Source organism: Bubalus bubalis, chromosome 11 (genome assembly GCF_019923935.1).
Source record: "Bubalus bubalis isolate 160015118507 breed Murrah chromosome 11, NDDB_SH_1, whole genome shotgun sequence".
NCBI lineage: Eukaryota > Metazoa > Chordata > Mammalia > Artiodactyla > Bovidae > Bubalus > Bubalus bubalis.
The window spans coordinates 57,647,275-57,706,697 of NC_059167.1; the positions used below are offsets into that span (position 1 = coordinate 57,647,275).

Below are 59,423 nucleotides of genomic sequence, written 5' to 3' on the forward strand. Positions count from 1 at the left end.
TTTAAGCCAACTTTTTCACTCTCCACTTTCACTTTCATCAAGAGGCTTTTGAGTTCCTCTTCACTTTCTGCCATAAGGGTGGTGTCATCTGCTTATCTGAGGTTATTGATATTTCTCCCGGCAATCTTGATTCCAGCTTGTGTTTCTTCCAGTCCAGCTTTTCACATGATGTACTCTGCATATAAGTTAAATAAGCAGGGTGACAATATACAGCCTTGATGTACTCCTTTTCCTATTTGGAACCAGTCTGTTGTTCCATGTCCAGTTCTAACTGTTGCTTCCTGACCTGCATACAAATTTCTCAAGAGGCAGATCAGGTGGTCTGGTATTCCCATCTCTTTCAGAATTTTCCACAGTTTATTGTGATCCACACAGTCAAAGGCTTTGGCATAGTCAATAAAGCAGAAACAGATGTTTTTCTGGAACTCTCTTGCTTTTTCCATAATCCAGCGGATGTTGGCAATTTGATCTCTGGTTCCTCTGCCTTTTCTAAATCCAGCTTGAACATCAGGAAGTTCACGGTTCACGTATTGCTGAAGCCTGGCTTGGAGAATTTTGAGCATTACTTTACTAGCGTGTGAGATGAGTGCAATTGTGCGGTAGTTTGAGCATTCTTTGGCATTGTCTTTCTTTGGGATTGGAATGAAAACTGACCTTTTCCAGTCCTGTGGCCACTGCTGAGTTTTCCAAATTTGCTGGTATATTGAGTGCAGCACTTCCACAGCATCATCTTTCAGGATTTGAAATAGCTCAACTGGAATTTCATCACCTCCACTAGCTTTGTTCGTAATGATGCTTCCTAAGGCCCACTTGACTTCACATTCCAGGATGTCTAGCTCTAGGTCAGTGATCACACCATCGTGATTATCTGGGTCGTGAAGATCTTTTTTTGTACAGTTCTTCTGTGTATTCTTGCCACCTCTTCTTAATATCTTCTGCTTCTGTTAGGTCCATACCATTTCTGTCCTTTATTGAGCCCATCTTTGCATGAAATGTTCCCTTGGTATCTCTAATTTTCTTGAAGAGATCTCTAGTCTTTCCCATTCTGTTGTTTTCCTCTATTTCTTTGCATTGATCGCTGAAGAAGGCTTTCTTACCTCTTCTTGGTATTCTTTGGAACTCTGCATTCAGATGTTTTATATCTTTCCTTTGCTCCTTTGCTTTTCGCTTCTCTTCTTTTCACAGCTATTTGTAAGGCCTCCCCAGATAGCCATTTTGCTTTTTTGCATTTCTTTTCCATGGGGATGGTCTTGATCCCTGTCTCCTGTACAATGTCATGAACCTCATTCCACAGTTCATCAGGCACTCTATCTATCAGCTCTAGGCCCTTAAATCTATTTCTCACTTCCACTGTATAATCATAAGGGATTTGATTTAGGTCATACCTGAATGGTCTAGTGGTTTTCTCTACTTTCTTCAATTTAAGTCTGAATTTGGCAATAAGGAGTTCATGGTCTGAGCCACAGTCAGCTCCTGGTCTTGTTTTTGCTGACTGTATAGAGCTTCTCCTTCTTTGGCTGCAAAGAATATAATCAATCTGATTTCGGTGTTGACCATTTGTCTTGGCTTTAATAGAAAAGACCTGGCTCAAAAAAGCAAATAGAGGTTTTAAAAGTAGCATGAATCAGATATTAGACGACGAAGGGTATTATAAAGCCTCTACTACCAGAGAAAACCCTTACAGCTTTCAAGTGCTCTTTTAAGTGTTTTCAATAAAACCAGAACAATATAAAAGCTGGCCTCTTAGGTTACGGGGTATTGTTTTATTGTTTCCTAAACTGTAGTTGTAGAGACATTTGTATCGTCTTAGAATTCCCAGTTCTCGAGCCTTACATCTGACAATTCGGAAGAACCATGCGCAGATTGAGGTCCGGTTCAAGTGCAAACACTAGGAAGCGGGAAGAAGTGGGAGGAGGCATAGGTGGGAGGGATCTGCGTTTGGGGCGGTGCTAAGGCGCGGGGCGGTGCAGGCTGGCGGAACCCGCGCGAGCGAGGTCGGTTTTGCTAGGGGCCTAGTCCGGTGTAGAACGCGGAGCTTTTGCATCCCAGCTGGTTCCGGCTCGGGAAAATGGCGGTGGCTGGGGCGGCGTCCCGCGAGCAGCTGGTGGGCTGGTGCACCGAGCAGTTGCGGAAAAGTTTCGGCCTGGATGTCAGTGAGGAGATCATACAGTAAGACCGGTTCGGGTCCGAGGCGGGAAGGAGCTCTGGGATGTGTACTGACTAAGCAAACGGGGAATCGGAAAAAGGACTAAAAAGTTGAGAATGAAGAAATTTAATAAAAGGGCTGCTGTCTATCTCCGAGCGCCGAAGTTTGACCTCCGGCTTTATAGTTTAGCTTCTGGAATAGGGTGTCATGCTCCACAATCGGCTGGTGGGGCCTTCTTTTCCCAGGAAAACGCCAAATCCCTAATAATTAGACCTATGAGTCTAATTATCCTTCCTTATACATTTTGGAGAGAAGGGGCAAGCCAAGTTGTCTTTTCAGAAATTCCTTGCTCTGAACATTTTATCAGTAGTTTACCCAGTCCTGCTTGTGTCAAATAGGGCCTGAAATTTAAATAAGGGTGGCGTGGTGCTGTGCAAAGATACCTCCTGACTTGGGAATCCCTGGTTCTATTTTCTGTGGTCATTCACCAGTTTTGGAACCTTAGGCAACTTAGCTTCCAATTTTGTACCTTAGTTTCCTCATCTGTAAAATGAATAATTAGCACTGATTATCTTTAACAATTTATGATTCTTGTGAAGTGGAAGTAGTGATTTGATTTAATATCTGCTTGCAATTGATTTCTTTTTTTTTCGTTACTGCATACCAAGTGCTGGGACAGCAAAGATGGTTGATGAGTTATGAGGTGAAGGAAGTGCAGGGTATTGGGGAGCATTGGAAAAAGGAGTCTGATTAAGGTTTGAGAAACTCGTAAGATTAATTGCAAGCGATGAATTGAGAACTAAAAGATAGGTAGGTGTCAGTGTAGAGTTCAAGAGTAGGGAAAAATTTCTACAAAAAGTGGACTTAAGAACCTAGAAGTGTTTCTTGATTTGGCTCCTTGCTCATTGATGCTGAAACTTAAATTGCAGCTGTAGGCCTGTTGTAGAAAGTTAGGTGAATTTCTGAGTTTGGGAGAAAATAGGCTTGTTGGCAATGAGCGAGTTAAGAGAGCCTATTTTAAAGGATAATTTTAAACATGGTAATAGATTATCAAAAAATCCCAGTTAAGTGAATATTGTATCTCTTATATGTGGAATTCTAAAAAGGAACATCAATGACTTTTATTTACAAAACAGAAACAGACTCCCAGACATAGAAGACTAAACTTATGGTTACCAGAGGGAAAGGGGGAGGGGATAAATTAGGAGTGTGGAATTAACAAATACATATCACTATATATGAAATAGTTGAACAACAATTTACTACATAGCACAGAGAACTACATTAAATATCTTGTAATAACTTAGAAAAGAATCTGAAAAAAATGTACATATCTAAATCACTTTGCTGTACATCTGAAACTAATACAAAATTGTAAATCAACTATATGTCAGTTTTTTAAAATTTTAAATATTTAAAGATATTTTTTAAGATTAAAAAAAAGAAAACCAATCCAGCCAAATTGTATGGCTTGGCTTTACCCTTCTTTGAAGGCAAGATCAAGCTAAGTCATTTTCAGACATTTTTTCAAGCAGTAGAATGCTGTCAAATGAAATAATGGAGCTTTGTAATATATCAAACAGAAAAAAGTATCAGTTAAAAGAAAAAAAGATTGAGGCTATTTTTGATGAATCAACAATGGAGTTAGGATAGTTGTAGGCTTCTCAGTCTCAGAATCCAGTTGTATTGTGTTGCTTATACAGTATTAGGAAAATTCTAATTCTCATAGATTGTGGTTTAATAGCTCATTTTGCAGCCTTAGATTTTCCTCAGTTAAACTTATCCACACAGTTGAAAGAGGAGTAATCAGAAATTTCTGTTTTAAAGTTGCAGCACTAAGTATGGCTGTATACTTGCTTGTAGTTTAAAATATTTATAAATATAAGTTAGATAAGAATTGACCAAAACATAAAACAAGCACTAAAACTACCTGTAATTTAGCACTATTGGAACCACTTCTAGGTTTTCACTAGCTATAGCACAACAAGCTATGATGCCATGATGAAAGCATTTCCTGTATAGATGTGCGGTGCCTTGTCTTGCCTGATATTTAATTTAGAATTACCCAGATATACTATAATAGTGTGCTAACTTGAACAGTTTGACACAAGTGGCCTGAATTTTTTAAAAAGACAGCATAAAGCTGTTACCTTCCTAATCAGTGATTCATATATGGAACATTAAGGTCTATACACAGAATTAGCAAAATAAACCTTGTTCCACAGTCTGCTTTAGTTTTGGTTGGATCTGTTTTGTTAAGATTTGATGTTTAATACATTTGGATGTATGTTGGTCTTTATTATTCTTTGTTAAATATTTAAAATGACATTTATTCAATTGTTTCTAAAACTCTTTAAATAATTCCCTAATGCCTTGCATATTCCAGAGTTAAATGATACTTTGAGGTTCTTTGCAGCTATCTGAATTCTTGATACCAATTAATCTTTTAATGGGGCCTAGTAAGTTTGGGGATCAAGTTGATTAAACCTTAAAATTCATTAAAAACAGTTGTCTATTTTGTAAAAATTTGTATTTGATTAGAAGATGCTCTTAAGGATGCCCAAAGGCACAAGTTTGTTCTCTTATAGATTCTGACGCTGCAAATCAACCACCACATTAGGTAAATAACCTAGTACATTTATTACCAAGGATGGGACAATTACATGATTTTTATTTTAAATTCAAAGAATATAGCATTATTGTAATAATTTTCTTGTATCTCATACCAGTATGTCTATATTACAGTTTCTTCAGATCATGCAATGCTGTCATGGTTTGATACCTGAATTTTTTCACTTCTCTAATGATGTAATATAGTCACTGTAGAAAACTAAAAAAAAATCATCAAAGGGTAAAGGAGGTAACCAAGATTACCATAATACCATAACCCAGAGATAACTCTATTTCTCTCTTAGTGTTTTTTCCTATGCATATTGTAATACATTTCTAAAATATATTCATTGTAAAGGAATAAAGAAAATAAAAACAAACCCAACTGTTTTTAATCATCTCTCTTAGTGGTAATCATTTTAATGTGTAACCTTAGAAGGGTTTCTACAAAAAAGAAGCCTTTTTTCTGCACACAAGTGTATGGATATATACATTTCCTTTTATAGCAATTGAGATCATATACCATATGGGTTGTCCTACTATTTCACTTTATATGAGAGCATTTTTTTCCCTCAGGTAATAGTAATTATTCAGGGAATTCCCTGGGGATCCAGTAGTTTGGACTCCCAAGATTTCACTGCTGAGGGCACAGTTTAATCCCTGGTTAGGGAATTAAGATCCCCCAAGCCTGGTGGCATGGTAAAAAAAAAAAAAAGTAAACAAGTTAATAATTAAAAAAATAATAATTATTCAAACATTTCACTTTTAGTGACCGCATATTAGATTTTGTAAAGTCCAAAAACCTGAATTCATTTGCCCCTTCCATTAATGAAGGCTTAAATAGCCTCCAGTTTTTCGCTAACTCAAATAATGATATAGTTAACATTTTTGCATAAATTCCTCTTATTTCTTTTTTTTTTTTTCCTCATTTCTTAGAGAGTTCTGTAAATGGAATTACTGGATTGTTTTTAAGGCACTTTCAGTATATTGTCTGATTGGTTTATAGAAAAGTACTGGCTTGTACTCCTACCCCTTTTAGATTTCACTTTTAGAAACCCTTCATCCTATTTTCTTAAAGTAGATCTGCTCATTCTGATATGATGCTAATCTCTCGGGGGTTTTTTTTGCTAATCTTAATTTATAATTTTTAAGAATGTTAAATCAGTAACTGGTTAGCTTGTAGTATATATTCATATTTTTAGCAAAAAAAAGAGATTTTAGGTTTTACAGTATAAAAATTAAGTACTTTGTGTTGTTCCTAGGAAAATACAATGACTGCAGATGTGTAGTTATGGAAAGTATTCTTACGTTTTTTAAAAAATAGCAGTGGTTTTTAACAGTTTATTGAGATGTAATTTTTGTTTAATAGAGTCACTTGTTCAAATGTAAAATTTGATCAGTTTTACAAGTATATGTAGCTTTGTAACCATTCCTCAATCAAGATATAGGTAGTTCTTGCTTTGTGCGGTAGTATGGAACCATAAAAATGACCATGCAGGCTTAGACCCTGCAAAGTGATCTTAATAAAAATAAAAAAAAAAGGACAATATTTTTGTTATTCTATGACCTTCAAAAATGTTTGTCAAAATGTTAAAAATTCTGCTGCTATCAGAGTAGAGAAATTTAAAAAATAATAAATACTTATTTCATACACTTAATTTTATGTTGGAGTCTGGTTGATTAACAATGCTATGTTAGTTTCAGGTATATAGCAAAGTAATTTAGTTATATATATATATATGTGTGTGTGTGTGTGTGTGTGTATCCTTTTTCAAGTTATTTTCCCAGTTAAGTTAGAAAGTATTTCTGTGTTTAGGAAAGTCCCACAAGCCTAGCTTCAAAACACTGATTTGATTCTAGAAATAAAATTTGTTAGTTTCAGGTGTACAGCAAGTGATTCAGTTACACCTGTATATTCTTTTTCAAGTTATTTTCCCATTTAGATTAAAAAGTATTTCTATGTTAAGGACAGCCCCACAAGCCTATTTTCAAAATACTGATTTGATTCTAGAAATATAAGAAGATAACATGAAAGTTAGACTATGAACTAGTTGGCATCAGTCTTTGTCCTAATCAAATTTATATCCCTAGCATCTAACCTTGAACTTGGCTCAAAATAAACACTCTAATGGATTAATAAATGTTTTTTACTACCTTGATCTCTGTTATGATTATTGAAAAACATAGTATAAACTAACTTTGTTTTAACAACTTATTTCTTTGCTTTTTGAGGTATGTTTTGTCAATTGAGAGTGCTGAAGAGATACGAGAATATGTTACTGACCTCCTTCAGGGAAATGAGGGCAAAAAAGGTCAATTTATAGAAGAGCTTGTAACCAAATGGCAAAAGAATGATCAGGAGTTGACTTCTGATGCTCTGCAGCAGTCCTTCAAGAAAGATGGTAGGTTAAGTTGATGTGATTAACTTAAAGGTTGAAATATTGGTAAATTGGCTGGTTTATAGGACCGCATATGTTCTATCACCCCATATTCCCTCACAGCTAACTTAAGCAGAATCATGCTACATGTTTTTAGTTCAGTTCTCTTGTTGTATAGTTGCTAAGTCATGTCCAACTCTTTGGCAACCCCATGGACTATAGCCCTCCAGGCTTCTCTGTCCATGGAATTCTCCATGCAAGGATACTGGAATGGGTTGTCATTTTCTCTTCCAAGGGGTCTTTCTCACCCAGGGATCACACCGAGTCTCCTGCATTATTAGCAGGTTGATTCTTTACCACTGAGCCACCTGGGAAGCCCAAGTTCAGTTCTACTTGATCTGTAATGAATATTGTTTTAGTTCAGACTTTTTCAACTTAGAAAATATCACAAAAACACTTGTTTGTAGAAACAGTTGTAGCTTCAGAATAACTTGAAAAATTTAAAACATGGATTAAAGAAAACCTTAGTACAATAATGTAAGTAAATGTTGACCGGTTTCAGTATGAGTAGCATTTACAAGTAACTAATAAGTTAAACAGTACTAAAGATGAGCACCAAACTAAATAAGTCATTATTATTATACAGTCTAAAATGTCAGATTTTAATTTAACTTCTGTGTTTTTGGCTGTACTACATGACTTGCGGTGCCTTGGTCCCCCCACCAGGGCTTGAGCCCTGGCCCTTGGCAGTGAAAACTCGGGAGTCTAACCACTGGGAAACCAGGGAATTCTGTTTAATTTAACTTCTTTTTAAAAAAATTTTTATACTCTTTTTTTTTTAATTGGAAGATGATTGCTTTACAATGTTGTGTTGGTTTCTGCCATGCAATGTAAATCAGCCATAAGTATAATTTATCTTCTTAATGTTACCCAGTAGTCTTTATCATTGACTGTAATCTTGAAAAATGATAGTTTGAATTTAATTTAATTGTGATTTGAGAGGAAGAGATAATTTAAAAACCTGCCTGACTTCTTGACTCTAAATATTAAGCATTGCCTTCCCTTTATTAGCTGTTAACTTACCAATGAATCCTACTATTTCCAGTCTATCTATGTACATATATATACACATACACACATATATGTTTTTTTCTTCTTCTTTAAATAAATGTTAGATGGCCAGAGATCAGGAGACCAGCTGAAGAGGAGTAGGCGAAAAGGGAGAAACAAACAGGAAGCGCCTGCATTTACTGAACCTGATACAACCACAGAGGTCAAAACACCTTTTGATTTGGCCAAGGTGAGTGCTTGGAAAATGAGGCTTTTTCTGGCTCAATGGAAAAGATGAAACACCTGATACATTTCAGAGAGCAAGGGATATACGTTGGTCTAGAATGGCAACTTGCAACAAGTGCATGAATTTTAAAGAGTGATGATGATAGCATATTCCTTTCTATATGGTAGTTTGGTGTTTTTTTTTGCAGCTTGATTAAATTAGTATTATAAGGACATCTTTTAGAGAGTATAAATAGATAGCTTTGATAGAAAATATTTAAGGAAATGCACCAGGGCTTCAATTTCAACATTTTTTGTGGGTTTGTACTGAAAGGATTTGAACTCTGGCTGTTTTAAGATGTTCCTATTTTAGAACATTCAGTTCTACCACCACTGTCATTGTTATTTAGCATTTAGAGCTCTTTCATAGTCTCTCTTGGCTCCCAAAGTAGCCCCATGAGGTAAGCAGAAATACTTATATTCAGGGTAGTTAGTTATGCTAAGATGGAAGAGTGCAAGTGAAGTTGCTCAGTCGTGTCTGACTCTTTGCGACCCCATGGACTGTAGCCTACCATGCTCCTCCATCCATGGAATTTTCCAGGCAAGAGTACTGGAGTGGGGTGCCATTGCCTTCTCCAGAGGATCTTCCCAACCCAGGGATCTAACCTGCGTTTTCTGCATTGTAGTCAGACGCTTTACCATCTGAGCCACCAGGGAAGTAAAAGTAGTGATCAAAAAATTCATTTGTGGTGACTGTGCAACAACATGTGGAGACAGGTTTCCAAAATAATGTGAACTTAAAAAAAAAAATTGTCTTAAGCCTTTTGTTAATTGAAATAAAATGAGCAAAGACTGTCATAAGCAAAAGAAAAAATATAAATGACCAATAAACATTAAAAATGTTTATCCTTACCAGCAATTAAGTGACCAGTTTGTCCCCTTAGTGGCCTGGACTCTGCTGGTTTTAGCACTGAAAAGTCCTGTAGTCTGAGATTTCCCCTGAGTCCTGGGCCAACAAGGATGGTTGGTTATGCTACTCGTAATCAAATAAATACACGTTAAATCCCCTGAGATACTACCTATCAAATTGTCAAAGTTTTTGTTTTTGACCACACCACTCAGGTGTGAGATCTTAGCTCCCCAACCAGGAATTGAACCCATGCCCCCTGTGTGGGAGCTTGGAGTCTTCACTACTAGGCCGCCAGGGAAGTCCCTATAAGTTATTATTGAATAGAACTGAGGTTTTTCTCTCCTGACTGCTTTCATTGTCATTAATTATTTGATGTTATTTGTGATGTCTTTGTACCCTTAGGCACAAGACAACAGCAGCTCCTTGAAGAAGAAGACAAAGTTTGTCAGTTTATATACGAAAGAGGGACAGGACAAGCTTGCAGTCCTGATTCCAGGTCGCCACCCTTGTGATTGTCTGGGCCAGAAGCACAAACTGATCAACAACTGTCTGGTCTGTGGGCGGATTGTCTGTGAACAAGAGGGTTCTGGCCCCTGCTTATTTTGTGGTTCTCTGGTAAATTGTTTCTCTCCTGTTTTACTATGCTTTGGTTTTGGTTTTTTACTATGCTTTTGACTTTATTACACCCCTGGTAAGTTCTCTTTTTCTTAGTAAATTTCTTCCCTAAGGTGTCCAGTAAATTAAAAAAAATTTTTTTTTAATTGAAGTACAGTTAATTTACATTGCTGTGCTACCAGTAAATTCTTATAACACGAACTTTAGTCAAAACTCAAGGTGATACGCTAGAATAAGGCCTATTTGTGAGAAGGACTTTGATCGCATACATTGTGAGGAATCCAAGTCTTGTGTCAGATTAAATTCAATTCAAGAAAACTTTAGGGCCTGAAACATAAAAATTTTTGTCAGGTCTCAGATGTGGCTCATATTTCTAGAGATGCAGAGTCACTGTGACATAATCCTCAGGTCTTTATAGCTTGTTTTTCCAGAACACCTTCTTTTTATAATGCTTCATTATCTGAGTGAGTCATCTCAAAAGTGTAGCCGTAATTACAGACACCTGAGTGAGTTGTCTAGAAGGCTTGTTCTACCACTTGAGCTGACTGGCAGAAACAGTGGCATTGCTATTAGTGAAAGCATATTTTGTGTTGCTTTGTTTTCCCTTGTCTTGTGGGGCCTTTAACTTTTCAATATACTCAGATAATAAGTTGATTGACAGTGGATGACCTGAAAAATGTAGTATCTAATATCAAAAATGTTCAGAAAACAACAGCAAATATCCTCCCATGTGGGGCTTCTTTTTGCTAGAGAAATACCCGACAGCTGCTGGCCGGAACTCCATGTGCCACTCAGGCAACTGCTAGCAAGTACAGTGCTTTCTGTTAGGTCCCGTGGATCCTTCTGTTCAAGAAACAAAGTAACGTAAAGCAGATTGGCCTTGAAGTCTTGCAGTTTTATTAATTAAGCTTAGTATGAAATTGTTTTTAAGTAAACTCCTTTTTTGAAGTAAAATACTTTCTTGTAGTGATTTTATAATATAATTTTTTCTTTGCTTAATATGTTTATTACTTTACAAGTAGGTAATATTTGAAAGCAAAGAAACAAAATACATGCAAAAGCTAGACTAGTTTTCACTGTTGGCACTGTATTTTGCTGCTTCTTTTGACTCTCTTTTTAATAAGACGCTTGCGGGGCTTCCCTGGTGGTCCGGTGGTTAAGACTCTGTGCTTCCATTGCCACATGGTGCAACTAAAAATAAATAAATAAGAAACTTGCTTATAATTTCACTCGTAAGACTTGAATTTTATGATTAGAAATGGAAGACTTTTTAAAAAATGTATTTTTCTGTATTCTTGGTGGCAAATTTTTGTCTTTTGAAAGTAGGTTAGCCTTTTTTCTTTAAACTAGTCATTTAGGGACACTTGCAGTGAGATCAGTTTTTTGTATGGTTCATAAAAGAAGGAAGAAATGGAAAGAGACTAGGGTGAAACTCATTTGGATATATATTTTTTGGTATATTTGTCTTGATTAAAAAACACTGACAGTCTTATTTTATTGCTGTATCTAACGTGTAATTTGAGGTTACTTTTTAAGTATATCAAGCACACAGTATCTTTTAACTATTGGATCATGTGTTTTGTCTCTTTATCAGGTATGTACTCATGAAGAACGAGATATTTTACAGCGTGACTCAAACAAGAGCCAGAAACTACTGAAGAAGCTCATGTCAGGTAGGCAGTAATCTTTCAATTGGATCACTGTGGTGATGGACCTGCGATTATTTTATCTGTGATTATTTCTCTTACTTGTATCCTGGTATGTAAGATAGCAGTTTATTTACTCATTTATTCTCTAAGCATTTTTTAAAAAATATTCTTATTAAAACCACCTAACATTGAGCAGGAGAAGGCAATGGCACCCCACTCCAGTACTCTTGCTTGGAAAATCTCATGGACAGAGGAGCCTGGTGGGCTGCAGTCCATGGGGTCACACAGAGTCGGACACGACTGAGCGACTTCACTTGCCCTTTTCACTTTCATGCATTGGAGAAGGAAATGGCAACCCACTCCAGTGTTCTTGCCTGGAGAATCCCAGGGACAGGGGAGCCTGGTGGGCTGCCGTCTATGGGGTTGCACAGAGTTGGACATGACTGAAGCGACTTAGCAGCAACATTGAGCAAAAAATATATATATAATAGTAATAATAATACTATTGGCTTATAACCCAAAGAATATAATAAGAATTAACTGAATAAATTAATAAATGGGAGAGAAGGGACTGCTCTTACAGAATTCCAATTAATAAAATGAAGGAATTATGGGAACTGAAAATCGTCATTTCTACATCACAATAGTAATAATTGCTACAAGCAGGATCCACTAATGGATGCTGAAATTATTGGATGAAAGTTTAAGAATTGGAGATGTACATGATCGTGAAAGAAAAGGAAAGACTGAAAAACTGTCACAATTTGAAAAGAGACTAAGGAGAAAGGACAACTAATTGCAGTGTAGGATCTTGAATTGGATCCCTAAACAGAAAAATAATATCAGTGGAAAAGATACTAAAATCCAAGTAAAGTCTGTAATTCAGTTAATGATACTGTACCAAAGTTAATTTCTTACTTTTGATAATTGTACTATGATTATGTAAGATAAGGTACTAACATTAAAGGAAGTTGAGTTAAAGTTATATAGGAATTCTCCATTTTTTGCAACTCTTCACAGTTTTTTATAATTGAACAAAGCATAACAAAAATAGTTAAAGGGAAAACAATCTACTCAGCCCTTTCCATTTGCGCAGATATTTCGTTCCTGCTTTGTTTCATAGTTGTTTTTTAAATATAGGTAGATTGGTTGGTATTGCTGCTACTAAGTTGCTTCAGTCGTGTCCAACTCTGTGTGACCCATAGACGGCAGCCCATCAGGCTCCCCCGTCCCTTGGATTCTCCAGGCAAGAACACTGGAGTGGGTTGCCATTTTCTTTTCCAATGCGTGAAAGTGAAAAGTGAAAGTGAAGTCGCTCAGTCATGTCTGACTCTTAGCCACCCCATGGACGGCAGCCCACCAGGCTCCTCCATCCATGGGATTTTCCAGGCAAGAGTACTGGAGTGGGGTGCCATTGCCTTCTTCGTGGTTGGTATTATGGAGTAGTAATCATAGTGTATACAGAATTTTATGTTTTCCTTTTTTAACTAATATTTTGTAATTGTTTATGTTGCCATTCATACTTGTAATTTGTAGTGCCTAAAAATAGTCACTAAATGTATTTATTATAATTTGATTATTTATTTTTCCATTACTGGATACTCTTTCCAAATTATAAATGATAACACAAATGGTCCACTTTATTAATACTGTGTCTTTTGATTTATTTTCTTGGGATAAATTCCTAGGAATGGGATTACTGAGTCAAAGAATATGATCATTTTTGACACTTAAGACATATTTGCCATATTCTTTTATCAAAATACTGTGCTGCTGCTGCTAAGTCACCAGGCTCTGCCATCCCTGGGATTCTCCAGGCAAGAACACTGGAGTGGATTGCCATTTCCTTCTCCAATGCATGAAAGTGAAAAGTGAAAGTGAAGTCACTCAGTTGGGTCCGACTCTTCGAGACCCCATGGACGGCAGCCTACCAAGCTCCTCCGTCCATGGGATTTTCCAGGCAAGAGTACTGGAGTGGGGTGCCATTGCCTTTTCCAATACTGTGCTGCTGCTGCTTCTGCTAAGTCACTTCAGTCGTGTCCGACTCTGCGACCCCACAGACGGCAGCCCACCAGCCTCCCCCGTCCCTGGGATTCTCCAGGCAAAAACACTGGAGTGGGTTGCCATTTCCTTCTCCAGTGCATGAAAGTGAAAAGTGAAAGTGACGTTGCTCAGTTGGGTCCGACTCTTAGCGACCCCATGGACTGTAGCCCACCAGGCCCCTCTGTCCATGGGATTTGCCAGGCAAGAGTGCTAGTCTGCAACAATTAGTATTTTACCCCCAAACCTATCACTATTGGGTTTTGACATTTCATAATATTTTACTTTTATTGTCATCATTTTTAAAATTATTATTAATGAGGTTGAACATGTCTCCATACTTTTTTCATTAGCATTTCTCTAGGGTCATTATTGGAGAAGGCAATGGCACCCCACTCAAGTGTTCTTGCCTGGAGAATCCCAGGGACAGGGGAGCCTGGTGGGCTGCCATCTATGGGGTTGCACAGAGTCAGACACGACTGAAGCAACTTAGCAGCAGCAGCAGGGTCATTATTACGAAACAAGTGGTTCTCAGTGCCTTTTTTCTTTGGCTGCTTTGAGTCTTCATTGCAGCATGGGCTTTCTCTAGTTGTGGTGGGTGGGGGCTACTCTCTAGTTCTGGTGCTTGGGCTTCTAATTGTGGTGGCTTCTCTTGTTGCAGAGTGTGGGCTTCAATAGTTATGGCATGTGGGCTTAGTTGCCCCATGGCATGTAGGATCTTCCTGGACCAGGGATCAAACCCTTATCCCCTGTATTACGAGGTGGATTCCCAACCACTGGGCCATCAGGGAAGCCCCAGTTCTTTTCTGATATTCAGAACACAAGAATCAATCTCTCTCTTTTTTTTTTTTTTTTAATTTTAAAAGAAGATTTGACAGGACTTTAAATAGGCCTAGAGTTTTAGGTAAAGAGAAAGCCTTCATTATAGCCTAGTTGCTTTCCTAACACATTTTAGATCTTGATTCTATCATAATTTATGGCTATCCTTTCTGATATATAGATTTATGGTTTGTTGTCACCAGGGAGATAACACATGGACCAAGGAATGGATGGTGGGCTTTAGAGTTAGACCTAAGGTTAAATCTTGTTTCCACCTTTTAATTTCTAACTTAACCGAACTTGGTGAATTTATTAATGTTTCTGAACTTCAGTTTCTTTGTCCATAAAATAAAAATAATAAAAACTGTCTTACAAGGCTATTGTGAGAATTAAGTAATATAATATGTAATTTTATAGTCATCATCATTGCTTTAACATCTGATAAGTTCTCATTATTGATTGCTGTTCCTTTCCTGAAATTTCTTCTCTTTTTTCCCTTTGTTATTTAGTTTTTAACTTTGATATATAGAAGTAGTTTAAAGATGATATTCAGCCCTACTCAATGAAGTTTTTCATTAGTAAGGCATTTTTATGTTGTTTGATTAAACAGTCTGTTACCTTTAGTAATCCACATTCCCATAAGGAAAGGAAAGAAGTGGATCCTTAACATTGATTGAGAACTTACTGTGTTTCAAGTGCTGCTTGATGCCTGAGGAAGTAAAGCCTGGCCTGTGGTACCTGTTTGTTTTCCATTAAAATGAAGGCTATCATTAGAGACACAGCCATACCTTCTGATATTTTTTTCTTTGCTGCACATGATACAGCTAATTTGTATGATACGCTGACACCATTTGATTTCCTTATTGAACTTCAGGGACAGAGAATTCTGGGAAAGTGGACATCTCTACCAAGGACCTTCTTCCTCATCAAGAATTGCGATTTAAATCTGGTCTGGAGAAGGCTATCAAGCATAAAGACAAGCTGCTAGAGTTTGACAGAACTAGGTATGATGTGATTAGAATTAAAAAGGCTAAGAAATAAGAGTAGTCCATTATTTTGGCACTTTACCTACAGCAAAAGAAGAACAAACACTCTGTGTAGGAGGTCAAATGCTTGTTTTTGAATCATGTTTAACTAAGATAGGCTCACACCAAGAGGACGTAACCTGCAACATGTTTTGTTTCTTGTCAAATGCTAGTGTACCCCCTGGAAAGTTGATTTGGATGGAATTCCACACTTGTTTCACTTGAAGCCATTCATTAATTCAGTCAACATATGCTGGATACTCCATAAGAAGCTGTCTCTGGGAGAGTTAATACCATGTCATGGGGACACATGTCTTACTCTCCCTTTTTCCTTTGACACTAAATTTATTTTGTGGTTTAATAATGTCCCTAAATTGAGCTTTATACTCCTGTGCTTTTATCATTTAGCCCTCTCACCTTTCTTTAGGAGACAGGTTTATGGATTAGTTAGTTCTAATTTTTTTTCTTCTTTTGAGCAAAATATGTGTTGAAACCCAATTAATGGTAAAAAAAAAAAAAAAAATGTTTGAAGAGAACGTGAATGCTCAGTTCTCAAGTAGCCATGTGGGAATCCTTAGAAAGACCCTGAATCTCTTAATGTGGCAACTGAATATGTCTGTTCCTGGCATTATAATCCTTTGGTTATATGCACCTACTACTTTGAAATCATTCGCTAGGAATATATGAGACATACTTTGAAAGCTATTCCCTAAGTAAGCCCATCACAAGAGTTTTAAATATCACTTTTACCCTTACTCAGTGAAATTTATCATTAGAAATAGAGCACATTTTTGATAAACAGAAACTGGAAAAGAGTCTCTCCCTATTGATGCCAGTGTGTTTCCAAGGGCACCAATTTCATTATGTAAGTTTGTGTATAGGACCACTCTCAGTCTGTTTTAAAACTTTTATAATTCCAGCCAAGTCCTGGAAAATTGAAATCAGAATCTGATTTTCAGTATGTCCCTATGCCTGTGTATATCACTAATTAGTAATTATTCCTTTGAGACTGATTTTGTGATTTGGGAGTAGTCACTTCTTTGAGGCCCAGGTTTATTATCTATAGAAGGAGAGAGTTGGGTCACCAGGATTCCCTCTAGTTCTTAATTTCTTTGTTGGTATGATCTTAGAAATAAGCCTGATTGTCTTATCTTGGAACTTGGTCCTTGTATATTAAGTGAGGGACTGGGGATGAGGTTGTGGAGGAGGTGGTGGAAACTGATGTGTCGTAGTAATGCAGTCATAAGATATCCTAAGAATAAGCTCCAGGACTGAGAGTCCAGGATAGAAGTCCAGTTTCTAAGCGAAGTGGCAGCAACTGGGTCTAGCAGGAGTAGTCTAGGTCCAGATTGTAGAAAGACGAGGTTATTGAGTAAGCTGCCAAGACATGAACTCAGAGGCAGCAAAATGACCCATAGGCCCAGTTATAAGGTGAGGGCTGGACTAACAGGAAAATAGGAGGACAGTGGATATGGTGCTGTGTCTTTTTCTGCCCGAGGGTGAGATTCGTTCTAAGAGCTGAGCCTGCAGTAGGAATAAGGTATGTACAGAAGCTGGAAATCAGAGCTTGACCTGGTTTGGGAACATTCTGGAGCATCTACATTTGAAATAATAACCTTCAGGACAGCATTTCAGAGTGAGCTACTTGTAACAGCTTCCCAATAGTCAAATCCCTGTTTGTTAACAGGTGACCTAATTGCCATGTGTTCTTTTTCTTTCCTTAGCATTCGAAGGACCCAAGTCATTGATGATGAGTCAGATTACTTTGCTAGTGATTCTAACCAGTGGTTGTCCAAAATTGAGCGGGAGGCCATACAGAAGCGAGAGGAGGAGCTGAGAGAATTTCGACATGCCTCTCGGCTCTCTAAGAAGATCACCATTGATTTTGCAGGCAGGAAAATTGTGGAAGACGAAGATCCTCTAGCTGAATATCACAGCAAGTAAGTGGGCAAAACCAGAAAGGTCTGAGAGAATTGGGGGGTTTTAACTGTAAAGAATTTGCCCTCCCCCCAGCCCTGCCCTTTAACGGGTTTGTTATTTTTGTTAATTTTTAAAGTAATATATTCATTTGGAGTAGAAACATGGACGAGTAACTAAGAAAATTTTGAAAATGGGCAGTGAGGGTAACTTTTCCTATTAGATAACTACTGTGGTTTTATAAAAAGTTGTTTTTAAAGCAATGAGGTGCAGTTTGGGCACAGGAATAGATAAATGAGATGTAATAGAATCCAGAAAACACACTGTATGTCTGCATTGTGTGTGTATGGGTGTATGTTTATAGTTACATAAAACTTCTCTGAACAGTAAGAAAAGGATTAAATAAATGAAGGGCCACCAGCTTTGAAAAAAAATCTGCATTAGATCTCTTACCTCAAAAAAAAAGTCTCTACTTCAAAGTATGCTGTGATAATAAGTTTGACTAAAGAGTTAAATGCAAGAGAATTCCCTAGTGGTCTAGTGGTTAGGACTCTAAGCTTTTACTGCTGGGAATCCCAGTTTGACTCCTGGTCAGGGAACTAAGATCACATAAGCCCTATAGTGTCACCTCCCCCCACACCAAAAAAAAGTTGAATACAAAAGAAATAAAAAGGATCAGAAGGAAATAAAATAGTAGAAATTTATAATATAGTTAATGTCTTGGTATAATAAAGCTCTTTCTAAGCAAGATACAAAACCCAAAAGTCAAAAAGACTAAGATATTTTAAATAATGTAAATAAGTACAAGACTGAGAGAAAGCATTTTAAAGTTTTAACAGTTCAAAAAAGCAATACTCATACTATATAAAGACCTGCAAATTAAAAAGATACATCCGATGGAAAAATGGGCAAAGGCTAAGAACAGATAATTTACAGGTGAGGAAATGAAAATAACCAATAAACATTTGAAAAGATGCTCAGCTTCTTATTAGGGAAATGCAAGCTTTGAAACATAATGTATCATTAAGTTGCCTGAAATTTAAAATTTATCATATTGTATAATCTGTGACCAATAATATAAATATGTTCTCTTACTGTGGAGGGGAATAGTAAAATATTCAAGTCTCATCACCAAGCATGGACCCTAATAGAAACTCTAGGTTTTGGAGATAATGATGTATCAGTGTAGGTTGATCAGTTGTGACAAATGTATTACTCCAGTGAGGGATAGTTGCTAATGGGAGAGGCTGTGTGTGTGTGTGTGTGTGTGGAGGGGGGGGGGGGGCGGGCGGGTAGGGGGCGGTGGGGGATCAGAAGGTAAATGGGAAATCTCTGAATCTTCCGATCAGCTTTGCTTTCATCCTAAAGCTGCTGTAAAAAGTAAAGTTTATTAAATAAAACCTGCATCATGGTCAGTTTCAGGTTATCAATATGAAGGCACTGAATATAGAGTTGAGAAAAGATGAATGTTAACTCTAGCGTAGCACTGAAAAGAAAGTGTGGATATCTCATTCCACATGTTTTGGAAATGGCGTACATATCTCTGTCTCTCCTCTCTCTCTCTTACACACACGTGTGCACACACACAGAAAACTGGATACAGGCGAACACAGTAATGCTCTGCTTGACCCAGTCCTTGACCTTTCTCTTAGATTTGTGGCAGATCCATCACAGATTTTTCCTAAACAGAGGTTATTCTCTCCTTAAGGCAAATTCTACCACTAACTTCAGTAAATTTGTTTTCAACTATTGCATGTATGATACACAGATATAAGGAAAAAATTATTTCTGGGTGATGGGTATAGGAGTTTTTCATTTTATATTAATTTGTGTTTTCTTGTTTTCCATAATATGCATGGATTGTTTTTATAACAAAAATCATTTTTATGTTCAATAAAAAGTGATACAGCCTTTTAGAAGTAAAATTGGACACTATCTCAAAATTCAAATTGTGCATAGCTTTTGACTTTTTGACACTAGATACCAAGATGCTAGTTTCTTCGTCTGTTTATTAACAACAACAAAAAATAGTTGCCATTCTGATACATAAAAAATGGTAGTTCATCATAATTTTTATTCACTTTTCCCCCCGTTTGGTCGTATTGTAGTAAGTGTGAGCATTCTAAAATGTATTGAGTAGCAATTTGTATTTTTTCTTCAATAGATTCTGGAGTTCTAGATGTCCTTAACCAGTGTACTGTGTCTTAAATCTGTTTCCCTCCTTTAGATTTCACCATCCCTGTCCTATTTTAGACTCACTTCTTACCTCAAATTCTTGTACTTTTTGTTTTGTTTTATCTTAGCTTCATGTCTTTGTTTCTGCTCTTTCCTTGCTTTGGAAATCCTTCCTCCCAACTTTGCCTTTCAAGTATCTGCCTCCCCTTTGAACCTGCTTGGTACAACACATGGGATGATAAGTAGCAACTACCAGATGGATTGTATCTGTCTCATAGTAATAATTACATCCTCTCATGTTTAGTTTATCATTATTTTAGTTGTCTTAAACCTGCCACTTAGAGTCAAAGCTTCCTGAAGGCAGGAAAGCCCTGATCTCTTCCTCTTTTAAGGTGCCTTGTGTGTAAGAAGTTCCTAACAAATACCTCTTTAATTGTATTCAAGGTCAGGTTCAGCCTTCCCTGCTAGTAGAACCTTTTCATTATGTTGTCCTTTAGAATTACCATCATCCACAAAGGTTTGTCAAGCAGGGACATGGTAGTACAGCAGCAAGTAATGAGGAGCTGTAGAGCAGAGTAAGATACAGTTCCTGCAGGACCTGTGATCATTTACTAACCAGCAGGACTAGTTCCATAATCTTTAACTGAAATCATCACATTCTTTTATAGGTTGAGAGCCAAATATTCATAGAAAACACCATAGACAAAGGATAACATGGGGTATATTTGGTGACTATTTAAATAGTAAGTGCTGCAGGACTTCAGAGAAAGGAATAAGTACTTTTGTGCTGGGTGGGTGGAGGGACTGCTTAGAAATTCTGAGCCATGAAGCCATGAGGCAAGCATGGAGGAATGGGAAGGGACTGTTGAGCAGGCAGAAGAAAAATTGAAGGTGTTGAGAAATAGTCTTCCCTAGAATACTCTTCTGTGGGTCAGACTGTTTCCAGGCAAGTTTTCTAATCTTGGCGTTTTTAATAATGTTGTTAAAAAGATGAGTGATTATAATGTGTGCTACCTGTTTTCTTAGTGTTCTGAAACTTTTACTAATTCCTCTTCCTTAGGGTTCTTGGAGTGAAGAGAAAAGAAGGGGAAATTAGTAGGGGGATCAGGGAAGGTCATCCATGGATCCCTCTTTGAATTTCAAATTCTGTTACTAGTGAAGAGTCGTGTGTGTGCCAACTAAGCATATTCTGAGCATAGGACATTGCCAATTATTGCATCCTTTGGTTTGTTATCACAGACTAGATGAGGCAATACATGCCATTGCCAATGGAACCTTGAACCAACCACTGACCAAATTGGATAGATCTTCTGAAGAGCCTTTGGGACTTCTGGTGAATCCCAACCTGTACCAGCCCCCTCCCCAGGTTAGTGGACCTTTGCTCTAACTGATGGTGAGAAAAGTTTGGGCCAGATATTTCTTCTTTCAAGTGTGCCTGTTTCATAGGCTGTAGACACCAATCTGCTCTCTTAATACTCCTACACATCTTATTCTCTGACCCAGTTTGTCCAATTTTTTTTTTGCAGCACTTGTGACAAGTTACCATTTGAGTATTACCCAAGAGAAGGTTTTGTTAAGGGCTTGAAGTTTAAGGGCTTCTCAGGCGGCACTAGTGGTGAAGAGCCTGCCTATGGCCTCAGTGCAGAGACCATGCGAGACATGTGGGTTGGAAAGATTCCCTGGAAGAGGGCATGGCAATCCACTCCAGGATTCTTGCCTAGAAAATCCCATGAACAGAGAAGCCTGACAGGCTACAGACCGTGGGGTTGCAAAGAGTCGGACACGATTATAGCAACTTAGCACACACACACGCATAGAGATTTAAAGAATACTCCCATGGTCCTTTTGTTAATGCTCTTTGTTTGTCTTTTATAGAATGTGGGTAGTCCCCTAGTGTTGTATTGTAAATTAATACATTAATTCACTTACTCATTGTTGTCATACATTTTGACATTAAGTACATTGAGCATCTAAAGTGTATAATCCCAGAAGTACGTGATCAACCAGACAACTGCTTTTGTCCTCAAAGAACTCATGGGCTAGTAGTGGAAAAGATTACATAGGCAGTTTTAATATTGATAAAGATATAAATAAGTACAGTGGAAACCCAGAGGAGGGAAAGACAGTTGAGAGGAATAAAAGAGGCTTTTATGGGGAAGCTGGCATTCATTAAAAGTAAGTGTCCAAGTAAATGGTGCTTGGGGATGGTGGGGAAAAAACAGTCCAGTCAGAATTAACCATAGGAGCAAGGCATGGGAAACACACACACACACACACAGTTGAACAGTGTAGGGGAGGACTGGGAGTGGTGGCCCTCTGCACAGTCAAAAATGTGTGTTTAAGTTATAGTTGGTCCTCCATAAAGTAGTTCCACATCCACAGTAGGTTCCACATCTACAACCAACTACGGGTCATGTAGTTCTGTAGTATTTATTATTGGAAAAAAAACCCCACACATAAGTGGACCCACATAGTTCAAACCTGTATCATTCAAGTATCAACTATATAGGGAATAGTGAATTTAGACTACAAATGTAGTATTCATAAAAGGAATTTTCATAGAAATAGAGTGCGGTTAAGTAGAGTCAGATCACTAGAGAGTTAAATGTTCAGCCAGAAAGTTTTCACATTTTTATTTCATAAATGTGAATCATAGAATGTTCTTAAGCAGAGAGATGCAATCAGAGCAGTGCTTTAGACAGTTTGGCTGGAGATCCTCATGCAGCACTGTACTCACCCAGGTTCTTTGCTTAATGCCCACATGCGTGCTCAGTTGTGTCTGGCTTTTTGCAACCCCGTGGACTGTAACATGCCAGGCTCCTCTGTCCTTGGGATTTTCCAGGCAAAAAATACTGGAGCAGGTTGCCATTTCCTACTCCAGGGGATCTTCTCGACCTAGGGATCAAACCTGAGTCTCTTGCTACTGCTGCATTGCAGGTGGATTCTTTACCACTGTGCCACATGGGAAGCCCTTTTTGCTAAGTGCTGTGAAATTAAAAGGTAAAAACCCTTGAGGTTTTTAAGGACTTCAAGTTTAATGGGAAGACGTATTTGAATACAGAGAAGTTCAGTTCCTTAAGATAATTGCTATAATAGACACATGTCATTAGGAAAGAGATCATAAACTCACAGGAGTCACAAAAGAAATGGTTTTGAGAAGAGACTTAAGGGATGAATAAGCAGACAGATTTGGGGAGGGACTTCTAGGTAGATCGTATAACATGTACAAAGGCTCTCAGCAGCTTGAAAGCACTGTAGGTTGGGAGAACCACAAGTAATTAAGTATTCTTAGAGATTAAACTGTACTATTAAGTGTGTTAGTTTCCCAGGGCAGCTGTAACAAAAGACCACAACTGGTTGGCTTAAGACAACAGAACTTCATTCTCTCACAGTTCTCAACACTGAAATCAAAGTGTTGGCAGGGCCCCACTTCCTCCACATGTTCTGTGGGAGAATGTTTCGTTGCTTCTTTGAGGTTCTGGTGGCCTTAGGCATCCCTTAGTTTATAGCTGCATCATTCTACTCTCTGCCTCTGCCTTTATGTGGACTTCTTCCCTGTATGTCTTTGTCTCCAGGTATTCTATCCTTTTTTTCCTCTCTCCTTTTGTAAGAGTATCAGTCACTGGATTTGGGGTTCACCCTAATCCAGTATGACTCTATCTTATCTTGATTACATCTGTTTGCAAATAAGGTCAATTTCACAAGTTCTGGGAGGACATAAATTTGAGAGGGATGCTACTCATTCCAGTATAGTCAGTCAGTTCAGTCGCTCAGTCGTGTCCAACTCTTTGTGACCCCATGCATCACAGCACTGTAGGCCTCCCTGTCCATCACCAACTCCCGGAGTTCACTGAGACTCACGTCCATCGAGTCAGTGATGCCATCCAGCCATCTCATCCTCTGTCGTCCCCTTCTCCTCCTGCCCCCAATCCCTCCCAGCATCAGAGACTTTTCCAATGAGTCAACTCTTTGCATGAGGTGGCCAAAGTACTGGAGTTTCAGCTTTAGCATCATTCCTTCCAAAGAAATCCCAGGGCTGATCTCCTTCAGAATGGACTGGTTGGATCTCCTTGCAGTCCAAGGGACTCTCAAGAGTCTTCTCCAACACCACAGTTCAAAAGCATCAATTCTTCGGCACTCAGCTTTCTTCACAGTCCAACTCTCACATCCATATATGACCACTGGAAAAACCATAGTAGGTAACATCATATCATGAAAGCCCTTATGTCTCAAGAGTTTGGTTTTATTCTGAAGTAGACAGGGAAGACAGTGGGCTTCCCTGGTGGCTCAGATGATAAAGAATCCTCCTGCCATGTGGGAGACCTGGGTTCAATTGGGAAGCTCCCCTGAAGGGAGGGTAAGGCAACCCACTCCAGTATTCTTGCCTGGAGAATCCCCATGGACCAAGGAGCCTGGCCGGCTGCAATCAATGGGGTCGCAAAGAGTTGAACACGACTGAGTGACTAAGCACACACACACAGACAGGGAAGAGTCTTTGAAGAATTTTAGCAGAAGACTGGCATGATGTGCATGCCTGTGTAGAGAGTGGACTGGAGGGAAAAGTCAGACAGAAGCAGGGAAATTGCTAGGACAGTTATTGAGCTAGTATAGTGTGAAGACGATGAGGGCCCAGGTTAGTGTTACTCAGGCAGTAGAGAGTTATTTAGAAGTTAAAAATGGAGATGAGATGAGTTAGCAGACTCTAAAATAGTATTATTAAAAGACAAGAAAGATTAATTTAGAACAGTAGCTGTGGGGTAGAAAAACAGGTAATATGAATTAGAACTGTAATAGAGATAGAAGCAGAGAATTTGGGCCTCAGGATTGTTCAAATACCAACATTTGTATGAAATCACTTATTTCCCCTGTAATGGATCAGTTGTGCTTCTGTGTTCCCACTTACGGACTTAAATCCCTGTGTAGTCATTACTCATATCTGCCCTGTGTTTTGGACAGTTATTTAAGTGTCTGTCTTCTACTAGGATTTTAAGTTCCTTGAAAGCAAGAACCTTATCTTTTTTTGTATTTTATATGTCTTCCTACTTTATATGTTTTCACATATACTTCATTAAGTACTCAATAAATGTTTGTGGTTTTTTGTTTTTTTTTTAGTTATGACACAATTAATTACAGTCATTTTACTGCAGAAAGATTCTTAGAGATTCATTTAATCCAACTCCATCATTTACAGTTGAGAAAACTGAAATCTTAGGGGTTAAATGATTGCCTTGAGCCTCTACCCTCCTAACATTTTTGTGTTCCCTATAAATTATTAAATGAAAGATTAATAATACAACTAACTGAGAACCTCATCATCCCAACAGAGCCCCTTTTTTTGTAAATAAATTTCAGAGCACTCAGTCTTCTTGCTCAGGAAGAAGTGTTAACCTTTGTCATTCTCTGACTGAACTACTGCCAAGACTCTTTAGCCTCCTATAATTATCCGTACCCTGTAATTTGGTATTCTTTTTACATGATGGGAGCCTTGTTTCAGTGTGCTCCATCCTCTCTTTTAGGGGACAAGTTGTTCATTGCAGTATAAGAGTATTAATAACTTCATACATCCAACAGTCAGAACCTCTGCCTCCTGAAAGCATCTGTTTGGCTTTATCATGGTAACAGTATGTGACCCAGTTCCTTAAGCATGTGAAGAACATGTGAACCAAAATGTTGAACCTTCATTTGGCTGATAGAACTGTATTTGGTAATTGTCCAGAATCCAGTATGGATCATTAATAAGTTTAAAGTGTTAATAATTTCAAATCAGTTATTTGGTCTGATAGTTGTGCTCTTGCTGAAATTAGGAAGCTATATTTGGAGAATTCAGCATTATCTAACTATCCTTCAAGATGGGACCATGTTATCATACCTGGGACTTCTACTGAATTTATACCTTCTCCATTTTTTTTGACTTTGTTTCAGACAAAGGTGGGGGTACATTTTTCTAAGAGAATGTTCCCAGTATGATTCATTATTATTAGAATTCATCTCATTTTGTATGCCTATTCCAGATTTTTCCCTTGTCAGACAATATTATGTGTTTGATTTCTTTCTTGCATAGTGGATAGACCAGATGGGAGCAGCCTCACAGAAGAAGGCTTTCCATCCAGCAGGATCAGGACTAGAGTTCTGCTCATCTCGGCATCAGTTGCGAATCCAGGACCAAGAATTTCAGGAAGGCTTTGATGGCGGCTGGTGCCTCTCTATGCATCAGCCTTGGGCTTCTCTGCTTGTCCGAGGGATTAAAAGGTAAGGACAGAAGTGAATTTTGACAGTGAAAGATTTTATGTAAATTTGATTTAGCTTTATGGATTGGGATTCTTCTTCCCAGCCTAGCAATGATTTATAATACCCTTCAGCACATAGAACTTTAAGCAGTGTATTCATGCATGGTGTGGACTTTTTTTTTTAATTAAATAGCTTAAAAGAAACTGAGTTTAGAAAGACGACAGGTCCTAGTTATAACAAAGAATTGAATGTAAGTTTTTTCTTCTTTGGAATGAAGTTTATTGAAAACTTCTTGCCTTTGCCTTTGTAATATAGCACTCAGCAACCTTAATGGTTTGATCCTATTGGAAATTCAGAGTTCTTATGCCTATTTATTAATTCTTAAAAGTCACTAGCCTAATTATGACTTTGTTTTTCTATCTATACGTCTATCTTTTAATATGAATAACCATATTGAGAAGCTGTTTTACCACAAATTCCTTTTCTAGAAAAAGTGGGGAGGAGTAGTGAGGATAGTAGAGGTATTGTAAAGTCGTACATGTGAGTAATGGTGATAGCTTACTCTTCCATGGTTTCATATATTTCCTCTGAGTTCAACTGTTCCCTTTGCTTTTGTAAATGTAAACAGAAAATTGATAAATACAGAAAATGAGCTAGAAAAAGAAAGATCATCTACAATTCCACCGCCTAGAAACAGCTATTTTATAATTTTTGAGTGTTTGTTTATATTCTTTATTCTTCCCAAATTGTTACATAGTGAGGTCATAATATGTATATATATGTTTATGGTTTTCTTCATTCACTTACTATTATATGTTCATTCTCCCTTGTTTTCCCAGTTTTATTGAGATATAATGGACATAAAACATCATCAGGGTGTACAACATAATGATTACATATATATATATTTTGCAAAATGATTACCATGATATGTTTGTCTTAAATCCATCACCTTGCATAGTTACAAATTTTTTTGTTTCTTGTGATGAGAACTTTTAAGACCTACTCTCTTAGCAACTTTCAAATATGCAATATAATATTATTAACTATAGTCACTGTGCTGTAGATTACATCCCCAGGATTTATCTTATAATTAAAAGTTTGTACATTGTGACTGCCTTCACTCAGTCTATCACTGTATTTATGAGTTTGCTTTTTTCAGAATCTACATGTAAAGTAAGATCGTAAAATATTTATCTTTCTCTGCCTGACTTAGCATAATTCTTCAAGGTTGGTCCATATTGTGGCAAGTCCAAGACTTGGTTTTCTTTTATGGATGAATAATTTTCATCCATCCATTGATGGACATTTACATTGTCTGCACGTTTTGGCTGTTATAAATAATACTGCAGTGAGTGTGAGGATACAAATACCTATTTTTTCCTTCTTGTTTTATCTGTTAGAATTTTATATCCCTAGCAGTGTCCTAACTCATCACAATAATAATGCCTTGTATTTAAATACAATTTTATACTTTTCAAAACAGTAGCTGTATTGAAGTAGCTTAGTCCAGTATTATTACAGTCTTAAACACTTAAGCAGCCAAAGGTAAAGTATTGGATAGACAAAAAAAATGTGTTTGGATTTTTCATAACATGTTATGAAAAACCCGAATGAGGACTTCCCTGGTGGTCTAGTGGTTAAGAGTCTACCTTGCAATGCAAGGGACGGGGGTTCCATCGCTGGTTAGATCCCACATGCTGTGAGGCAGCTAAGCCTGTGCACTGCAACTGGAAGGCCCATGAGCCACGACTGAAGAAGCCTGGACACTCTAGAGCCTGTGCTGCAAAACAAGAGAAGTCCGCACACTGCAACTAGAGATAAGCCCACATGCTGCCATGTAGACCCTGTGCACTGCACCAGAGATCCAGTGCAGCCAAAAAAAAAAAAAAAAACCCAAACAAACATTTTGACCAACTCAATAGCTTGCTCTGAATTGCAAAGCCTAGTCAGTGGCAGATATGGATCTAGAGTTCTGGTTTTCAAAGTGCTCTTTCCACTCTTACTTTGTAAGCTTCTGTCATTTCTCTGCTTTCTTGAAAGAAAACTATTATCAGAATTTAGGAGCAATCATTTCAACTTTAGTATTTTTCATGGTTAGCTGTGATTTGCCTCCTTGTGAAGGTGCATTACCATTTTTCTCCCTTCTTGAAAGTCCAGCTTTCCTGCTTTGTTTCCTAAATGTTCCATAATCCATGTATGTAGTGGCATTACAAGTCCATGTGAATCTGCTTCTGCTTTAGGGCACCTGGGCCCTCAGATGTCTGTTCTTCTCATTCCGCTCTCTGCAGTTGAGGTATCTTCCTTTCCCAAAGTAGAATACGAAACAGCTTGCTTTTTGCTGAGGGAATCAGAATGTTTATATTGCTCTCATCCTATTTTGGATCTGTGTTATCCACATTTTCTCACTGAAAAGAACAGGATGAACAGCATCCAACCCACAGTCACTAATACCACAGAAACAAAGTGGGTGGTTCTGCCACATTTGTGAGACTATTTTCCCAGTATCCCTTGGGATCGTTTGGAGTAGAGGGAAGAAATATATTGATACATTCTCCACTTACTGGGTATCTACCACGTGCCTGGTACTCTTCCAGTTCATCTATGTTAGAAAACTAAGGATAAGAGAATTTCTCTGTTTTCCATTATAAGACAAATATAATAGGGTTATATTATCAGGCTACTTTATTTTGTCTTGTAGAAACTAAAGGAGACACATCTTTTTGTAATCCTTAGAGAGTAGATAGCTGTAACATTCTCTTGATTGCATTTTGTTATTCCACTTAAAGATTCTTTCAAATTAGTTAACCAGTTGTTTAATTATCTACAAAGAATATAACCCTTTATAAAATACTTAGAAAATATAAATTAATGTGGTTGCAATTTAAAAATGATAGCATTTTTATCTAGTTAAACTCATTTTTAAATAGTAACTATGAAAGTATTATTCTTGAGGAGTTATGTGTGGGTGGGGATTTTTCTGTCAGGTTAGAGAACAATGAACAAATCTCTTATGACTCAAAGGCAAGGATTTTAATTTTGTGGTACAACTCGGATGCTTTGAAAACGGAAGATTTGGATTGTGGAGGTCCAAAGGCTGGTGAAAGCTTCATTTCTGAGTTACAGAGATAGGTAAAACATAGGAACTGAGAGAGATGATTTGTTCTAATGAAAGGGAAAACTAGGGAACAGGGTTCATATTCAAGTGAAAGGTATTATAGGAGAAATTTTTTTTTTTCTACCAGAAATAGCCCTCGTGGTGAGATATCATCTGTAGATCTCTTGACTCACCTGGATAATTTGCTGTATGTTAATGAGATCCTCCTGGAGAATGAAATAGCAACCCATTCCAGTATTCTTATCTGGAGAAACCATGGACAGAGGACCCTGAGGGGCTGCAGCCCATAGGGTTGCAGAGTCGGACATGCCTGAGCAACTTAGCTCGAATGTGTGAGATCCTCTATGGGAGGAGGACTCTACAGTTATTAGCTAGATCATGGCAATAGTTTTTTAAGGCGGAAATGTCCATGTACCAGTCCTCCACATACTAGGAACCAAAGCATCACTATGTATTTTTAGTAGACACTAGCATTTAGATTCTTCCCACTAAATTTGTATTTGTTTAAGGGTGGAGGGAAGAAGTTGGTACACCCCTCACAGAGGAAGACTTTGGATAGCAGCCACAGCAAAAAGACCCTCTCCTCAAGAAGTCTCAGAACTCCAGACTACTTATCTCCTCCTCCGTGGGAAAGGTAACAGGCACATACTCTTCTAATTTCAGTCTTACTTTGTGGAGAGAAGTCATTGACGTTCATCCTCTTTCACTTCCTTCTTCCTGTGGTTTTTTGCGGGGTTTTTTTGGCTGAAAGGGACTTTAAACTTTGTGTGTGTGTGTGTGGCAAATCATGGACAGCTATTCAAAGCATTAAGTCCCCAAACAAGACAAAGAAAAATCTCAGTTCCTAGTGCCAGGAATCAACCAACTAGTCTTAATTTTTGACATTTTTTGTTATTATGAGAGTAAAATAACTACTATAAATTCTGGGATCTTTAGATTGGGAAGAACAATCACAAATAAGACCTTTTTTCATTGGGAGTGACTCAAATAGACATCTGCAATCAGATTTGGACAGATCAAAGTTAGTTGACTTCAGCAGTGAGTTTTGAGAATCACTGCAAACACTCTCAATTTATATCCTAAAAAATAGGATTTAAATTTCTGACCATTGGTTGTCTTGGTTTCCTTCCCTGATTCAATGCATATAGTAATTTTGAAGGTAAAATGAGAGAATAATTACAGAACCACCTTTAAAAGTTAAATCAAGCTTTAGGAATCAGAAGTGTATGTTTCCTTAAAAAGAACTTTTTGTTTTGACTGGTATGATTGGGTTCTTTAAAATTTGTATTCTGACATTCTTATGTTTTTTACTACTTTTTTATAGTTGCTCTCTTGAAACCTCCAATTTCTGGAACCCAGCACTACCAAACTCTAGTCTGATCCAGTTGAGTATAGTGGAATTGATGTGTTTGAAGTGAAGTTGTGGGGTCCCTGAACTTTCGTGGTTTGAGGTTTATTTTCCTATAGCTTAGGATGTGGATAGTGGACTAAGCCAGTTAACCAACTTTTTTGTTAAAATTCAAACAGTTATGATAGGTAACAAGCTTGATAGTTTTCCTTATGTCTACAAACAGATGAGAAAATGATTTATTCAGAATTGAAAACAGATTTGTGAGTTCCAGGGTCACAAAGAAGGAAATTTATATAATCCTTCTGTTACTCTTAATTTAGATGTGGAATTTCCCAATGACTATCCATCAGGCTGTCTTCTGGGCTGTGTGGACCTAATTGACTGCTTGTCCCAGAAGCAGTTTAAGGATCAGGTGAGTAAAGAATATTTCTTTTGGACAGATGCTTGATTTGCCAGGGTAGCTGTCCTGTAGATTCTTCAGCTCAGAGTATCCTGTATATGGTGAGCTAGAAACTGAATTTAGACAGGTGAGGAGAATCTCCTAAGGAGAAAATACTGGAGAGAGAAAAGACCACAGCAGAAGGAAACAAACAAACAAAAACATAGTGATGATGCTTTGCTTCCTACTATGTGGAGGACTGGTACATTTCTGCCTAAAAAGCTACTGCCACAATCTAATAAGTGTAGAGTCCTTTTCCTTAATAAAGCTTTCCTGTTCTTGGGGAAGAAACTGTTCATTATTACTTGAATTATTTCAGTTAGATGGTGGGAATGGTCGATTTTGTTATATACTCTGAAGCATTTGGTCCAGCCTAGAGAATTCATGAAAGGCATGTATGTTTGAACTCTGATTGCCTGGACCATGCCATCTTTGGGTATGTGTTTGTTTTTATATATGCATCTTGTATGTATTTTGATTGCTAAAGATTTCCAGGTGGCTCAGTGGTAAAGAATGTGCCTGCCAATGCAGGAAATGCATGTTCAGTCCCTGGGTTGGCAAGATCCCCTGGAGAAGGAAATGGCAACCCATTCTAGTATTTTGCCTGAGAAATCCTCTGACAGAGGAGCCTGGGGTTGCCAAGTCGGACACGACTGAGCAGAAAGCGCAGAGTACAGTTTTGAACAGCAGAGGGAGCTGAAGGACTTTAGCTTAATTGGAAAACTTTAGAAATTTAGAGCCTTATGTTAAGACTCAGACTAGCAGGAATCCAAAATAGGAAAGTCCCATCCTTAAAGAGTCTTACCTAAAAGTATGGTTTTCCTGTTTTTTGAAACAGTTATGTTATGCAGTAGGGGTTCCACCACTGTACCTAAGAATATATTCTTCACCTTAATTTTTTCAGTTAATTATTTGTTTTTCAGAAACTCTTAATTGCCTTTCATTATTAATTAAGTGTCTGCTTAGAAAAAAGAAGAAAAACCAATGACTTTCCTGGTGGTCCAGTGGCTGAGACTCCAAATTCCCAATGTGGAAAGCACGTGTTTGATCCCTGGTCAGGGAACTATACCCCACGTGCCACAGCTAAGACCCAGGGCAGCCAAGTAAATTAAAAAAACAAAAAACGGTTCCCATCTGTCTCATTTTTTCTATTCCTTCCTCACAGGCTTTAGCCAAGAGTTATTATCCCTCTAGTTTTCTGTATTTCAGTTTCTTGTGGATTGCCTCCTCAGCCCTTTTCTGATTACTTTGTGTTTGTGAGTATAATGCTTTCATTCGGTATGAATTTTGACACCGGCCCTTTTGTTTCGCCCTTAGTACCTGATCTAGACCTAGGCAAAACTGCAGATGCATGAAGGAGGTTTGTTTTCCACACCCTTGTGCCTATCTTGGTTCTATCTATGGACTTTTTGCCCATTTTTTCAGTGTCTTCTTTCTTCTCCTCTCCTCCCTTTTTCCTTTTTTTCATTCTAAAAATAATAATTGTAAAAATTCTTTATGTTGATGTAGACTTTACAGTTTTAGAGATTGATGAAGAGCTTCATATCACTTGATATATCATATTTCCTTTGTAGGATTGCTGCATTCTCAAAGAGAACACAGGAGCATCTGGCCCTGTGTGTGGTAGGTTTTGGCCAGGGCCCTTCCTGTATTATCTCATTTGTTGATCAGGCAGACCACCACTTGATTCAAGGTCAAATGAATTCAGTTTCTAGGCAGTTAACCAATCTTCTTTCTGCCACAAATTTGTGTTGAGAAGGGTAGGAGGCTGTAATCCTAGTCTGTAGAGTACCACAAGGTTTATAGAAATTAGAAACTCAGTTAACAGAATAAATCTTGTTGGTTTCTCAAGAATTTCTCTACTTCGGTCAGCATGGTACCCCTCCTTGAGCTTATTTTCTATCTTTTATCCTGAGGATGATGAGGGCAGCACCCAGAAGTACATGCTCCATGTGTTCCCAGCTGGAGGTCCTGGCAACTCTTTATGAATTTTCCTGATGTGTATGACATTAGAGTATCCCCAAATGCCAAAAGCCACGAGACTTCCATCAAACAGGAGCCCCATACCTGTTTTCCCTATGGTCAGCTTTGCTGTGGCTTTTCCCCATTGGTTTTTTTTTTTTTTTCCTTCTGTTTCTGAGCTCCAAAATCACTGCAGATGGTGATTGCAGCCATGAAATTAAAAGACGCTTACTCCTTGGAAGGAAAGTTATGACCAACCTAGATAGCATATTCAAAAGCAGAGACATTACTTTGCCAACAAAGGTTCGTCTAGTCCAGGCTATGGTTTTTCCTGTGGTCATGTATGGATGTGAGAGTTGGACTGTGAAGAAGGCTGAGCGCCGAAGAATTGATGGTTTTGAACTGTGGTGTTGGAGAAGACTCTTGAGAGTCCCTTGGACTGCAAGGAGATCCAACCAGTCCATTCTGAAGGAGATCAGCCCTGGGATTTCTTTGGAAGGAATGATGCTAAAGCTGAAACTCCAGTACTTTGTCCACCTCATGGGAAGAGTTGACTCATTGGAAAAGACTCTGATGCTGGGAGGGATTGGGGGCAGGAAGAGAAGGGGACGACAAAGAATGAGATGGCTGGATGGCATCACTGACTTGATGGACGTGAGTCCAAGTGAACTCCGGGAGATGGTGATGGACAGGGAGGCCTGGCGTGCTGCGATTCATGGGGTCGCAAAGAGTCGGACACGACTGAGCGACTGATCTGATCTGATCTGTTTCTGAGAGTAGCACATGAAAGTAGCCAGAATTGATAATAGCTCTTTTAGGGGATTATTTATTGGATAAGGCCCTTACCACTTTGAAATGTTGTAGCTTTGGTATTTGGCTGTCTTTTGGAAAATGTCCCAAGCACCTTTGGTTATCCACCTGTCTCTGTTTGAGTTAGGGTTCTGTGATGTAAGAATTGTGATTGCCTAGTCTGTTTTACTAATGTTATTCTCATTTTTTTCAAGAATGAGTTGAGAGTTTAGGAATAATAGCTCTAGATTAGCATTTCCCAAACCATTCTATGGCATAGGTGTTCCCTGGGGAAAAAGTGGGGAAGGAGTAAGGGGTTTCTGTGGATGCATAGAAAATTTATGTGGATTTGGAAAAATTTTTTGAATTTAATAAATTTGTTTGTTTAGTGCAGAATTTCTCAGAGCCCTTAATGTGCTAGTGTCCATTATGAGTCTCTGAAGTAATTCTCTGATTTATTTGATCAATATAGTATACAGTGTTCTCATAGCTTTTTGACCACAACCCCACCCCCTGCCACCCCCCCCGTATTTACATACCAGTATCTTGTGGTATATATAGTTAGCAAGTGCTGGTCTAAATACATTTGAGTTTTTTTTGGTCCTCATAGATCAGCTCACTGAGGGACAATAATCCAGGAAACAGTTTCTTGACCTTGTCTTCTTTCTGCATCTTCATGCTTATTCCTCATCACCAAGCTGAATTGCATTTTCTTTGAAAACCTGTGTAGACATTGTAATTTTTATTTCAACTGAAACTAATCTCTTTTGTGATTTGGGACCATATTTTACTTCTCCATCTTGTTCCTAAATTTTTCCGTCCCCAAAGGAAGTCAATAATTTACTTCCTGAGCTTTCATTCTTGGCCTTTCTTTGATAAGTAAAAGTACACTATTTTGGGCATAGTATGATTATTTAGTTCCTTAAAAGAAATGACAGAAAAGGTTTTATTGGTGGTTGTTTAAAATCAAGTGCACTACACTATAAAAATATGTGCATATGTCGGAGAGTGTTTTGCTTATGTTCTCCTCTAGGAGTTTTATAGTTTCTGGTCTTACATTTAGATCTTTAATCCATTTTGAGTTTATTTTGTGTATGGTGTTAGAAAGTGTTCTAGTTTCATTCTTTTCCTGGCTTCCCTGGTGGCTCAGAGGTTAAAACGTCTGCCTCCAATGCGGGAGACCCAGGTTGGATCCCTGGGTTCAACCCCTGGGTTGGGAAGATCCCCTGGAGAAGGAAATGGCAACCCACTCCAGTATTCTTGCCTGGAGAATCCCATGGACGGAGGAGCTTGGTAGGCTACAGTCCACGGGGTCGCAAAGAGTCAGACTCAACTGAGTGACTTCACTTTCACTTTCACTTCATTCTTTTACAAGTGGTTGACCAGTTTTCCCAGCACCACTTGTTAAAGAGATTGTCTTTTCTCCATTGTATATTCTTGCCTCCTTTGTCAAAGATAAGGTGTCCATGGGTGCGTGGATTTATCTCTGGGCTTTCTACTTTGTTCCATTGATCTATATTTCTGTCTTTGTGCCAGTACCATACTGTCTTGATGACTGTGGCTTTGTAGTAGAGCCTGAAGTCAGACAGGTTGATTCCTCCAGTTCCATTCTTCTTTCTCAAGATTGCTTTGGCCATTCAAAGTTTTTTGTATTTCCATACAAATTGTGAAATTATTTGTTCTAGCTCTGTGAAAAATACCGTTGGTAGCTTGATAGGGATTGCATTGAATCTATAGATTGCTTTGGGTAGTATACTCATTTTCACTATATTGATTTCTTCCAATCCATGAACATGGTATATTTCTCCATCTATTAGTGTCCTCTTTGATTTCTTTCACCACTGTTTTATAGTTTTCTATATATAGGTCTTTAGTTTCTTTAGGAAGGCATATTCCTAAGTATTTTATTCTTTTCGTTGCAGTGGTGAATGGAATTATTTCCTTAATTTCTGTTTCTATTTTCTCATTATTAGTGTATAGGAATGCAAGGGATTTCTGTGTGTTGATTTTATATCCTGCAACTTTATTATATTCATTGATTAGCTCTAGTAATTTTCTGGTGGAGTCTTTAAGGTTTTCACAACAGGATCCTCTATGACCCACCTCCCAGAATATTGGAAATAAAAGCAAAAATAAACAAATGGGACCTAATTAAAATTAAAAGCTTCTGCACAACAAAGGAAACTATAAGCAAGGTGAAAAGACAGCCTTCAGAATGGGAGAAAATAATAGCAAATGAAGCAACTGACGAACAACTAATCTCAAAAATATATAAGCAACTCCTGCAGCTCAATTCCAGAAAAATAAACAACCCATTCAAAAAATGGGCCAAAGAACTAAATAGACATTTCTTCAAAAAGACATACAGATGGCTAACAAACACATGAAAAGATGCTCAACATCACTCATTATCAGAGAAATGCAAATCAAAACCACAATGAGGTACCACTTCATGCCAGTCAGAATGGCTGCGATCCAAAAGTCTACAAGCAATAAATGCTGGAGAGGGTGTGGAGAAAAGGGAACCCTCTTACACTGTTGGTGGGAATGCAAACTAGTACAGCCACTATGGAGAACAGTGTGGAGATTCCTTAAAAAACTGGAAATAGAACTGCCTTATGATCCAGCAATCCCACTGCTGGGCATACATACTGAGGAAACCAGAATTGAAAGAGACACGTGTACCCCAATGTTCATCGCAGCACTGTTTATAATAGCCAGGACATGGAAGCAGCCTAGATGTCCCTCAGCTGATGAATGGATAAGAAAGCTGTGGTACATATACACAATGGAGTATTACTCAGCCATTAAAAAGAATACATTTGAATCAGTTCTAATGAGGTGGATGAAACTGGATCCTATTATACAGAGTGAAGTAAGCCAGAAAGAAAAACAGCAATACAGTATACTAACACATATATATGGAATTTAGAAAGATGGTAACGATAACCCTGTATGCGAGACAGCAAAAGAGACACAGATATATAGAACAGTCTTTTGGACTCTGGGAGAGGGAGAGGGTGGGATGATTTGGGAGAATGGCATTGAAACATGTACAATATCTTGTAAGAAACGAATCGCCAGTCCAGGTTCAATTCAGGATACAGGATGCTTGGGGCTGGTGCACTGGGACAACCCAGAGGGATGGTACGGGGTGGGAGGGGGGTTGGGGGTTCAGGATGGGTAACACGTGTACACCTGTGGCAGATTCATGTTGATGTATGGCAAAACTAATACAATATTGTAATTAGCCTCCAAATAAAATAAATAATTTAATTTAAAAATTTTAAATTAAATTTAATATTACATTAATATTAAATAAATTATTTAAGTATAAATCAACATTAAATTAATCATTTAATTTAAATATTAAATTAACATTAATATTATTTAAATAATTTAATTTAAATATTTAAAAAATATATATGTGTGTGCTTAAAATGCTTTCCCCTGAGCTAAGAACTCGTCTTCCTTTTATCTTCTAAAAGTAGTATGGCTGGCATGGCTGATTTGTGCCAGGAAAAAATCCTGCTAGACTGTCAGTTGTCCTGAGTAATGGCCACGGATCAACCTAAACAAGTTAGGAGCAATGCAGAAAAGGCTGTAGCCTCAACTCAGGAAAGAAAGGTAGGTGAGAGCAGTCTAGTGAAGACTTCTTCTGTATTCCCCTGGAAACAGCCCGTGCCTTGCCAGGGTTTTATCTGCCAGCAGCAGATGTAAGCTCTCAAAAACAGCAGGGAGGATGTTGACTGCAGCAGTGCGTCAAGGCTGTGGTTTGTAACCTCAATAGTAAGGCAGTTAAAACCTTTTTTTTTCTTTTTTAACAAAGACATTTTGATTGCCAAATCCATAACCATTAGCAGCTGTGGTTTGAACAGTTCTCTAGACCTAACAAGTTTTCAAACAGAAAGTTGAGTTGGAGGCTTTTGTTTCTCTGTGTCTGTGTTGTGTTTGTGATATTTATATCTCTGCCTTCAATAGAAAATCTGATTTGTCTGAAATCTCCGAGGTCATTGATTATTCTACTTCTGTACTGAATCCATTCCTCTCCTGCTAGCTTACTGATTTTTCAGTCCATTTGATCTTAAGGCTTTTGTAAGAGCCAAGATCCTGTATTTAAAGAGTTAATGCTGGACCAGTTCTGCTGGGTTCCTATAAATTGACATCAGCAATGTAAGTACTGTTTTCCAGTGGGGAAGAGAGTCTTACTTGTTCCATTTTCTGTAAGAGTATGCATATGATACAGATCTTCAGGAAGATTGCATCTATCACTTCATGTGTGGAAACCATCAGCTTCTATCACCAAAGGATTGTCTGTAAGACTTGAGAGGTGAGAAATTAAATAGTAGTCAATATTCAAACCAGGCATTGGCATTGAAAAATGCAGAATCCTCAAATTCCCTTTTAAATTATGTAAAAGTGTTTTCTCTGTTTTACTAAGAAAACCTGCCAGTTCATAGGCCTAGAATGTATGGTTTCTAAGGCATCTTGAGGGCTGCCTCTGAGCCCCAACAAAAAGGGGAACTGTGTCTGCAACGACTAGCCCAGTCAGCCCTAGGCAATTTTTTAAGATCTCAACTCACTTGAGGGAGACAGGGAATGTATTTTCAGAGTTCTCATGAAGACTAGAACATTTCCTTGAGTTTCTAGGTCAGAACAGACTGTCTTTTGAGTTGTTTGCAACCTGGGTATCAAGTGCCCACTTGATGAGGTGAGGACAACCATATACATTTTAAAATATTCCAGGAAGCATTATGCTTCCTGTTGTACTTATCCTGAAGAGAAGAAGGGAATATGAACACTTTTCTGTGCATTTATATGAATTCTTTAATGTGTATCTTTTCATTTGAAAATGAACATATAATTCTTAAGATTTTCTTTATTATTTATACATTAATCAATGCTTGACTGCCTTTGTTTTCGGCATTAAGAGAAACAAAAAGGTGAGTCAGCCATGGGTTCTGTTCTCAGAATGTTTGAAAGACCACCAGGTAGATAAGATATATCTACAACCAGATTTGTAAACAACCAAATAACAAAATAGAAAACAAAGATAACTGTCTTAAGAGAAATAAAGACTGCTTCTGAGGAATTTAAAGGAGAACGAGGTTGCTTCCAGCTGGGAGGAGGACTTCATTAGGAATGTGGCTTCTTTTTAGTTTTCCCCATGGGGACTCGGTATTTCTTCAGGATAAACTCTGAGAGGTAGAACTTAGAGTCTGAGGTACATACATTTAAAAGTTGTTACAAACTGCTAAGTTACCATTCTTTTTTCTTTTAAGTTACCACTCTTAAAGAAAAATCTAATTTAAAATTCTGCCAATGGTGTGAGTCTTTCCTATACCAATACCCTAACCAAAACTGATTATTAATAGTCAATTTAATGTCTGCTAATAAAGTGGGTGAAAAACGTACTTTGTTATTTTCATTCAATTTTCCTGACCATTTGGTGACATTTTTGGTAAAGAATCCATGTTCAATGCTGGAGACCTGAGTTTGATTCCTGGGTTGGGAAGATCCCCTGAAGAAGGACATGGCACCCCACTCTTTATTCTTGCCTGGTGAATCCCTGTGGACAGAGGAGCCTGGTGGGCTGCAGTCCGTGGGGCTGCAAAGAGTCAGACACGACTGAGCGGTTAAACACAAGCATACAGTCATCTTTTCAAATATTTACTGGCCATTTATATATTTATTTTTATTGAAGAATAGTTGATTTGTGATGTATTAATTTTGGCTGTATAGCAGAGTGACTCAGTTAACACATGTATTTATTCTTTTTAATATTATTTTTCAATATGGCTTATGCCAGAATCTTAAATATAGTTTGCTTTGCTATACATTAGGACGTTGTTTATCCATTCTATATGTAATAGTTTGTGTCTACTAACCCCAAACTTCCAGTCCATACCCCCTCCATCCTCCTTCCCCTTTGGCAACCACAAGTATGTCTGTGTGTCTGTTTTGTAGATAGGTTAATTTGTGGCATATTTTAAGTTCCACAAGTAATCCCTGGTAGCTCAGTCGGTAGAGAATCTACCTGCAGTGCAGGAGCCCCGGGTTTGATCCCTGGGTCAGGAAGATCCCCTGGAGAAGGAAATAACAAACCACCCCTGTATCCTTTCCTGGAGAATCCCATGGACAGAGGAGCCTTGTAGGGTTGCAGAGAATCAGGCATGACTGAGTGACTGACTTTGGTGTGGTGGTGGTGGTTTAGGCATTAAGTCGTGTCCGACTCTTACGACTCCATGGTCTATAGCTTGCCAGGCTCCTCTGTCCATGGGATTCTCCAGGCAAGAATACTGGAGTGGGTTGCCATTTCCTTCTCCAGAGTGACTCACTTTAGGTTCCACATATAAGTGATATCATACAGTATTTGTATTTCTCTTTCTGACTACTTAGTACAATAATCTCTTGTTGCATCCATGTTGCTGCAATTGGCATTATTTTACTCTTTATGGCTGAGTAGTATTCCATTGTATATGTATATACAATTATATATAATTTGTGTGTGTATATATATAGTACATCTTCTTTATTCACTCATCTGTCGATGGACACTTAGGTTGTTTCCACGTTTTGGCTATTGTGAACAGTGCTGCTATGAACATAGGGTGCATTTATCTTTTTGAATTATTGTTTTGTCTGGATGTATGCCCAGGAGTGGTATTGCTGGATCATCTGATAATTCTGTTTTTAGTTTTCAGGGGAACCTCTCTAGTGTTTTGAATAGTGGCGGCACCAGCTTAGTTCCCACCAACAATGTAGCAGGATTCTCTTTTCTCCACACTTTATCCAGCGTTTGTTATTTGCAGACTGTAGTCTACAGTAGTCAGAATGATGGCCATTCTGACCAGTGTAAGGTTGTGGCCCATTACAGTTTTGACTTGCATTTCTCTAATAATTAGCAATATTGAACATTTTAGGATTTTGGCTTTTGAATTAGCCTTGAAGCGTAGTAATAATAAAAACTATGACTTTTTGATTAGTTATTATGTGCCCAACCTATTATGTTATTTTTTAATCCTCATAACAACTTGATACCGAACAAAGTATCATTACCCCTCTTTTAGAGATGAGAGAATTTAAGACTCAAGGTTAAAATAACTTGTGTACTGTCAATCAGTAAATGGTAGAATTGGAGTTTCTGTTTAAGTTTTCCTACTTATAGGTAGAAAAGTATATTCTAAGGAGAGAATAATGTGAGGTGAGAAGTCATGAGCCTGTATGGAGAATAATAGCAGACCAGTTTGTTGAATGGAAACGTATGCTGTGGTCAGATGGTAGATAACTTTGAGGATAGGCTGCAGAGGTTAGACTTTTCTCTCTAGTCAGTTGTGGGATGGGGAGGGATGTTTTGAAAATCACTGGAGCCAGAAAATGAATATGGCAGCAATGTGGAAGATGAATTGTGAAGAGACTGAAGGTAAGAAGTCTAGTGAGAAGGCTCTTGTCATCCAGGTTGGATATATTTTTAAAATCTGTTCTAGAGACTTTCCTGGCAGTCCAGTGGTTAAGACTTTGCATTCCAGTGCAAGGGTGTAGTACAGGTTTGATCCCTGGTCAGGGAACTAAGATCCCATATGCCTCTCGGACAAAAAACATAAAACAGAAACAGTATTGTAACAAATTCAATAAAGACTTTTAAAAATGGTCCACATCCAAAAAAAGAAAAAAATTCTTTAAAAAAAATTCTGTTCTAGGAAATGCCTGTGGAATTAGACAGAAGGGGTGGGGACAAATGCAAGGTTTTATGCAGGTAAAATCAGTAACTTAATATGACACCTTCATTTTACCTGTATGTAAACTCTGACTTCCCTGGCGGCTCAGTGGTAAAGAGTCCACCTGCCAATGCAAGAAATGCAAATTCAATTCTTGGGTTGGGAGGATCCCCCAGAGAAAGAAATGGCAGTCCACTCCAGTATTCTTACTGAGAAATCCAATCGCTGGAGAAGCCTGGTGGGCTACAGTCCATGGGGTCTCAAGAGTCAGACATGACTTGCAACTGAACAGCAACACTACCACCACCACCCAGGCTTAGAGAGAAAGCAGTCTGTTTGATCTAGAAGGAATCTGCTGTAACTTTACAATCTTGCTGTCTTTCTTCAGTCTGTTGAAAGGCTTCTTAATTTGTCGAGTATACTGTATGAATCAAGGGGCAAATTATCTTCTAATTTAAGATTTTATTGCTCAAAATATTATATAATCACACATTCAACAAGCATTTATTGACCACTGTGTCATGTGCAGGCACTGTGCACATTAAGAATCCAGAGTTTTAATAAGATAGTCCATCTTCTCTTGATCTTTTAAGTCTGCTGGAAGAGACTGTGACAAGAAAACCCAACCATGATAATGATCATATGTCCAAAGGAATACATAAAGGAGGAAATCTAACTCCTAACTCACCTTGACTTGGAGGCAGGTGGGGAGGGTTAAGAAATCTAAAAAAGGTGATCCTTGAAGAGAGCAGAATTTATATCTTCTTCAACGTACCATCCTATATCTTCATGCTTATGTCCATCATGAGAGTTCTGTTCAATCTTTGAAAGAGCAAAGAGTTCTTTGTTCATTACCTCCTGTAGAGTCTTTCCTGACCTCAGCCTATTTCCTCCCTGACAGGGTTAATTGCATCTTTCTCTGGGCTCCTGTGTTCATATTTCTATTTACATCTTTAACCTTTTTTTTTCTCCTATAATTATATATTCACATGTAGTTCCTTTAGATCACTATTTGTGTCTAACCTTGTTATCTCCAGTGCCCTTGCATATAGCCTGGTGTATGGTAGGTGTTCACTTAAAGTGATAACAATAAATTGAGGGGCAGGTAATTGAGGGGTTGGTAAATGAGAAGCCTTAAATGCCATGTGAGGGAATTTAGTATTCTGAAGACACTTTAGAAAAATTGTTTTGACAGAAGTGGGAAGGAATGGACTAGATGGGGCAAGCTGAAAACAAGTAGATAATTTAGGAAATTATCATGATTTTCCAGGTGGAGGCATGATGGAGGCCAGCAGCAAAGCTCCAGCTGCCAAGTTGGAAAAAAAAGGACCAGATGATTGGAATGTTTAGAAGATAAAGTCTATAGGACTTGGTGATTTGATTGGCTGTGAAGGGTGAGAGAAAGAAGTCCAGGTTAGATTTTGGTTTCTAGCTGTGGTGAGGGGTAAATGGTAGTTCCATTAGTCTGCATGGGTTATACATGAGAAGTGAAGTTGCTAAGTCGTGTATGACTGTTTGTGATCCCATTGACTCTAGCCTGCCAGGCACCTTCATTCATGGCATTTTCCAGGCAAGAGTTCTGGAGTGGGTTGCCATTTCCTTCTCCAGGGGATCTTCCCTACCCAGGGATTGAACCCAGGTCTCCAGCATTGCAGGCAGACGCTTTAACCTCTGAGCCACCAGGGAAGTGTACAGAAGAAAAGAATTTTCTTTTAAGGAAAATGACTTTTTATTTATTTAATTTTTATGATTTATTTTGGCTGTGCTGGGTTTTTGTTGCAGTGCCCGGGCTTTTCTAGAGTGCATGGGCTTAGCTGCCTTATGTGAGATCTTAGTTCCCAGATTAGGAATTGAACCCAGGCCCACTGCATTGGGAGCATGAAGTCTTGTCCACTGAACCACCAAGGAAGTCCCTGAAAAATGACTTTTTAAAATAAAGGAGCTGTAGCAAAGGAAACCTATATTGTAGCCATGAAGGAGAGAGGTTCTGTAGTATGTGATCTGTGCACATAATACAAAAATCAGTAGTACAAAAATTTAGAGCCGTACAAAAATCACTTTTTCTGTGATTTTTCATTTGGATTGTTTAAAATATTTTAATCTGTTTTGTTCTAAAAGACAAAACTCCCTTTATTTGATAAAGGGGTATTGTTGCTGTTAATAACACTATATTACTTGATAATGATCTTACCTTGATATGTCAACTCATGTCAAAGGATTCTGTGAACTCTGCCTCAGTAATTGTTCTCAGTTGAGTCAGACCAGCCATTGGGAGATAAAAATATAAAGTCGGCAGAGCCCTTAAAACAAGAGGAGTCCTAGCATTCTGAGATATTAGGGTAGATTTGAATGGTTAAGGGCCTTACAATGTAGTATCTTTGCATGCATGCTCAGTCATGTCTGACTCTTTGTGACCCCACAGACTGTAGCCTGCCAGGCTCCTCTGTCTATGGGATTTCATGCCTTCATCCATGATATTTTCCAGGCAAGAATACTGGAGTGGGTTGCCATTTCCTCCTCCTGGGTCAGGGGATCTTCCTGACCCAGGGATTGAACCTTGGCAGGTGGATTCTTTACTACTTAGCCACTTGGGATTAAGAGCAATTTTCTTTTGGTTCTTACTAGTTAGAGTGAAAGCCTGCTCTATGAAAATTAAGACCAACAATAATTGTTACGAATGGATGATTTTCATTTTGGTCTTGAAGAATCAGGGCAGAAAAGCTATGAGGTTAATTTTAGAGAAAACATAAGTCCTTCTGTTCTCTTGTGTGTAGAGGTTCCAGTATAGATAGGATTCACAAGGGCACAGAAAGTCACACTGGGAATTTCAACGGCAACCCACTCCAGTATTCTTGCCTGGAGAATCCCATGGACAGAGGGACCTGGCGGGCTTCAGTCTATGGGGTTGCAAAGAGTTGGACACAACTTAGTGACCAAACAACAAACAAGGAAGGGACCAGGATACCAGTGCTGTGTGGCCTTAGCCAGATCATCCTCCACAAGTGTCTGAAAAACTCCAAGCTGACTATCACCTATCCTTATTCCTCCCAATTGGCGCAAATATGAATGGTCTCTGTGGCATTGAGCTGGAACCCCTTGTATTTGGTATTAGGCACATGATTTGCATTGGGTACTGGTACATGAGTTCAGCTGTCCCACTTAGGGACAGTTGGCATGATCTTTATCCAACTCCAGTCAAATATGCAGTAGTCATCTCATCAAAGTATCATGATCAATATGTTAACTCTGATGTGAGAAAACGCTTATCCTCCAGTACAGTGGGGCCCAGGGTACTACTTATCCTGTGAACACCTTGAATTGCTTTGAAGGAAAATGAGAACAACTTTTTTTTTTTTTTTTAATGAGGGCTGTTTATCAGAGAACACAGTTGCTTTCAGGATATACTTCTTTGGATCTGTTGTGCTTGTGGTCTTTTTATCAGACTCATTTCCTTCTCTCTTTCTGAGTATTATCACCTCAATCTTCTTGGAGTTGGCTTTCAGCTAACTAGATTTCAGAGCCTGATTTCATGTCCTATCTAGTTCCCCAAAGTTCAAACCAAGAAAACCTCCAGCAAACATACGTTCTTTGTCAATGAGTTTCTTCTTAACTGTTTCCTTTAGCTGTTAGTCCTTGGAGACAGGTGTAAGATTTACATGTGGGTCATCTGGGGGTTTGTTGGGAAGAGTGACACCGTGTAGGACTTTCTGATCATTTCAGTACAAGGATTAAATGGAGGCTTGTGGAATTGGTGAAAATGCCCACTTGGCTCTGAGACTGTAGTGGTTGCCAAGAGTCACTAAACTTTTTTTTTTTTCCCCTCTTATGAAAATGGCAAGAGAAATGTTTTCTAGATGGCTGGTCAACAGTTTCCCTCTGGAGAGGAGAAGAAAACGGCTGTTTAGTAGTTAATTACCTGTTATGTTAGCTATGAAACTTATGAGGCATGAAAGAAGAGTAAGCCTACCTCCCCCGCTCCTAAGGCTGGAAACCAGGTGATAGGAGTCATGTTGGTGAAGGCAGGAACAGCAGCAGTGTCCTGAGGAGCCTGTTACTGAATGTAAATGGTTGCTTTGAATTGCTTGGTCTTATAACCCTCATTCCGTAGCCTGTCTATTGCACTATCTCAATGACCCTTAATCTAATACCCTCTCTAAATTGGATATGACATTGAGAGTTTATTTACGTTCTTCACAAATATGAACCTTCTTTTTCTTAATTTGCTCTTTCTCTAGGTCAGCTGCATTTTAGTCTTTTGACTCTCAAACCAAAACTCTCTTTCTTGCAAGTCTCTGACTTTTTGGTGTTTAATGTGGTCTATTAGTGTCCCAGACTCAGTTTCAGAGATTATACATTTCTGCAGGTACAGGGTCTGCCAAGTTGGCTTTGCTTTAATGCATTTTACCATAAAAAATAATCCCTTCTTCCAACACATAGGCCTTACTTTTCTTTATTCCCGTAGGCTTCTTTGCTCTTTAGCTCTGTTTCTTGTAAGCCTCCTGAAGTTTAGTAATAGAACTTGGGAACAGGAATATTCACATGAAACTTGGACTTAGATTTAATTGGGAAAGTTAATTTTGGTGTTTATCTTTATTAGAAGGCATGAATGGGTCCAGAGAACCACTTGTTCTATAATTTCATTTATCCATCATTTTCCCCATTATTTGGCATTTTCTGACTTTGTTAATATATGTCAGGGTAGTTTTTATTAAACATAGGGCCTTACTGGATACTTCCCAAGACACAAAAGTTCTAATTTAGCTTGAGGAATAACAGATTATAAACTAATACTTGCTTTTAGCCAGAGTTTAGTCCTAAGAGTGTACAGTTCCCAGCATGTATGTATTTAACATGGTTAAGATAACCTAAAAGCACAGGTTGGCAAATTTTTTTGTTTTTTTTCATCCAACAAATATTTATTAATTGCCTACCATGTGCCAGGCATGATTCCAGGTGCCAAGGAGTAAGTAAAACAAGGATCCTTGCCTTCTTGGAGCTTTTATCCTAGTAAGGAAAGTCCAAATTTAAAAAATTTAAATAAGTGAATTGGCAGTGGTTTAGTCACTAAATCATGTCCAACTCTTGTGACTTCATGAACTGTAGCCCTCCAGGCCCCTTTGTCCATGGGATTTTCCAGGCAAGAATACTGGAGTAGGTTGCCATTTATGATGGTAAGTGCTGTAGAGAAAAAATAAAGAGATGGGGGCTAAGAATGCCAGAAGACCCACTACGAAGTTGACATTTAAACAAAGTTCTGAAGAAAGAAAGAAGAAACCAGGTAGATACCGAGCAGGGAAAGCATCCCAGAAAGAGGGGTAAGCTAGCACAGACGTCCAGAGGCAGGAACAAGGAACCCTGTACAGCTGGAGTGGAAAGTAGGGGAGAGTAGTAGGAGAAGGCATCAGAGAGGAAGCGGGGGCCAGATTGTCTGGGCACCTGTTGGTCATAGTGGGGACCTGTACGTCATAGTCAGGACTTAGTCTTTTATTCTGACTGAGACGAAAAGCCTTTGGAGAGTTTTAAACTTTGGAGTAACTTGATCCGATATATTGAATATGTTTAAGAAATAGCGCAGACTGCTGTGATGTGAATAGACAAGGGAAAGGTTAAGGGCAGAAACAGACAGGTGGATGAGGAGGCTGTCAAATCCAGGGAGACATTGTGGCAGCCTGGACCAGGGCAGTAGCAGTGGGCGTCTTAGGAAATGGTGGAATATTGGGTATCTTTCGAAAGTGGAGTTAACAGGATTCACTGAGGGTTGGTTATGGGGTTCTTGACCTGAACAACTGGAAAGATTAGCCGTTTTAAAGGGAGATGAATGAGAGAGGAGCAGGTTTGGAAAGAAAATCTAGGACCTTGATTTTTTTAAAAAAATTTATTTTTATTGTGGTAAATATACATAATATAAACTTAACCATTTTTAACCATACAGTTCAGAGGTGTTAAGTATATTCACAGTGTTGTACAGCCATCCATGTCTAGAACTTTTCATCATCTCAGACAGGAACTCCGTACTCATTAAACAGTAATTCCTCTGTACTCCACACCCCCCTACCCCAGCCCCTAGTAACCTCTATTGTACTTTCTTTCTCTATGAGTTTATCTTTTTTTTTTTTTTTGGCTGTGCAGCTCAGCTTGCAGGATCTTAGTTCCCTGATCAGGGATTGAACCCCGGGCCCTAGCAGTGAAAGCACCAAGTCCTAACCACTGGACTTCAGGGAACTTCCAAACTTGTCTATTCTAAGCACCTCACATAAGTAGACTCAGAATATTTGTCCTTTTGTGTATGGTTTATTTTACTTAGCATAATTTTTCTAGGTTCATTCATGGTGTAGCATGTATCAGAATTCCATTCGTTCTAAAGGCTGAATAGTATTCCATTGTATGTATATGCCATATTTTGTTTAATCTGTCTATTGTTAGACATTTGGATTGTGGAAACTACTGACTATTGTCAGTAATGCTGCTTTGAACATTGGTGTACAAATATCTGAATCCCTGCTTTCAATTCTTTAGAGTATACCTAGAAGTAGAATTTATTTGGCAGCATGGAAATGAAAGATGACCTTCAGAAGAACTGTTCTGGTGGAATGATGGAAGAAAAGCCTCTTCATAGTGACTTCAAGAAAAAACAGAGGAATTTGAGGCAAAATGTATAGATAATCTTTTAATGAATTTTGTTGTGAGGGGAACCTGAAAATGGGGCAGTAGCTGAAGGAGAATGTGGGATCTGGGGAGTTTTTGTTTTATGACAGACATTATAGAAAATGTGTTTGTTAACGGGATTGATCCAGTAGAGAGAGAACATTTATTGATGCGGAAGAAAGAGGAGTGAAATGGCTTGTCGTTTTGGAAAAGCAGAGCTGTAAAGTCCTGACAGGTTTGTCCTCTGCCTCAGCTCTCTCTCAGACACAGAGAAGAGCGAGCAGGAAAAGCGAAGAGATGTGAATTGTGACTGTTGCTACTTTGGCATCTGTAGAATTAGGTTTAAAGATCTTGATGGCAGCCTCTGGTTTTATTTGTGCCAAAGCACCTCAACAGTAACAGCTGGGCCCCATCCAAAGGATAAGGAAAAAAGAAAGTTTCTCCTTCCATCTTCATTTTTTTTAATGCATTTTATATATTTATTGACTGCTCTGGGCCTTGGTTGCTGTGCGAGGATTTTCTCTAGTTGCAGCGAGGAGGGGCTACTCTAGTTGCCTTGCATGGGCTTCACATCATGGTCACTTCTCTTGTTGTGGCGCATAGACTCTAGGGCACACGGTCTAAGTAATTGTGGCTCAGTGGCTTAGTTGCCCCATAACATGTGGAATCTTCCCACACCAGGAATTGAACCTGTGTCCCCTGCATAAGCAGGCGGATTCTTAACCTCTGGACCACCAGGGAAATCCCGACATTTGTATTTTCTTCCTTATTTCACTGAAACCTCCATTTTTACTTTAGAGCCTTAGATCTTTACAGGATACATCTTAGCAGGTAAATAAGAGTAGAAAATAATTTCACGGTTTCTCATTACCAGGAGAAAGGCTGCTTTGGTAATGAAGTCTGACCCATGGCCATAGTCAGCTTTAGAGTCGTATTTATCGAACATACTAAACACAAGACATCCCAAGATAGGAAATGTTGAAATACCAAGTCAGTTGCACATTGCTGGAGAGCACTTTTCTGCCAACACCCACTTGTTCCTTAAGTTGTTATTGTGTGGCCGATATTCTTACTCTAGTTTCTGTGTCTGTCTTTGCAGAAGGAATAAAAGTCCTAAGTATTCACACAGATACGTTTTGTGATAGGAGCGCCAAAGGAAGCTTCTAAATTATTTTCAGAATTGCTCTACCGTTACCTTTTCACCCTAAGTGAGTCTGGAATGCATCCAGCAAAACAACTTTGGCATGTTCATACCTTTCAGAATGAATCATCTTCCTTCCCTTTAGTGAGAGAAGGGCCCTGTTGATCATTTCTGGCAGAATTTCCACAAATGTTCTATTTTTCTTAAACCTTCCAGTGTTTGACTTGAGCTGAATCTGGAGGTGGGTGCCTGATGTTCCTACAGGAGACCTCTGAATCTCCCAATTCACAGTTGCCTATATTGAAAGATTAGTCAGTTTTGATTCTCTGGAAAGACGTCAGACATCTTTTTTTAAGAAGTTGTTTCCATTATAGGAAGTCACAAATGGTGGGCAAAAAAGACTGTTTAAGAATACTGTGGTAAAGCTCGGGGGAAAGTGGAAGGTTTGTTCTTGCTTGCTGAGCATTATTGTCTTTACCTGGCTATGTAATGGAGAGTATTACCATCAGAATGTTGAGGTGGATTCTGGGACATCCTTTGATGACCTGGAAATTCAGTTTGTCCCAACTGGCCTGAACTTTTAATTTTTATATTTTGCAGTATCCAGACATAAGTCAAGAAGAATCTGATTCTCCATTTGTTTTCATCTGCACAAATCCCCAGGAAATGATTGTGAAGTTTCCTATTAAAGGAAATCCAAAAATCTGTAAGTCACAAGCTTCGATGGTCTATTTTTTTTTCTTTTTATCTTGAATCTCACTTGTTTAGCTTAAAATTTTTTTCTCTTTTTATCCTGTTCCATATCATCTCAAATACTTGAAGAATTAGAAAAATTCTATTTATCATATTCCTGAAACTAACACAACACTGTTAATCAACTGTTTAATATTAAAGTTACTGTTAATTAAAAAAATTCTTTTTGTCAATAACTTTAGTGTTAGGTTAACTACAGTATAGCCTTCCTGAAGCATACCTTGATCCACAATTATTGGTATATGAGTGAATCACTCTAAACTTCCAGTTAGGACCCCATTACCTTTAAAATACTACTTGTAAGCCAAAAGAGTACATTTGCCCCACTGTACTGTTCTTATCCGTTGTTCCTCAGTATTCAATCCAAGAATAAGACTTAACTTTTTGGAGGTACCACTTCCCACTATTGCTTTGATTACTGGTCCCAGAGGTCTGCTCTAGCCCTCTTGCTTTTCATCCTCTTTTTGAAACCTCTTGATGGTTTTCTTTTCTGTAATGTTTGCTTTTATGTGTTTGTGATTATGGTACCCTTTGCATGTTCACTCTTTAGGAAGTGCTTATGACTTTATTCTTTCCACTTCCACCCCATCTTCAACTCCCAACTTCTCTGTTTAGTCATACACCAGGTTCTTCTGTTTCCAAGCAATCTCAAGAAATGCAGAATGGTGTTCTCTCTTTCTTACTTACTTTTAAACACAGCATGAACAGCTCTCCCATTTGCTTGCTTATGTCAGTTACTGTTCTGTGCCTTTGTGACATTGCTTTCCCATTGTGTGAATTGGCTGCTCCTAGGGCATGCATTGTTGTCAGCTGTGCACAGGGATACCTGACCTTGTGCCTCAGTTCAGTTCAGTTCAGTCGCTCAGTCGTGTCCAACTCTTTGCGACCCCATGAACCACAGCACGCCAGGCCTCCCTGTCCAGCACCAACTCCCGGAGTTTACCCAAACTCATATCCATTGAGTCGGTGATGCCATTCAACCATCTCATCCTCTGTCGTCCCCTTCTCCTCCTGCCTTCAATCCTTCCCATCATCAGGGTCTTTTCAAATGAGTCAGCTCTTTGCATAAAGTGGCCAAAGTATTGGAGTTTCAGCTTCAACATCAGTCCTTCCAATGAACACCCAGGACTGATCTCCTTTAGGATGAGCTGGTTGGATCTCCTTGCAGTCCAAGGGACTCTCAAGAGTCTTCAACACTGCATTTCAAAAGCACCAATTTTTCGGCGCTCAGTTTTCTTTATAGTCCAACTCTCACATCCATACATGACTACTGGAAAAACTTTGTGCCTGGGGACCAACTATTTTATAAATCTGTTCTATGGAGAAGTAATTCTCAGAGGGTAGTATAAATAAAAATCACCTACAGAGCTGTTAAAACACAGATTCCTGGGCCCTCTCTCAAGTATTAGTAATGCTCTTGGTTAGCTGACTACACAATGGATAATACTGCTTTGGGGCACAAAATGAAATGCTTGGAGTATGAATTTATATGAATGTATATTCACTCCAAAATTCAGGCAACTCTGATGATTTATGAAATACATTCTTGAGATTTCCTGCAAGTCAGAAAATCTGAACATAAGTTGCCGTTGACTTACACAGATTATTTACTACATACTTTACCTGCACTGTTAGCCAAACGGCCCTGGAAATTCTTTTTCTTTCTTCTTAACTATTTAGGATTTAAATCTTCCTTTTTTTCTCCTTTTTAAGTTGTGAAATTATACCCCTTCCTACTCTACTCTGTTCTTGCCTTCCCGTAGGCCCTGAGGGCAACACTGGTGGTCAGCCTTCTCCCCCAGACCCACTGCTGTTTGATCTTTAGTTCCAGTTACCTTTTCAGAGCTTCCTCCCTATCTTGGTTCTCATCTGCTGCTTAAACTCTTGTGAGAAAATGTTCTGTGGAAACAGAGTTTATATATTTCTCTGAAATGTTATACTTCAGCACTTTCTCATCTCAGAGACTCACCTTCAGCACATATATGACCTTGGTTTTTATCCTCAAGGTTTAATAGGGGTTGGAGTGAGTGGTAATCTTAAGAGAAAGCTTTTCCCTGTTGCTTCTATTGGTTAAAAGCTTTAAAAAAGCCAAAATGGGCTGTGTGCTTCAGGGACAGCAGGGCTGGAAAAAACTCTGAGACTGCAGCTTTTCCCATGGTAGACCAGGCAAGGTAAAACATGGGTCAGAAACAGTAGGTGAAGGGGGTGAGTGGGGTGTGGGGCAAGAATAGAATGACCAATCCCCGTGTTTCAGAAAAAAATTTTCTGTTGAGAGGGAGCAAGCCGGAGGATTTAGTCTGGTGTAAAGTTTTCATTCCCTCCAAGTCTTCATTCCTTGATCCTTCATTCATCTTTACTATCTTTAAAAAGCTTAACACTTTGTCTGAACTTCCTTCCCTTAGGCCATAGAGGCCCACCTCCAGTAGTTCACAGCTGGAAAAGTCCTTAATCCCACTGCCATAGGGAAAAATACATACTTGGCTCTTAATTTGGAATGCTTCACATTTTCTTCTTAGCATATTGTTACATGAAGTGGTTAACTTCCATGGTATTAATAATATTAGTAGTCCAGTTACAATTCTGTGCCTTAAATATTTTTTCTTGTGTGATAGCTTAGGAATTTAGCCACTCTTCATAGATTAGTTCTATGAGAAATTTATCTTAAGTTGCAAACTTCTGACTTGCAAATAAACTTCTACAATATAACTTATTTACATGTTGTATTGTGTGTGTGTGTGTGTGTGTGTGTGTATGGTTTAAATTAAAAGCATATATTTTTATTTATTTATTTGGACATGTAAACTTGAGTTTGCTTGACCTGAGGATAATTGTGCTTCTTGAAGTTAAAATAATTCACAAAACAGTGCACAATATGAAATCACTTGGCTATGTGTCTGCTCAAATTAAGAAATGCAAAACAGTTAAGTATAGTAGAATATGTAGGTTGAATGCTCAAAGAGATGAAGGAAATTTTTTACTTTAAATGAACTACATGCTTTAAATTTATGCAAATTCTGCCTTATATCATATGCAAAGCTTGTGAAAAATCCCTATGAGAGTTCTATCGATTGATGGCAAATAGTTTTTTCCCTTTTAACTTCTCCCCCATCTGCTGCATATGCATTTGATTTTCTTTTAGGCACCATGATTGAGGATGTGGTTTAACACTGAAATGCTGTGCGTACTAAATGTAAAAATATTGGGGAAATACAGAAACTAAGCATTATCACTCTGCTTTTAAGAGAGTATACTCTATATTACTGTAGTTAACTGTCCAGATCCCAAATCTTAAAAAAACAGGCTAACCTAGAACTCAGAGTTCAGAGGGCATCCACAATAACTGCTTCTCTGTGCAAGGAGCCCCAGGTCCTGGCCTTCGTTGCCCAGCTGACCTAAGGATTGCCACCACTGGCAGTCACTATGTTAGGAATGCAACGAAGTTTTTAGTTGGAAGGAGCTCACAGATTGCTGGCACATGTATGGTTTTCTTAGATTAGCCTAGGGGATGAAAAGGGGATGAAACACTTCTGAATCCCTGGGAGTGCCCTGGAAATCCTTCTTCCTTTCTATCTCCTTTCTCCTATCAGTTTTCCATTTTATGACATCATCATTGAAGCCAGAGATTAGTTTGCCTACCATTGAGTGCTTTCCTCCAATGGGTTGATCTTATCTGAGCTGTTCTCACTTGAGGGCTTTCACAATCAGACTGGAGTTTTATGAAAACAGTATTTGGAATATTCTTATACAGGAAAGCCTTGAGAATATGAAGAAAGTAATGTCTCTCTCTTTTTTTTAATATGAGGAGCCTGAAATAGTTAAAAGTCTTGCCTAGAGATGCTGGTAAATTTAGCAAATTAAAAGTACAACTGAGATCATAACTATGAAACACAACTCCCAAGCCTTAGCATAAATAATACAACTACTGTTAATTTTTCAGAGACGTCTGAACTTATGAAGCACTTGAATGTATTTTATTTCAATCAATTGCTTTGATTAAATGATTTAGTGTATATAAAATACTTGGTATGGCGCTTCGTATTCAGAAAAGCACTTAGTATTGGCTGTAATCCTCTCAGCAACTTTGTAAGTTAGTAGAAATTTTTTCTTCTTTCATTTTATAGTTGAGTGAACAGGTTTACAGAAGTTGTATTTTGCTCAGGTCTTTCTACCTCTAGATTTCCTGCTTTTCTCACTTTTATCACATTGCCTCAGAAACAAAGTATTCCCATTTACATTTCATTTTTAGGCCAAAGTATCATAGAGCTGCAAAGGGCCTTCAGTGCTGTGTAGTCCAGTTTCCTCACAGTATTGAAAAAGTTGAGGACAAGAGTGACTAGGTGACTTCCTCAAGGTCATACAGATAGGTAGTCTGAGGACTAAAACTGGGACCTGCGTCTTCTAACTTACTCAGTGCAGAGAACTAGAAGTCTGGAGTCCTAGATGGAATTCTAAATTCTGTCCTAACTTGTTCTAAAAAGTTCAGTGAGAGGCAGTACTTCTTCGTACCTCTGGGTACCACCACCTTTACAATGAGGACTCTTATGTTTATCTGATATCTGCTATTTTTGGTTACTTAGTAGTTCCCAAACCTTTACAGTAAGGTTCTGAAATTTGCAGTGCCTGTTTTCTTTAATTCATTTATTGAGCACCTACCATTTGGCAGTCACTATGGTAGTCTTAGGGATACAAAGGCAAATTTGCCTCATAACAGGGCTTTTTGCCAGATTGCTGGCACATGTTTGGATTTCCAGCAAGGCAGCCTGGGGGATGAAAGAACTCCTAAGTCCCTGGGAATACTCTATGTTTCTAAAGCCTAAATTAAAATCAGCATCATTGTGATTGTTGTGGACATCATTTAGGGTCTCATTAAATGATGGTTTCTAAGGAAGCCCAGAAAAGGAAGTAATGTTATTCCAAAGGCAGGTGTAGCCCTGGACAGATGAGGAAGAAGAGAAAAATTAAGAAAACAGGGAGGAAACTTGTTAAATTGAAGTAATTTTTTTTTTTTTCACACTCTCTTTGTGCAGTAGTCAGGACATGAATTCTTATCTTGGTTGGACAAATGAGGATACTGAAGTCCAGACAGATCAGATGACTTGTTTGTATCAGACAAAGAAGGACTGGAACCTGGGTCCCTTGACTTCTTGTCCAGTGCTTGCTCTCTTGCACCTGATTACTGCAGCAAATGAAAAGGATAGAGTGCAAGGGGCTGGGGTTGTGGGTATAGGGCTGTAGTACACCCAGCTGCTTTTGTTTTGGTGTTTGTTTGTTTACTGCCAAGGCTGAACTGAACTATTTCTCTTTCCAGCATCAGCATCTCTTTTGAGTTAAATAAGACTTTTTGTGGGAGAAAGTCACCTGCCAGCTCTGTTCTCAGGCCAGACAGACAGGAACTCGGTTAAGTTCTTCCTGAGATGGATATTTCTTAAGGCAGCTACCACTGAACTGACCTTTATCCTGGTAGATCTGACATGTCAGAGGTCGGAGACCACATCTGTGGAATACCTCTCATTAGGGTCACCTGGGACAGGAATGTTGCTTGTTTTCTAACTTTAACACTTAGAGGAGTCATACAGCCCATGACCTTTGCCCTTCTTAGCTGGTGATAGGGCCCCTTTGTCAGAAAAGCATTCATGTGGATTCTACCTCACTGTTTCAAGTCACTCCCCCTATTAAGTCTGAGGCAGCAAAGGAGTGAATTGAATTGCTTTTCTCACTGTGAGGGAGATTCATGCATTATGCTCAGCCAGTTAACAGGTCAGAGGAATGAGTTTCCCACTGTGTGAAATGTCTTCCTTTATCATTATGTTTGTATTCTTTAAAAACTTGCCTTAGTATCAGACACTCCGGAAAACGTGTCCCCCCCCCACCCACCCACCCAGTAACTACAGAATTAGAAATACTAACTCCTTCGATTCTTGCTGTGAATGCTCATTGTGTTGGTGTGCAGATGCTTGTGTGTCCCTGGACAGTGTTCCCACTGCTTCCTCATTCTTACAGAATGAAACTCTGAAGTTTGAAAGTGTCTGAGTCCTGGAGCAAGATAATTGAATGTGACAGGAACACAGTAACCAGAAGACCTGAGAGGCCATGAAAGATTTGCATTGCAAATACAAAAAATAAATAACGAGGCTTCTTTTTCTCCCTTACAGGGAAACTGGATTCCAAAATCCATCAAGGAGCAAAGAAGGGGTTAATGAAGCAGAATAAAGCTGGCTGACCCAGGAAAAAAGGAACTCTACAGCATAGTGGAGTTCTGTGTACTAAAATTTCTGTCCACTGGTCTTTTGAAATTGAAGCAGTAGCAATCTAAGGACTTGGCATCAGGCTTTAAACTTTCTCTCAGAATTTAAACTCTTATCAAAATCTGTATATTTTTCTTAACAAGATTCTTACTGTATGTAGTGGGTCAAAAATCTTTGGATACATTATTTATAAAAACTTATTTTAAAAATTCTCAATCTTTGACATTTTTCTTAGAATGATACAGAAGAAAATGGACCAAGTTGGAAATTTCCTCTCTGAGGCTTGGATTTATTTTAGTTAGGGAAATTCTTAACCTAGGTTAACAATATTTTAAGGGACAACTTGAATTTTAAAGTTTTTTTTTCCCCCAAAGTGATAACTTGGTGGAGTGTTAGGATGTTTGAGGAATTCTGTGTTTAATACAAACAAGTGATGGGAACAAAAAGTCCCCAAACTTAACAGGTTTGCTGCTCTAGTCCCGCATCTCTTCAAATGAATAGTGTTCAAAAACTGAGTACTTTGTTGGCAGATTTTTGGGGGGCAGGCGGGGCTGGGGTGGGGGTGTAACCTGAAGAGGTGCTGCCACTTTGTTCTTTGGTTTGAGACATTCGGACATGAGAGGATCAGGCTGGGACGAGATGGAGCCACCTGGTAAAGCAGCATGAAACGGCGCTGTTTATTTTGTTGGTATTGCAAGAGTATCATTTGGCTAGAGCAGTTAGAAACAAACAAAAATCAAATCCGTTCAGTAAATACATCTAGATAACCCCAAAATGCTGAAACCAAGCCCTTTAAGGCATCCATACCCCAGGAAGCTATGAGTTTTGAAAAAATAGGTTGGTTTGAAATGAGACTTTTTACTAGTCATTCTGGTCCCACTTAGTGAAGTACTTTTTTTTCTGAGGCTGTTCAGAAGAGCTGTCAGAATCTCAGTTGCTGGCATCCTCAGGAAATTCATGGTCTTCAGTGTGTATGTTCTGCTTTTTATAAAGCAGCACTACCACACTGGGGAAGTTGGATTCCCTCCAGCAGTTGTGTGCATGACTTAAAAAAGAGAGCACAAGGGAGAGGAAAAAAAAGTGCCCTGTGTTATGAAAAAGATTAATTTCCCCTTTCTTTAATCCTTCATATTCAGCATTTATTTGTATTGAAATTCCTCCACTTATGTATTGATGTTCACTCAACTGTGAACCCTGCTTGTTGCATGGCTCTGGGCATTGGTTTTGTGGGGGACTGATCACCCTGGATTCCCAGCGAAAACCCACCAGATTCTTGTTCTGGTGATGCAGACATGCTGTATTCTTTTTTTTTTTTTTTTTTTTCTGTTCAACTTGTGTAGAGAAAGTGGAAAGGACACTAATGGCACTTCTTTAGGGGGAAAAAAGTCTCTCTCTGGCCTTCTACAGACCCTAGTACTATTAATGAAGCCACAGTAGGTTCACTATGCAGTTACTAGTTTACCAAGCAGTAACAACTTGAATTCTGTGCTGGAATTGTCTGGTTTTTTTGTTTGTTTGTTTGTTTTAATACCAAAATAAAATTGAAAGGCAGGAAGTGAAGAGCCCAGGGAGCAAAAAAAAGGTTTCTCTTTATGCCTTTTTATTTGAACGACAGCCTGAGCACAGAGGAGTATGGATTGATTTTTTCCACCTGGATAGATTGTGCGTGCATGCCTAAAGAAAAACATCAGGAGATGCAAGAGTTCAGGTTATGCAACCATTTTGTGTGCTGTGATAAGAGAGTTTACAAGAACTTCATAAGTTTGAGAACCCAACCTCAGCATCCAGAATACGCAGCTGGAGCCACAGGAGTAAACGGTGGAGTAACTTGGAAACTTCTCCTTTTCATGGTCAGCCTGTGAAAGCCTCCCTTCAGTTCACATGGTGGTGGTATAAGGTCTCTCTTTTATTTGTGGAGACACCCGGGAGGAAGTGTGGGAGAGACTTGGGGGTAGATGGCCCTCAGTTGCTCAGTGATGAATAGCATAATTTACAGTCTAGTGGAAATTCTTAGCAGCCTGAGTACAAACTCGCCCAGGAATAGCCTGTCAGTACTTTACAACACTTTGCACTGACCCTGTTACTCTGGAACAGCTTGGCCTGAGGGAAGGTCCACATTTCTGAGCTGGTTTTCTTCTACAGGTTAAAGATCTTACTCTCTTTTGGATGGTTGGGTTCAATGGCTGTCAGTTTGTGCAGTTACTAAAGGATTCAGCTTTTTTGTTTTTGTTTTTCTAGGCAGGACACAGTCTCAATTATATAAGCTCAAAGTAGGATATATATAAAACTGGAGACTTTCCTCTGTCAGGATTTAGAAGGCTTTGGCCATGCAGACAGATGTTTAGAATGGAGTGGGGGCTGGGAGGTGGGGGTGGGATGATGGTTTGCTTGCTATGGCTAATCTAGAGAAAGAAAACTAGGTGTCCTCCCTCCTTTTTTTTTTTTTTTTTAAAGCCGGAAGTTTACAGAAACCCTTTTTTTCCTTAGGGAGTAGGTGTAAAAATTTCAGACTTTAAAGATCGCTTTTATAAATAATTATAAAGTTATGGCTTTTTATGAGTTATAGCCCCTAATCTCTTTCCATTTTAACTACTGTCTCTACTAAAGCCCGTTTATGTGGATTTCATTTCATTTGCTAAATTTGTGTGTGTGTGTGTGTTAATGCCTTTGCTAGAGCTCCTAGCCAAGACTGAGACAGTATTGGGGTTGTTCTCTTGCCCAGTTAGAAAAGGCCAGTAAAAAAGCAAGCATCTATTAAACTAGAGAAATCAGCTAACTTCAGTTTATTAGGCCTGGGGGGAGGATAGAAAATCCTGTGGTGATGGTTGTTTTTTTTTTTTTCCCTTGAGATTCAACTAGCAAGTGCACATCTGCTGTTGTCAGCTTCTGTGAATGTGTTTGGAGGGAGGTGATCCATATCACAGGCTCCAGCAGCATCAAGGGATCTAGCATGCAGAGGGCTTTCTACTTCTCTCAGGTAGAGAAGAAAGAACATGGCCACAGTGCCACCCTCTCACACGAAGAAACTTGCGTAAATGTGTGTCCATTCATGTTTGTACACATAATGTGGATTAATTCATGGGGTGAAACTTCATAGACTGATCAGATTTCTGTTGCGACAATGTAGAGTCTAGAACAAAAACCTAGTAAATATTGTACCTTGACTCGGAGCCTGGTAGATAAGGTGAGGTGGAGATGGTGACTGAGAAGGTGGAGATATGTCACAGGAAGGGAGTGAGATGTTGGATCAAGGGGTAAAAAATGTCAGTACGGAAGATCTGAGAAGCGTCTAGAGCTGTACTGTCTAATATAGTAGCTACATGTGATTATTTAAGTGAAATGAAGAATTCAGTTCTTCAGTCACAGTACCATATTTCAAGTGTTCACATAGCTACATGTAGCTAATGACTTCTGAATTGGGCAGCACAAGTATAGAATAATTCCATCATTGCCCAAAATTCTATCAGACAGTCCT

General features: G+C 38.6%; 1 protein-coding gene across 12 annotated transcripts; it reads left to right on the plus strand.

Annotated features, from left to right (window-relative positions):
- The first annotated feature begins 1,939 nt into the window (after positions 1 to 1,939).
- TRIP4 (thyroid hormone receptor interactor 4) lies at positions 1,940 to 56,164 on the plus strand. Of its 12 annotated transcripts, none has more exons than XR_006542836.1 (15): positions 1,940 to 2,169; positions 6,989 to 7,158; positions 8,310 to 8,434; positions 9,722 to 9,934; positions 11,529 to 11,607; positions 15,317 to 15,446; positions 17,192 to 17,407; positions 20,799 to 20,925; positions 25,621 to 25,808; positions 29,415 to 29,539; positions 30,577 to 30,668; positions 32,013 to 32,055; positions 32,270 to 32,318; positions 36,935 to 37,073; positions 49,551 to 49,647. XR_006542836.1 is itself a non-coding variant. In XM_006043990.3 (13 exons), exons 1-13 carry the CDS (start codon positions 2,069 to 2,071, stop codon positions 55,921 to 55,923), a joined length of 1,740 nt encoding a protein of 579 aa, XP_006044052.1. In that variant the 5' UTR covers positions 1,941 to 2,068; the 3' UTR covers positions 55,924 to 56,164. The 12 variants fall into 12 exon arrangements, 1 of the variants encoding a protein (XP_006044052.1); XR_006542838.1 differs by having other exon boundaries at positions 36,938 to 37,073; XR_006542831.1 differs by lacking the exons at positions 32,013 to 32,055; positions 32,270 to 32,318 and adding exons at positions 37,675 to 37,776; positions 42,435 to 42,577 and having other exon boundaries at positions 36,938 to 37,073.
- Positions 56,165 to 59,423: the final 3,259 nt, after the last annotated feature.

What these genes read in the sequence shown, in the direction of transcription:
- TRIP4 (XM_006043990.3), top strand. Translation starts at nt 2,069, where the DNA reads ATGGCGGTGGCTGGGGCGGCGTCCCGCGAGCAGCTGGTGGGCTGGTGC. An exon ending in GCAGTCCTTCAAGAAAGATG is followed by an intron (nt 7,159 to 8,309) that starts GTAGGTTAAGTT and finishes AATAAATGTTAG; the next exon opens with ATGGCCAGAGATCAGGAGAC. An exon ending in TAAAGGAAATCCAAAAATCT is followed by an intron (nt 49,657 to 55,855) that starts GTAAGTCACAAG and finishes TCTCCCTTACAG; the next exon opens with GGAAACTGGATTCCAAAATC.